Raw genomic sequence first — 72,089 nt, 5'->3', positions numbered from 1 at the left:
CAATTTTTTGGCCATGATTTTTGGGATCATAAAATGTTACAAAAAATAAACTTCCTAAATATAAAAAAAATCAAATGGGAATAATGTAAATAATACGTAAAAAATTAAAGTAAAGATTTTTACTGATAAAATGTAAATACCAAGATAATATTACCATATTTTTATTTGAATGATAATATCAATTATTAAAAAAAGGGATATATTAAACACGTGAAATACCTGATAAAATATAACAGTTTTCACAATGTTTCCAAAATACTGACAATATGTGTCACGCATCCATGATTCTTCCTGTTACACATGATGGCTACTCCTTCCATCACATGTATCTCATAGATCCAGACCACTAAAAGCCCCAATCTAATCCGTTGGGGCAAAAAGTGAATGAAATGAAGTGGCATTTGAATATTGCCACTGAAAAACTGCAATGGCAAACAACAAATGATGCTTTTGGGATGAAGCATTCATGTGGATTTAGTGGCATTAAGAAAATTCCACTAAAGGCCTATAAACTTGCAAAAGTGCCGCCATAGACCTATAGGGACACTACCAGTAGCAGCTTAGCCACTCCTGGTCCTGGATTAGCGGGCGATATTCCCTGTCTTTAGTGGCATTTGCGAATGCCATTAAAGACCCTTTTTCCCGTAATGCTGCCTGCTTTTTGAACTATGCCACGAGATGCAGAACATGCACTCCTTGGTGTTAAAGTGCTCTAGCAAGTGCCACATCTGCTCCACAACTAGGGCTGGGAATTAGTGAACCGAGCAGTCCATGGCTCAGCTTGATTAGGGCTCATACAAAAACCGTTTATGAATGAACCACGTAGGTGGTGGAGGGTGTTCTTCTTCAGTGAGCTCATATATATGTAATATATAGGTTAATTATCAATTTAATGCACAGATTTATTTATTTTTTTATGAGAGGGGAAAAATATTTCATTCATCGTCATTGCTTACAACGTAAAAGTGTTCGATGAGGAGTGGAATAGATGCATGTTACATTGACCAACTGGAGCTCTGCTTGTCTGGTAGGAGCAGCTAGTGCAGGTAACCTTGTGTTGTGAGGTTGCAGGTTCAAAACCCAATGGTATAGTTGTATAACTGGAAGGGTCTGCCTAACACCAGCTTGCCTTAAAAAAAAAAAGGTGCATGTTACATTGGAAAACCAATGTAACCAACCAAGATGCTGGGCGCACCATTTCACACTGGCAAGTAGAAAGATCTGGGAGAGGATCCTGCTGCATGCAAGCTTGCCGTGGTTGTTGGCCTTCGCTGGCAAAAATACAGGAACTGCGTTCTTTTGACGATCCAGCACCGCCAAATGAATCTCCATTTTTTCCTATCTGCGACGAATTGAGAACCCAAGAGATCTCTGCTCCAGGAGTCCTGGTGCACTTCAATCGCGACAAAAGCCCGGCACGATTTGAAGACATTGGAAATATGGGCATTCTCAAAATAAATGGAAACAGATCTCCAACATTTAATGTGCAGATTTATTTATTTTTGATAGGCAAGCTGGGGTTAGGCAGATCGCCACCAGTTTTACAACTGTACCATTGGGTTTTGAACTCGGAACGTCCCTAACACAAGGTGACGTGCACTAACTGCTCCTACCAGACAAGCGGAGGCCCCTGTTGGTTTTAATGCACAGATGTTTACTAAGAACAAACGATACATGTGTTTACTGTAAAAATAAAAAAAACATGTTTGGGATTCCAATCCCATTGTTTCACTCTCTAAAATGCCTATGGTACATGTGGTTATTAGAGTGCGTAACTGTCATAAAACAGGTTTGGGATTCCAATCCCATTGTATTCACTTTCTAATATGCCCATGGTACATGTGGTTACAGTGCATAACTGAAAAAAAAAAAACTGGTTTGGAATTCAAATCTCATTGTTTTCACTCTCAAAAATGCATACGGTACATGTGGTTAGACTGCATTGTGCAGTCCTAACTCGCGTTTGAGCTCAACTGGGCTGGATAAGATACAAGGCCGAGCTGAGTCCAGTGACAAATGACCTGAGGCATAATTTCATCCTGCGTTGGCTCGTTAACCAGCCCTCACAACAATTTGGACATCATATCAGAGGTGAAAAGATCAGGTGCAATATGATTGCACAAATATTTGTGCATTATGCACTTGATCACCCTCTATCTTGGGGAGTGTGGGGTCCAAGACCTGATGGAGGGTGATAAGGTGCTTTAATGCACAATTTTTGTACAATCATATTGCACTCTATCTGGACTCGAAATATAATAGACAGTAGATGTACATTGGTCGAATCTCAAAATACATTGAGAAGTCAGATTGGTTGGGATATGAGACAGCCAAATTTTGCAAATTTCTGTTCCTGGATGTAACCCTAAGAGTAAGTCTTCCTTGGTCTATAGCACAGTGAACCAATCTCATGGGAAAACATGCCTAACCACTCCCAAGTAGGACGAGTAATGAACCAAGCAGCCGGTGACTTGGCTGAGTTTGCCTTGACACTAACTCAGTTTGTGATCGGTTCGTATAGCTGGCAAGCCGAGCCATCAGCAGCTCTTTTAGCTTACTTAAGCGAGTTGAGCTTGAACACAAGGTGTTCGGCTCGACTTGACTTGAGAGAACTTGTATTGATAAAATATATATTTTATGTAATATATAAAAAAACAATGCATAATATATACACACACACACAAAGAGAAGCATACATAAAATATATATTCATAAAAAAAAAACCTGTTTTAGGAAGATGAGATTTTTTTTTGGGTTTTTTTTTTTCCCTCACATCTAACACCATAGATGTGATCTAAAAACAGGTTTTTGGATTACTGGAATCCTACTTGTATATAGGTTTTTCCTGCGATTCAAAAATCAATATAGTTATAAATACAATAATTTTTTCTGACTCATGAAAATTTGTTTTTTTGGTCAAGAAAAAACATGATTCAAGAGTAAATTCATACTAAATGTAGCATGCTGAACACATCTATGAGGTTATATTTTAATCAAAACAACTCTATGACGAGATTCCAACTCGATTGTATGTACAATCTATTGTAGCAAAATATAAAATCCTATGTAAACCTGAAAAGACCATATCATACGCGTTTCACATCACCATGACGTTTGGCTTGCATCTCATAATTTGGAATCACATGAGAAGTGAGTAAAATGGCTCAACTATTATTGATTATCCATTTTCTCACGCTTACTTGCACTTTGGAAATGAGGGCAAATGATGGTTGTTCTCTCACAATTGTGAAAGACTAATTCTCATATGGGCCCAAACCAACATTCCCTAACTTTGCAAAGGATCAAGTTAAGCACCATACCAAGGGATGACCAACAGAGGGCTCTGCTTGTCTGTTAGGTGCAGCTACTGCATATCACTTTGTGTTGGGATGTTGCAAGTTCAAAACCCAAAGGTATAGTTTTTTTTTTTTGAAAGAAAAATAAGATTAATGAAATAACTCTTAAGATGAAAAGAATTACATCGAAGATTCTAAATTCTAAGTGATGTGATCTCACTCAGTATGAGATGGTGAGTACATTAGATGATGCTCAATCATCCCATTGGTAAAGAGCCAAGATGGAGATTACAATTGGAGACTAAGAACATGAGAGACAGAGAGAGAGATCATATATATATATATATATATATATATATATATATATATATATATATATATATATATATATATATATATATATATATATATATATTATGAATGTGTGGTACAGTTCCGTTACAGCACAAAGCAATTCAGAATTAAAAAAACATCGCCAAGCCATATATTTAAATTTTGCAATATTAACATGATATTTCAAAATATTCTATATTTGTATACATTAAATGGAATTTTTTTATTTTAAAAAATTTTATTTTTTGCAGTTTCGTATGGACAGTTCAATATATTTTATAAAAACAGCTGAAATTTTCTATGATTTTATTTAAAACAAAAATTGAGTGCATAGCTGGTCAAAGCAACATCTGACAGGTTACCATTATGTCACCCTAATGCCATTAATTCACGCAACTAACCACATCCAAAACACCATGGTTGGACTAAACTTCTAGTACATGGGTCCCATTTTTTTTTCAGAGTAGTTGATGCTTTAAATGAAATGGCTGAAAACACTTAAGTCTTACTGTGGTATTTTTTGATGCAGTTCATCACATCAGGGTCGCTCTGACCTGATACACACTCAAAGAATTATAATGCCCTAATAATTTGCATCTCCGAGATAAGGACATTTTATTTTTTTTGAAAGTCAAGCTGGGGTTAGGTAGACCCCTCCCTACCAGATATCTCTTAAGCCGCATATGGCAGAGGGATTCGAACCCGGGCCTTCAACTTGGCACAGGACCCCGCTTACCACATGGGGTACCACCTTGGTGGTTCGAGATATGACCATTTGCTAAGCCTATGGTGGCTGTGGTTTGGATTTTGGAGTGGCCACTTCTAATGTGAAGGTCCGGTTCAAAAGGAATATGGTGAGCTGTTTTCAAAATTTTATTATTATTTTTTTTTACAGAGAAAGCTGGGGTTAGGCAGACCCCTACAATCAGTTATACAACCGTATATCATTGGGATTCGAACTTGCAACGACTCAACACAAGGTAACGTCCTGCCAGACAAACAGAGCCCCGTTGGTCAGTTTTTATATATATATATATATATATATATATATATAATGAGGAACCCTCGCCGAAAGCTACGGATGGCCGGCTGAGCTGTTTTCAATTATTAGACGACTCATGCTTTATCTCAACTTGCAGTTGCTATATACCTAAACTTATTTGAAAGACGAGAGATTATCTTGGATTCTCATGTTACGTTTCAAATTTTGCAACGTTATTTAAAAATTTGTATCTAACTTTTTTTGTTAGGCCAAGGAAAAATCCCTAGGAGTAGGGGTAGGGATGGAAGTGGACCGGCGGAAAGCAGGGCCCCACCCCGCCTCGCCCTGTTTGGACCGGGGATAAAGGGTATGAAACGGGGATGGAGGCGGGGACGAAGGTTAAAATCCATCCCCGCCCGGGGGTGGAGGCGGGGATGGAAGTGCACTTTTTCCCGCCCTGCCACGTCCCCGCCCCGACCACTTTTCCCCGTAATATCCCCGCCCCGCCCCGCCTCATCCCCGTTTGAACCGGGGATGGAGGACATGAAGGCGGGGATGGAAGATAAAATCCATTCCCCACCGGGGATGAAGGCGGGGGTGGAGGATAAAATCTTGAGGCGGGGTGGGGGTGGAGACCTTGTCCCCCGCCCCGCCCCGCCCCACTGCCATCCCTAAGTAGGGGTGTCAATGAGTCGTGTTTGGTTCGGTCTAGATGAAACTAGACTTGGACTAGATTTTTGGGTATGATATCGGGTCCAGGCCCAGATCGAATGCAAACCATACACAGACCTGATAAGAACTATATGAACGAAACCCAGACCACACCTGATAAAATCATATTTTTTTTATCAAAAAATTGTGGGTCTTAATTGGAACTCAGATCGGGTCTGGGTCTGGTATAAAATTTCATAAATAATACCCAGGTCCATGTATCAATGGGACCTTTGAGTCTGGACCTGGGTCTTAATCGGGTCTTCCAAACCATATAGAGTTTGGTTGGGGTCGGGTAAACCAAACCCATTGACACCCCTGCCTAGGAGCAGTTAATGCATGTCACCATGTGTTGGGGCTTTGCAAGTTCAAAACCCAATGGTACGGTTGTATAACTGGTAGGGGTCTCCCAAACCCCCAAATTGCCTATAAAAAAAAAACTATAATTCATCGCACACTGGCAGGCATTTGGATCTCTATGGCACAGGTTGTTTTGATCTAATCCTATTTCATGGATGGATTCAACATGTTCAATGGATCTTGCTCATGAACCATTGATATAGGTGCTTGGCTCGACCCATCTTGTGTAGGCTCGTTACAAAAGATTATATAAGCAGTTGGTTGAAGTAGGTGGTCAAGTGATCAATTTTAATTTATTGTTTCCAACCATTAATGTTGTCAATATGGGTTTTGGACCTGAATCGATTTTCAAATTGATGTAGAGCTGAATCAGTCGATTCAAACTTGTATTACAGTAGAGCTGAATCAGTCAATTTTATCTTTTTAAAATTTAAAACTGTTAGTAAAGTTTTAAAAAATTAAAAAGGGCATATTCAAAGTTCAATTTTATCTGTTATCAAAGAGAGAAAGAGGGATTGATGCCAACGGGTCGGATGTAACCTATCTGACCCTCCAGATCCGATTACAAATCGGATTCTTGTTTGAAACCCGACCCAAACTCGATTGAGTGTAAATATTGGGTTTTAAGTTAGTCGGATCTGGATTCGGTTTTAACTTTTTCTGTCCTACTCCGAATCCAAATCAGATTAGGTGGGATCAGATTAGTTTTTTTTCTTTTTCCATCCAAATTAAAGCCAAATCCGACCCGTTGACATCCCTAGAGAGAGAGAGAGAGAGAGAGAGAGAGAGTAAAGGCAATGTCCTTAGCTCATTCAATGCATCTTCTAACACTAGTTGAGTGTAGCTCACAAGAGCTTTCCTCATTTGGTAGGAGCTACTGGTGAATGTCACCAAGTTGAAAGGACGTTATTAGTTCCAAACCTATGAGAGTACATATCTTTTGCTGCAGGGTCGATGCTGGGTGTACTGCCTGGTGAGCAAAGGCAGACCCCAGGTTTCATGCTCATGAATTCAATGAGAGAGGCGGTTTTTCCATAAATTATCTAAAATAGAAAACCCTAGTTAAGTAAGGGGCTGATAAATGATCTGAACATAAGTGTGTTCAAGCTTGGGTTGTTTTTGGTGAGCTCAAGCTCATGATAAACCCAAGCTAAACGAGCTGAATGTAACAGGATTTGAACCATAGACCTATTGAGGAGAGCGCAAGTTGACCTGTTTATAGAAAAAATGCATTGTCACTGAGTTTGAAGTAATTAAATTTTAATGCTAATTAAGCCTATTATTGCTTGCAAGCCAAACACCTCGACCATTGATTATACACTATATTATATGACACAATTATATCTAACTACATTCATTACTGCTTCACCAGCTTATATGAGCCGAGCCAAGTCCAACACCGGTTTATTCATATTTAGCTTGCTAACAGGAGCAGTTAGTGCATGTCTCGTGTCCCCTTTCGTAGAGCAATAGGCCTGTTATCATCATCATGAAGATCACTATTGTTAGTAGAACTTACCTCAGGGGACGAAGAAGATGAAGGCACTTGCGGAGGTGGAGCTCTACGCACATATACCAATGGAGGATTATGAAATCTAGAAGAGGATGAAGTTTGGTTCGGTAATGAGGGCACGGAATCCAAAGGAAAATGAGGTATAGGTAATGGAAAAGACTAAGTTGGATCAACCTGCAGTGGGGAACCAGTACTAGAGTAATATGGAGTGGATTCCAAGAAAGATACATCCGCATGGTATGGTTGTATAACTGGTATGGGTCTGCCTAACCCCAGCTTTCTCTGTAAAAAAACAACTAATTGATACAGGTATCAGATCTAGATTCTGGTCTGGTCAGTTTTTTATAAGAAAAACAATATTCAGATATGATAAGAATTACATAAACTATACACAATAAAATAACATTTTTAAAGTTTTTTACATTGAAAAATTGCAGATTATAATCCGAAACTCGGGTCCGAGTCTAACCCGAGTTTGGTATAAAATTTCGTAAACCATCCCTGACCTATTTAGTAATTGGACTTCATGGGTTCCACCGGGATAGATAAGGGGACAGTCATTTTTGTAACCAAACCCTCATCCTATAGGATCCGGTATGGGTCGGGTTTGCATCATACCCGATCCGTTGACACCCCTACAAGTGAAAGCTGAGTGCCTTTTTGCAATTACCATAACTAGTGAGTGCCTTCTAGTTTTTATCTTATTTTGAAAGCACATTTTAACGTGAGAGAGCGTTATTTTGATATTTTCGATTGTGGAAGTTAAAATAGAGGAGATAAAAAAGAGATTTTTTTTTTTTTTAAAGATGTCACAATTGTAAGATGAAAAAAGAGAGTAAAAGATATGGGACAAAAAGTTGATGGGGTCACTGTCTATGTGACGTGTGGTGGGACCCTTTGATTCCCTCTAGTAAATCAAAGCAAATGGGGGGGAGCCTTTGTCCCTTTCAAAGCCAATCCTAGACTACCCACTGTTGATGAATCTAAGGCTGATGGAAGGCCCAAAATAAACGTAAAAGGTACACTGTACAAGCAGAGCCATTGGATAAAAAAAACGAGTGTAGGGCCTACCCTAGTCCATAGGGTAGATATGGCTAGTACAGGATATCTCATTTGGTGCGTGGGGCCCGCCAGATAAGGGTGGAGCGCAGGGGCTTCTGTGGTGTGTTCCCCCGCTGCCTGGATCCTTTTGAGATTCAGTCACATGGCCCTGAGGACTGAGGAGTTTGGAGGCCTCACATGCCCTAAGTGTGAGCACATGGTTTTGGGGCACAACCCTATAAATTAGGGCAGTCCCACAGAGAGAGAGAGAGAGAGAGAGAGAGAGAGAGAGAGAGAGAGAGAGAGGATCACTCATTGATTGGGGAGGGAGCCTTTCTGACAATAGGATCGCCTGCGAAAAAGCCCGGTAGATAACTGCTATACCCTCTACGTCTGACGTGGGAGCGTGACAATCACAATATTTACCGGGATTTAAAAACGCGATATTTGCGTTTTAAACGGCTATTTATCGTGAAAAACTGTATATTTTTATTTTTAAATAATTTTTATTAATATTTTCTTATAAAAATTTATTTTTTATATATTTTTATTGCCGAGATTTTGCCAAAAAATTGCGAGATTTATGAAACATTTTCAATTTCTCTCGAGTTTTTGACAAAGGAGATTTTGCCGAAAAAAAGGTTTGTTTGTCACTATGAGTACAATGAAATTGTGATATTTAGAAATATTTGCCAAATTTCTGACATAGGTTAGAATCAAGTCCGCACTTTTCCTTTTTTACCATTAAAACCCAACGAGGCATTACCCATTTAATGAGATCTAGTACCACGAAGACCCAGATTAGATCTGAATCTGGTCTCCATTGTGATACCTGAGTGAGGCCCAGACCCATTTTACCAGAACAGTTACTTGTTGGGACCTAGGCACAAATTCATAATCCAGCACATATTCGACCTGTTTGTATCATTCAAAACAGACCCACACTAGGAATCCTTACGCTTGATCCAGCCATCATCCGTCTGATATCTGGGCCAGAATCTAGACCAGGATATATCCAAATCCAAGACACAAATGAGAACTTTGTAGTTAGGATTTGGCAAAATCCTTCACACCATATATATAACCAAGTTCATAAGCAGTTGCACCCAACCCATTACCAACCCACGGTGGAGATCTCACACAATAACTTCTTTTGGTTCTAAACTAATTAAATTTGACCCGGAACCAGACCTGGAATGAACAAGGCTTTTCCTTTGGATTGGATCCTGGCTGGACTGCTGGGTCCAGCCGTAGACAGCGTTGGCATCTATTTTGTTGCAAAGCAAGTAGGGATGTAAACGGTTCAGGTTGGGGATCAAATATCTAATCGAATCCCAGTATACTTTTTTTTGTGTGTGAAAAAGTCAAAATCGTGTCAACGGGTCGGGTCTGGTTTGGACCCAGGTGAAACCAGTCCTGGACTTGATTTTCACTTTTCAGGTATAGTATTGGGTCCAGACCTGGGTTTAATCGGGTCCACTATAAGAGAAATCATATCCAGACCCGATAATAACTACATGAACCAGACCTGGTAAAATAATATCTTACCATTTTTACATTGAAAATTTGTGGGTCTTAATTGGAACTGAGGTGGGGCCCGAGTCTGGTATAAAATTTCAGAAACTATATCCCGATTCATGTATTAATTGGACATTCAGGTCTGTACCTATGTCTTAATCGGGTCTTCTTATTTATCACCATACCCGGACCCTATAGGGTTTGGTCCAGGTCGGGTCTGAGTAAACAAACCGTTGACACCCTTATACTTAGTTGGTCACAGAAACTAACTGGATCCAAATGCTAATCAGACTTAGATTTTGTTGTAGCATTCTCACATCCAAATCCCAACATGCATACGAGTCCAACAAGATTCGACCCGACTATATGTATATGTTGGATCCATTAGGGTATTCGCTCTAATCAGCTGCAGGTTCGATAAAGGCTCCATATATCTGGCTCCGAATATGATCATCTTTACATCCGACAACAAATCTGATGATGGGTTTTTACAATTTTTAGCTGTTCTGGATCGGACGGATCCCTCTCGATCCGAAACGTTTGCGTCTCTAGCTGCGTGGAGAATGCCACTAACAAATTTGGACACCCTCGATCAGACTTTGTTTCCACGATAAATGGAGGTGCATCGAGGAAAGTGGCAGGTGAGCCCTTTCCTAAGGAAAAGGTTTCCTAGCTTGTCAGGCTACACCACGCATAAGTCGCAGACATGCAAAAGTTTTCGTTTTCCACGGAAAGGGAACCATTTCCATACCAAGCAAACATCTCCTTAGGAAAACCCAGAGTCCATCTTTGTCGGATCCCTTCCCATTGAAATTGGATTCAGATCCATATGTGAATCTATTTTGGTCATCGTGGTCAACAGTAGGGGTAAGATGGTAAATAAATCCATTGTCTGCACGGCTTGAATATATATATATATACAAGAGAGAGAGATATTGAGAGAGAGCCTCAACGCTAAACCAGCCGGGAAAAAATTCCGGCCGATCGTCGTCGTGAATACGACTGTAAGTTTCTTCTTCTACTTCATCTTCTTAATTCTGATCTTCCTTTTTCTTCGTCTTCTTCTTATTTGCTTTTTTATTACATATTTAGGGATTTTTTTCTACTTATTCTCTACTTTGATTTCTTATTTTCTTTTTCGTTTTTCCTTGATCATTTTTGTTATCTTTTGATTCTATCTTTTCTTTATTTTTTTTTTGAATTTTCAGTGTAATCGATACAGAGAAAAAAGGTCCTTTTTTTTTGTTTGTGTAAAGAGAATAATATCTGCCTCGAGCAAGAAGAATAATAAGGAGAAGAAGAGTGACTGTGATTGTGGTTAAGGAACGTAATCCATCGCGATTCGTTGACATTCGGAGTCCTTGATTTCTATTTATTGCTTTATAGAGTGGGATATATGTAACTATGTGGATGTTTTGGGCCTGTTGGGGTCTAGGAAAGCTCTGTTCTCGATTTAATTTGGTTAGAAGATTTCTTTTGTGACGTATCCACGGTTTGATATCTGGGAATTAAAAGATCTTGACATGGATGGTTGGGTGGATCATTTTGTGTTCAGAATTGATTGGGGACGAGGAGATTTTTAGTTTCAGATTTCTGCAGGCAATAAGAATGGATTTTTTGTGCTTTAATTTTGTGATTGTCTAGTGATTTTACTTGTTTAGCTTTCTTTATTTTTCTACTAAAGATGATTCACTAATTTCTTTCAACCCTAATTGTGGTGATATTCCATTCAAAGAAATTTCAATGTTATTATTTCATCCTTTTTATAGAATATACAGATATGACAAAGGTACCAGAGTTTAAGGTCATACCTCTCTTAATTCTGAGTCCATTGACACCATTTGAAACATAATTTTCATCTAAACCTCATACATCTTCACGCAATCCCTTTTAATCATGGCTGGTGAATTAAGAACTTCATTGCAGGACAGCCTGGATGACTGGGGGAAATCCTTTTCTAATTAAAAAGAAGTAGAAATTTTACTTTGTAAGGAAGCAGTGAAACAAGAAGTTGCAGACAAAAATAAAGATGTCCCTGATGTTTGGATAGTAAAAGAGAAAGCTCTCACGAGCAGAAAACTAAAATATAGTTTCGTTCAATTAATGGATTTGATCAACTTGGTTAATCAACTTGATTCATTTAGTCAAAAATTTGATTCAATTAATGCCTTACGTGTCTCATGACTTGTATGTACCAGTAGAGTGGCTACCACCTTGGTCAAGAGTTCTCGGGTTCATATCCGGCTGTCGGATATCATAATCTTGCCTAGTGAGTAATAAATAGAATGACAGCATATTTATTGACCATCACTTCATGAATATTTCTAGAAGCTAACCAATTTTTTGCATTTCCAATCAAATTAAACCATCATTTTACTTATTTTCTATGTTGTTTGTAATATTCTCAGGGTCATTTGTATGACAGGCCATTTGTTCTATGGTCTTTGTATTTTAAAACTTATGACAATTTAGCCTCCCCTTATTGTTGATGAGTTCATGTGCCTCTGATACTAGCCTCCCGCACACCTTCATGATGGGCTTGCTAAACTCTTTCTACTCTTTTACTTTTTGTGGGTAACTGAATATGTAGGTAAGATGATTAAGCTTTTCAAAGTAAAGGAGAAGCAGAGAGAAGCTGCTGAGAATGCTAATGGAAGGTTGATCAAGAAGCAAACTGCTGGGGAGTTACGGCTTCATAGAGGTTCATGTTTATCTGAATTATGCTTCTTGTACATGCACTCCAGGTTTGGCTAGCTGTTTTGGTTGGGCACTTATAATTTTGTTACATTGCTGGATATTGGCATGATATGTTTCAGACCTTGTGGAATCTAATTTCAAGAACAGTTGTCACGTTCTCTTCTTATTTTTTTTGTCGTAGAAAATCTGGTGTGCATCGTGTGAGGTTATAAATGAATCTTTCTGGTGACGGCCCTATTTAAGTTCATATTTTTCTGTAATTGCCTCAGAGCTCAAATATAAGTCATCTTGGAGGAAGTAGATTTAATGATAATTGCTCTTCAGACAAACAACTTCTGTTTTTACCTTTAATTCCAATATTTCACACATGGCCACTAATATTGATGGTTTATTTTGAAAATATTGCATCTTAAAATGTCTTTTTAAAGAATAAAGTTAGTGTTTGCGGGTGCATGTGTGTTCATGCCCGCGTTTGTGTGTAAAGTGCTGAACTTGAAAGAAAATATCTGTCAGTTATTAGGTAAGTGTTCCTATATTCCAATATTTTATTATTGAACATCGTTTCTTTGTCTCTTTTAGTGTAATAGTTTCCTTTTTCTTGTCTATTTGGACAACCATTCATGTATAGGACATCTGCTGATGCACTTGTAAGTTCATATAAAATTTAATGTATACTGCTTACCTTGAAACAAGCACAATCTTGCATTTTGAGGTTATTAAAGGCTTATGTATCCAGCACTATACATACTACAGAGTGATTTTCCATTTGTTGTAGGCTTATACTTTGTGAGAGCATGCTCCCATTTAGTTTCAAAACCATGAATTGTTCTGTGGTTTGCAAGGGCAAGATGGAGTTGCTTAAAAAAGAAGGATTTGATTAGTGAATAAGATGAGACAAATCTAGAGACATAATAAGAAACTTTTTATTGTGTCGTGTTAGCTCAGTTACTGCAACCATTAAATTGCTAGCTACAGCCAAGTGGTGGCTGGTTCTGGAGATGTTTTAAACTCTAATGTAGAGGCTGCATTGCCTGGACCTTGGTAGTGGCGAGTGGCTCCTTTCTGGATATGATTGAAACTAAAAGTTATATTACCTGATGTTGGTGCTGATGAATGGGCTCTTTGGGGTTCCCTCAATATGATATTTGATGTTGTTAGTGAGTTTGGGGGCTTTAACAGCATCAAAATTGTCACTACTGTATCTTCAAGAGATTTTAAAGGATGTTTATTGGCTTCCTATCGGCTATGTCTGAGTTATGAAATTGACATTTTTGTCATGATGAGCACTCTAAATTTGAAATTTGGCTTTAACATTCTCAAAATTGTCACTACTGTCACATCTTCAAGAACTTTTAAAGGATGTTCATTGGCTTCCTATCAGCTATGTCCGAGTTGTGAAATTGACATTTTTATCAAGATGAACATTCTAAATTTTCAATTATTTTGATTTATGAACTGTTCAATGTTTACAAATACTAAAGATTTTTTAAATCTGAGATTCTCTCTTTTGAAGATCTCTAATTGTTTCAGCATGCATTTTCCAGATATCAGTGAGCTCAACCTGCCCAAAACCACCATCATATCATTTCCCAATGGGAAGGATGACCTAATGAACTTCGAGATCAGCATTCGGCCTGATGAAGGATATTATCAGTAAGATGCCTTCTTGATTGCATCATTTTTTATGTTAATGCTAATGCTTTTCCTAATAGGCATGATTTTAGTGTCTCTTTTCTGTTTTTCTTGCTAGAAAAATGTGATGCTGATACTCTATCTTATGTTCTCCATCATTTGTGTGCGGGACTCCATGTCCTCATTCTTGTATAATAGATGACTTTGAAATGTCTTTACAACTTTCTGCAAGACCTCTTCATTGAAGACACACTATTTATCTATGTATAAAATAATAGTGAACAGTTGTAACATTTTTTTGTATTCCATCTCTTCCATATAATTTACTAATGAAACATATTTCTTGGTAATCTTTATGTCACAATTCTATCACCTTAATCTATTCATGGCATAAATTTATGTTGTTCTTATTTTGTGCCAGAGGTGGGGTATTTTTGTTCACTTTCCATGTTTCTTCTATATATCCACATGAGGCACCAAAGGTCAAATGCAAAACTAAGGTGTGTTTCCTGTACTAATGAGTAAAAAGCTTCTATTTTGTAGTTTATTGTATCATACTGTTTATTGTATCAAGTATGTTACTAGTTTTTAATATCACCACTGTACACATTTGCAGGTTTACCATCCAAATATTGACTTCGAGGGAAATGTATGTCTTAACATACTGCGTGAAGATTGGAAACCAGTGCTTAATATAAATACTATAATTTATGGCCTGAATCATCTTTTCACGGTAATTCTGCTCCCATTGAACATTTGGCATAATTTGAGAAGTTATTCTGGTTTTCTTCCAATAGTTACCCTCTTGTTGGCATAATTTGATACAACTCCTATATGTAGGACTTAAGCAGATGGGTTTCATGAACATCTTATAGGCCTTCTTTGGTCTTCTGTATAGCACTATATCAAATGACTAGATGTATATGGCTGCATGATCAAATCTTTTCCTGTTTCTTTTTCACTGGTAATGATGAAGTTACCAAACCCTATGTAGGTTGCAGACCCACAGCATTTCCTTTCACTGAACCTGGTCTTGCATCATGCCGTGAGTTCACAATTTGTGTTAACTCAAGCAAACAATTTGTTTTGTTTCCTAAATGGGTTTGAGCTTTTTATTGCTTCACACACACACACACAGAGAGAGAGAGAGAGAACATCTCCTGATCTGTAACCTTCCTGCTTCTCTTTTTTGTTTAGAGACAGCCCACCATCTTCTGCATGTCATTTGTATGTTTGTTTTCTGGATCTCTCAAAATCTTTAACATCCATATCTTTAATTGTATCGTGTGCATTATCACAAGGCATTGATGTTACACTAGGATTAGAAATTACAATGTTGTTCCAGTTACCATTATTGTTACCTCGCTTTCTTGAGAGTCCAAAGACTCCAATATCCTGGCCACAACTAAGCTTCTAGCATGCCCATACTGCTGAACTTTTGGCATCTCTTATTTCACATTACCATGCTGAAGCATCCCCTTCACTGCTGCAGGTGCTTTGGCGTACATAGTTTACTCCATAAATCTTGAAGTGCTTTTGGGTGGGGTTTGCTGTTGTAGGTTATGCTTCTTGCCTCTAGAAATTTTAGTAATGATGTGAGATTGTTATTCATTGAACTGGAAATTTGAAGTAAAAATAATTATTTAGTACTTGGTCAGAGATTCTGAGACAAACATCCTGATCTGCATTCATATGTTGTATTTAGTTCAAGTTCTGTATGTCTGTGTGACATAATCATGTAACTAAATTTATGCGTCTACATGATTGTCATATCATTCCACTTCATACCAATTATGGTGAGAATTAGATCATTCAACTTGTTACATTTATGTGATAACCATGATCGGCCTTTGGTTCTGATTTGAACCTTTGTTGATAACTTGCAATATTTTGTTAATTGCAGTTGTAAAACACTGGTCTCCTTGTCACAAAATGCAATCCTATTTCTGTAGTAGAGTTTGTGGTGCAGGAAACTTGAGTGACTGTTATATGCAAAACCTGTACCTGGTGTCAATCAAACTAGTTCTTTCCTATTCTCTTTGTCATACTACTGATCCATATCATCATCATAATCAACACCACCACCATCAAAGCCTTGCCCATCCACATGGGGTTGGCATCTGATAGATCCATATTTACCTTTATCACTTCTGTGCATTGAGTTTTTGGAAGGACTTCCGTTGCACCAGAAGTTCAACATTTCATTTCTGGTTTCACAAATTAAGAATAAAGGTATATTAGATGATCCTGTTTTTTGGAGATCCATTTGATAATTGCTTTTCATTTTCTAAAGCAACCAATGCTCTTCTTGCTTCTACTTTTTTTTTGGGGAGGGGTTTGCATTTGGAAGTCCTCATCTGAACAACGTTCTGTTACCTTGTTACTTTTCATATTCTTAAAATTGAGTCGTGATGATCTGAAATATTCTAGCTTATGTTGTGTGAATGCAGCAACCCAACCATGAAGATCCCCTCAACCATGATGCCGCTGTTGTTCTTAGAGACAATCCTAAGTTGTTTGAAGCAAATGTAAGGAGGGCGATGGGTGGAGGTTATGTCAGCCAGACCTTCTTCCCAAGGTGCATATAGTGTGATTGCTTGTTGGTGCTTTTTCCCTGTAATTACTGCTCTTTGCTTCCAGCTTGTGGGGCTTTTAGCTGCTTGTGCTTCTAGTACAACAGCCACTGAATCTCGAGCTTGAGTTCCTCGATGATGCATAAGAAGCTCATGCTGTGCTTGTTGGTCAATTGTGCATTTTGAACTGATCTGTGACATATTATACAACGCTTGTTTATCTCTTGCTTGATGTAAAACTGATGATGTTTATGGTTCATCGATTCAGCTTCTAATGTGTTCCATATTATCTGTTTTTGCTGTGTTATCACCCTTCTGAAATACTTGCAAGCCGAGCAGCAATGGCTGTTCCACAGAATATATTAGAATGGGAACAGTTCCATCCACGAAGAGATTCAAAATTTAGACAAGGGCTAGTAGTGGGCCAGGAAGTAGACTCATTTAGATTGGACTGGTTCGGTCTGAACTCGCTTTGAAACTGCATGCAGATCGGTCATGTTCTTTGCAGGTATATTGTTGGTGTCTGTCTGCAAGGGATGTAGATCTGAGTGTCATTGGAACAGCCTGCATGTAAGATACAGTCAGTCCCCGTGACAATGCATGTGTCTTCTTAGCTATAGCTGATCAGCGATACTTTGCAACTATACAACAAAACATCGGCGATACTTTGAAAATATCCTGATTTTAAGGTGGTGTCAAATGCTGATATAAGCGTGATTTAAAGCGATGATGTCCAATGCTGATATAATGCCAAAGAATATAATGATAGTTTTAAAATATCGTGGAACTGGCTGTGTTCCATGCCATGAAAGCATTAAATGGTGTGTTTGCATTGTGCAGAAACTGGATCCTCTTACATGGAAAGGATCTCTGTTTCCATGGGGTACCGCTTGATGATACCAACATTGGGAGCAACTTTCTCACACAATCATCCCAAAATAAAAGTGGCTTTTGTGGTTTGTCACCTCGTTGAGGTTGTACCTTGTTGCAAGGTTGAAGCTGGGTGCAGTTTTTAATGGGTAGAGGAGACCCTCTCAAGGGTTTTACCAACTAGAGACCTGTCAATGTGTAGTCGGTAATGAGGGTGTATTTTCTTGCTCTAGCCCAAAAATAGATTAAAATTAATTTTTTAATATTATTTTAATGACTTTTAAAATGTGTCACGCTCTGATTGACAAATAATATTTTTAATTGTTTTTTGTCCGATTCAAAACTATTCACTTTAAAATCAGTATCGGGACCGATTCACCTGAATCACCGGGCAAACGATGCAGGTCCGATTCGGTTACTGACGACATTGGTCTATAACTTGAAAGTCAAGCCATAATATGATGCAGTTGCTCGTATTGTTGCAAGCTGCGCCAGCCTCAGGTCACATTTCTTTTGTTTGTTTTTGTTTTTTGGCCAGTCCAAAAGGAAATCACCCACCCATCAATGACTGTACAGCGGTAGGCCTCCAGTTAGTAAAAAACACCATGGTCTTTCTGCCCACATACAGTACACCCCACTTTGATAGTGTAGTAAAGAGACTCCTGTGGGTTTGGTCTAACTCATGACGTCCGGTAAACTTTGTGACATTCACAGGTTAGATGAGCAAAGCCTCGTGGGCTTGCAATCTGCACTCAGGCAAGAACCAGCTGAAGCAATTAGTTAATTATATCGTTTGGTAAAAGAAAAAACTATCTAAAATTTTAGAAAGGCCAAACGAGAGAGAGAGAGAGAGAGAGAGTTGATTGAAGTTTATTCAACTTAAGCAGTAGGAGTGATCATTTCAAGTTTTAACATGTTATCATTGAGCCTGCCTACAAGGGCTCCACACACTTGGCTAGGTACATCCGCTTAAGACTTTCAAGTTGAAAGAAGTCACTAGTTCAATAATCGAGAGGTGTGTGTCCTTTGCTGCAAGGCCTAAGCTAAACGAGAAACTATGTTTAGCGGGTAGAAGAAGAGTACTCACCAAGTTTTATACCATAATTACCAGGAAACTGCAATGCATGAAGCAGAAGCTGGGAAGCAGGTGTCAACCAATACATAAGTTTGTTATAAAAAATTATTTATTTTTTAATATAAAAAACTTGAAAAGTTATATGGAGAAGTGAATGAGAAGTGACAAGAAGTAAGAAAGAAATGTTAAGAAATTGAAAATGAATCGATTCTGGAAACAAAGAGAAAACAAGCTTCCCACTAAAAGAATCAAGTTTTCCTATATTTTAGAAGTAGGTTTCCCCAAAGCTTCACCTCCTTTCAAAGAAGCCAAGAGCTTCTAGTTTTCTAAGCGAGTTTCCTCATTGTAGCAATGTAACACTTTTCAGCCCCTAATGGAAGGTTCAAATTATAGCATTGGTTTCTCTGTGCTAAATAAAAGAAAGTTATCCTTGAACCTGCACATGACAAAACCTTTAAACAACCATATATAAGGTGATACCATGGTAGCGTGGAGTGAAAGGTGAACAACACTACCAATTCTCGTGGTATGGGAGTGCGTCAGGTTTCTGCACATGCCAAGGATTTTTGTGAAATGTGAAAAAGTATATTACTTTAGTAACAGTTAAGGCGTAGATGTGGCACTTTTAGGCCATAATACTTCAAAAATAAAAAAATAAAAAAACAGATTAAGATGTTTTTTTCGTTTTTAAATGTTGTAGAAAATTATTTTGAGCAATTAAGCTCCATGTGGCAGAGGAATTCGAACCTGGGCCTTCAGTTTCGCACAGAACCCTGCTTACCATATGGGATACCACCTTGGTGGTACGTTCAGACTCTTTTTGAAAGCCTTACATTGAGACGATAACACCATTTATATGTGTCTGTTGAGGATGAAGTTGCCAAAAACATCCTTTTGTGAATAGTGTTTGAAATGTGGTGTTGAGGTCACCAACTACATACTCTAGTTTTTTTTTTTGGCAATGCCACCCATTGGCGGAAACCACGACATGCCTCATATTCAAGGCTCAGCCTAAGTTGTGCTTGCTCTCCATGCAGCTTATAATGGTGCTGCATGCAAGCCGCATATAATGGTGCTTCATGCAAATATTAAATGTCGTTTATTTACAAATATTTACACTCCGTTTTAAATGGACATCCATTTTGGCAGAGCTTCTGATGAGCATCCATTTTGAGATGGACGGTGATGGTGGTGCAGACATTTTTGCTACCTGTATAGAATTTGGAAGCTCACTAGTTGATACTGTTACCATATCTGAAATTTGTCACATTTAAGATATGTATGGTTAGATCACATGAGATTCACTATATGATACATTTTAGAAAGTGAATCTTATTTGAGCAATACCCCCCAAAAAACAACAAAATATAAAAAAAAGGCATAAAATACTGAGTTGGCACATAACTCAAAAGTGAGATTTAGAAAGGTGAAAATTTGGTGAGGTTTTAGAAGTGAATATCTTTTGAACAGTATTTTCACTTCTAAAAAACACAACCAAAGGTACCCTTAACCATCTTTTGAATTTAAAAAACCAAACGCGCCTGAGGGATAACAAATCTTATTCTTAGGAGAATCACATCAAGGAAAATCGTAAAATATTTTGGAAAGTCCAACAGAAGTATCAACATATATAAAACATAAAGCTATAAAATAATTATATGGAAAAATACAAGTAATATAAAAATGTTAGAAAATTGTTTCTTATTGCATTAATAACACCAAATAACACAACATTTTCAAAACAGGTGATGTTTGCATTTCAGCACTCTATTATATTTTGAAAATATCGCCATATGGTTAAGATATTTTCAAAATATCGGTTTGTGACATAGGCGATAACTTTTGGAAAGCCTACATTTTCTTGGGGATTGACAAAAGAATTGCTATTTGGAGAATAAACTGAAAGAGGTGTGTCTTCGGTGGCTTGATCTTGATGTCATATGTTGGTCACCATCACCTTTATCAAAAGGAGAGATACAACCCTCCAGTCTCCACCCATGAAGAACGGCCACCTGGAGAGATAGAGAGAGAGTTTCAATTTGTTGGTGTTGGGGAGAACGATTCAGAGAGGCAAATTGTTGGTGTTGCCTAAAACGAATCAGAGAAGAGAAATAGCACGAGGGTAGCAAACGGATCCAGTGAAGGAGCAGCGACGACTATGATGGTCGATACTTGGAAGACTCATGCAGCGATGGTGCTGGTTCAGATCAACTATGGAGGTTACCACGTTATCACGAAGTTGGCGCTCAATGTTGGGTTGAATAAGGTGGTCTTCTGCGTCTACAGAGACATCCTGGCGCTGGCCCTGCTCGCCCCCATCGCCTATTACAGAGAAAAGTGTGACCTCTTCCCAGGTTCTACTTTCCCTTTTTGTTTTTTTTCTCTGTTGGTTACAATTTCTTCATTTCTTGTGAGTTTTTCAAAGGAAAAGGAGAGGTCATGGTTTCATTTTGCAATTTCAATTGCGGTGTCTTTGTTATGCGACTTCGGTCTTTGATGTATAGGGGATTTGACAATATTAGAAAACTTTTGCTTTTTGGAGTATTATGTGTTTCGGGTTGTACATCTTCATAAGGTAAAGGTAGGATGAGTTGTGTATACAATTGTACTTCATAGTGCAAATTCCTCATCCTTTTTGCAGAGTGGGCCTTCTAAACACCTCCTTGAGATCTATGGTGATAGTGGCTTTTGATTCAATTCTTCTTCAAACATGCTTGCCAACAATCTTTTGTCTTGTTGTGCCTTGCATTTTCTTTTTTCAAAAATGTCTTGAATATTCTTTTTTAATGTACATATCAATTTGAGAATTTACTTTGATTTATGTCAAGTTGAACATGGTCAATAGTAGTTCCTGTTGCAAATAATGGGCTAATTGTTTTTTTTTAATCTTTTTCTTCTATTTTGTATAGTGGTCGTTATTTTCATCTGTTTTCTCTTTAAAATTATGTTAAATGTGTAATAATATGAAATCATTGAATTAAATATTGGACCAGTTCAATTCTCATCAAATTGGTTGCAAGACACAAGAAACTGTTTTGTTTCTGGCCAATGTTATAATAGAGTAGTAGTAGCAGGAACAGTACAATGAATCCTGGAGTTGTTGACTTGGTGTGCTCTTGCATGTACGTGGTGTCACTAAGAGTAGTGGATGAAATCATGATGGGTGATTATTCTTATTATGCAGAAGGATACGATCCCCGTTATGTCGTCAGCTTCTTGTGTCATTCTTCTTTCTTGGTCTAACTGGGTAAGAATTTCTATAAGCATTCTCCCCAACAATGCATACCCAATTCTGCAACCCACTGGATTATGATATGCGTTACTTGTTTATGCCTGTATAGGGTTTTCGGAAACCAGCTTCTGTTTATTATTGGCCTTGGATATACGAGTCCAACATATGCTGCAGCTATACAGCCTGCGATACCAGTATTTACATTTATATTGGCTGCATTAATGGGGTAAAAACTGTTGATGTCGCTATATTTTTTGTCGGTTATGGTTTTCTTCATGTTTCCATTCATTCTAATTTCGTATGATTAATTTTGTTTGTGTAGCACAGAGACGGTTAACTTGTTCACAAATGAAGGCAAGATGAAGATTGCAGGCACAATTATTTGTGTTTCTGGTGCTATATTGATGGCATCATTTAGGGGTCCGGCAGTTATTGGAAATGGGTTTGTGGACCTTGCTGCTCATAGTGAGATAAGTGCAGTATCCCAACCAGAGCCTGTTGGGTGGTTGTCTCCTAGTTTGATGGAGTTTGGGTTTGAAAGATGGCACATTGGTATCCTCTGCCTTATAGGGAACTGTCTTTGCATGTCTATATATCTCTCTTTGCAGGTATGTTTCACCATTTTTTGATTTCTATAGCTTTGACATGGCTATATACGTACATATGTGCATGTGTGTGTGTGTGTGTGTGTGTGTGTGTGTGTGTGTGTGTGTGTGTGTGTGTGTGTGTGTGTGTGTGTGTTAAGGCGCTTCCTGGTCCATGATTCATATTTCACAGGCCCAACTATGGCATTGGGCAACATCACGGCATTTGAGTGTAGGCCACAAGGACAAGCCTGAAAGGTGCTTAGTGGGACATTATCAGCACAGGTTTGTGCATGAGATGTTCAAAAGAGGCAATGTTAGCAACAATTGGTAGCAAATCTAAGCAGACGTTCAAGAAATTGCACATAGAAGTAAACCATAAAAAGGGGCAAAGAGCGATAAACAATAACAGTTAAGAGTATTGTTCATTTTGTTAGGGAAAATGGGGCAGCAATTTCATTTTTATTAGCACAAACAGGGCATCAGCCAATGAACACTAGAATGCTAGCTATAGAGGTCACCTTAGGGCTTAGAATCAAAGTGTATCATATATGGAGCCAACTTTGCTTAGGAAGTGAAACCTGTATGGGTTCTAAGATGTGCATTCTTGAGTTACTAGAGAAATCCAACAAATACTTGAAGAACCAACATTTTTTTACATATTTACGTAGCAAACCAAACATGTATACAAGGCCGTGATGGAACATGATGTATGCTAAGCTTTTGGTAGGATTTACAAGGCATAACTTGTGGTTAATGGGCTTGCTTGTGTGGTACCTGTGGCAAATCTACACCTTGATGTTCCTGATATATTCTATATGCTTTGGTGCTAAGGTGACTTGTAATACATCATTGTAATGTTGGGTAGTTGTTGTAATGAAATACAAAAGAACACAAACAAATGCCTCTTATGGGAAAGTACAACAACACAAGAGACCACATATGGGTCAAGATACAATCACACACAATGCCACTTATGGGCAAGAGAGAGAACATAAAAATATATATAGGATTTATTGATAGAGAGCTTGAGAACAAACTTAACTTTACAAGAGGGGAATGCACCCTAGAGAGAAGCCATAGAGCCATTGGGACTCTCCCCAGCTGCTAAAAATAGAGCCGTTGGAGAGGTCCCAACGACTCTATTGGCTAAAGACTCTAATGTCCTTAGCTTTTGGCTAAAGGACATTAGCTAAAAACCAAGTAAAAATAATACTAAGTAAAGGTTTGATGTGCCCTTAATGGGTACATCTTGTTACAATAAATGAAATGACAAAAATACCTCTATTGGGTATTTCTTATTACGTCAAAAGAAATATATATACATATGAACATATGACCATAAGTATATATATATATATATATATATATATATATATATATATATACACACTTTAACACTCCCCCTCAAACTTAATCATCGAAAGTTTGTCAAACAAAAAATGAAACCGGAGAGACAGGAGAGCTTTCGTAAAGAAGTCGGCCAACTGAAATTCTGATGAAACATATGGCAGGACAATGGTCTCATAAAAGTACTCTTCACGAACATAGTAGCAATTCATCTTAATATGTTGAGTGCGCTCATGAAACGTGTGATTGTCAGCTATGTATATGGCACTTTTATTATCACAGTATTATGAACTTTCGTATCTGTGGTTCAGCCTGCACAGGAAAGTAGAGAGAGAGAGAGAATCGGTTGGGGCGACACTCAGTTGCTCAACCTCCAAGCTCTAACCTTTATATATATAAAACAGGTATACAACGATCCTTGTAATATCAGAGATATTACAAGGATGCCATTAATGAGATTATATTCAACATGTGTTTCATTTAACATACCATGCGTATGGATACACAAGCTATATTTTAACACCCTCCCTCAAGTTGTACGTGATTTTGGAGCATGTACAACTTTCTCTTCAATAGCCAAAATTGACGTCCTGTTAACCCCTTGGTAAACAGGTCTGCCACTTGATCTTCTGTTCGAACATGACGTAGTTCTATCTCCTTCATCTTGACTTTCTGCCGTATGAAATGTTGATCAATCTCAATGTGCTTCATTCTGCTATGCTGAATAGGATTACATGCAATGTTTATTGCGCTTTGATTGTCACATAGAAGAAAAGATCGAATAATTGTCTCCCCAAGATCACTCAATAAGTGTCTAATCCATGTGGCTTCTGCCGTGCCTGCAGTCATCGATCTGTATTCAGCCTCTGTACTCGATCGTGCCATTGCCTTTTGTTTTCTGCTGCTCCAGGACACTAAATTGTGTCCAATATATACACAATATCCAGAGACAGATCGTCTCTCATCTGGATCCCCTGCCCAATCTGCGTCTGTATAAGTGATGAGTTCATGTCCTCTATGCAGATTATCGTTCTTGCGATAAACAAGTCCGTCTCCTATAGTTCCTTTTAAATAGCGTAGAATGCGCTTCACAACTTCCATATGACCCTCCGTTGGAGCATGCATAAACTGGGATACCTGATTGACAACATAAACTATATCAGGTCTGGTAAAGGTCAAGTACTGTAATATCCCCACGAGACTTCTATACGTTGTAGGGTTGACACAAAGATGACCATCTTCAGAGCTCAGCCTTTGATGTAATACACTAGGAGTACTGACTGGTTTGCAATTCGTCATCTCGGCTCTTTCCAGAAGGTCAAGAGTGTATTTTTGTTGCATGAGTGTCAATGTGTCTTGTTGTCTGTCAACTTCCACACCAAGAAAGTACCTCAACTCCCCTAAATCTTTCATCTTGAAAGTTTTCATTAAAAACTGTTTCACGTCTTGCACATGATTATCTGAACTCCCAGTGATCACAATGTCATCAACATATATAAGAAGAAGTATAACAATGTCTGCCTTTTGGTAAATAAAGAGTGAGTGATCCAGAGAGCATCTTCTAAAACCATAACTCTAAATTTGCATAGAGAAACTTTCAAACCAGGAACAGGACGCCTGTTTCAACCCATACATAGATTTTCTTAGTTTGCACACCTAGGCAGTAGGATCCTTCTCGGCATAACCAGGAGGTTGCTCCATATACACTTCTTCCTTTAAAGTTCCATGCAAAAATGCATTTTTAACATCCATTTGGCTAAGGCTCCAACTTCGATCGACTGCTAGGGATATGATGACACGAATAGTACCCATTTTGACTATCGGACTAAAAGTTTCATCGTAGTCTTCACCATATTGTTGTGTGAATCCTCGAGCAACAAGTCGTGCCTTATATCTGTCAATGCTTCCTTCAGGCTTATACTTTGTTTTATAAACCCATTTTGAGCCAACTACATTCTTTCCTTCTGGCCGATGGACTATTTCCCAAGTCTGGCATTCATGAAGAGCTTCCATTTCTTCATTCATAGCTTCAGTCCAATGACGGGATTGAAGAGCTTGATTAAAACAAGTGGGTTATGTGAAATTGTCTACGAAGAGACAATACGCATACAAGAATAAATACTTTATAAAAGAAGTGCACGAAAGCACTCTCACAACACTTGAACAAAATACGAAAAAAAACGTATAAATAATAAACATGCAATAATGCATGTATTTCATAAAATGGAAGCAAATGCTTGAGACTCTCAAGCTTATTTTACAACAAGGGGGAACACCCCTATTTATACAAGAGGAAAGGGGTGCAAGAGGGGGCTCCCCAAAGGAGTCGTTGGGGAGCCCCCAACGACTCTATTGGGGAGACCCCCCAATGGACCTTTTGTTATGCAAAAAGGAAAAATAAAAAAGATAAATAATTACAAAAAAATAAAAGAAGAAATACAGTATATTCCAAATGGAATATGTGCAAAATGTAAAAAGACAGAAATACCCTTTTTGGGTAAAAGAGAAAAAGGGAAAAATATATAAATATATATACTTATATATAGAGATACGTATACATATAATATATGTATACGAATCTCTATGTATATAAGTATATATATTTATACTTACAATAATGTTTTTGAGTATACATTTTAACACCCCCCCTCAAACTTACGGTGTGATAACCACAAGTTTGTCAAGAAGGAAATGAAATCTAGGCGAACAAAGAGCTTTGGTGAAGAAGTCCGCAAGTTGATACTCATACGTCACGTATGGTAAATCAATGACCTTCTTCAAGTATTCTTCCCTGACATAATGACAGTCCATCTCTATATGCTTTGTTCGCTCGTGAAAGGTGTGTTTTTTGGCAATATAGATTGCACTTTTATTGTCACAACACAGCTTTGTTGGTTCTCTGATAAGCACTCCCATATCTTCCAAAAGGCGTCGAATCCATACAATTTCCATGGTAGTGGATGCCATGGCTCTATATTCGGCTTCAGTGGATGACAGAGAGACCTTGTGTTGCTTCTTACATCGCCATAAGATCAAATACTCACCTAAGAACACACAAAAGCCAGTGGTGGAGTGACGGTTACTAGGGTCACCTCCCCAATCTGAGTCAGTATAAGCACGTAATTTCAATTCAGAAGAAGATAGAAATACTCCCTTATTCACAGTTCCATTCAAATATCTGATGATGCGAAGCATAACACTCATATGAACGGTTGTAGGAGCGTGCTGAAACTGACTGGCGATGTGTATAGCATGTGACAAATCAGGTCGAGTAATGCTAAGATACATTAAAGAACCTACCAATTGCCTGAAAGGAGTAGGATCGGTTAAAAGAACACCATCGTCAATCTTCATTTTTGCTCCCACAACTTCAGGAGTTTCGCATACTTTGTCATCAGAAATCTCTGATCTGTCAATAATCTCACAAGCAAGTTTAGACTGGGATAGAAAATAACCACATTGCGAATAGGCAACCTCAATTCCAAGAAAATATGTCAGAAAACCCAAGTCTGAGATCTCAAATTTTGAAGCCAAGACAGATTTAATACCCTTGACTCCTTGAACATCATCACCTGTAATTAACATGTCATCAACATAGAGTAATAATATTACAATCCCTGCATTAGATTTTCTAGTAAATAGAGCAGTGTCAGTATAACACGAGGAGAAACCATTTTCCAGCATTACACTGGTAAATCTGTCATACCAGGCTTTGGGAGCCTGTTTCAAGCCATAGAGGGCCTTTCGAAGACGAATAACTTTATCTTTAGGAATCTTCATGCCTGGTGGAGCATCCATATACACCTCTTCGTTAAGATCACCATTTAAAAAAATATTTTTCACATCCATTTTGAAAAATGTTCCAATTTTTAATAGATGCAATAGTAATAAGACATCTAACTGTAACCATTCGGGCTACAGGAGCAAAAGTTTCTTCATAATCAATCCCATACTCCTGCCCATACCCTTTTGCAACTAAGCGAGCTTTATACCTTTCCAGGGATCCGTCGCTCTTAGTTTTAACCTTAAAAACCCATCGACAACCTATAGTTTTCTTTCCTATGGGTAGAGTTTGGAAATCCCAAGTTTCAGCCCTTTTAAGAGCATTAAGTTCATTTTGCATGGCTTCTTGCCATTCTATATATTTTTTAGCTTGTTCAAAATTCCTTGGCTCAAAGTAAGAGTGAATGACACTAAGACAAGCCCTATACCGGGGTGAAAAGGAATCAAAAGAGACAAGACGAGTTGGAGGTCTCCTATTCCTCTCAGATCTTCGGTGATCGAGAGCAGGAACAAGCTCACTATATTGGTCAATGACACTTCTAAAGATGTCTTGGTTTCTACGTGAGTAGGTTATGGGGTCACTTGAAATCCGGTTTTCTTGTTCATTGAGAGGGTTATGTTCTTCAACATCACCATCATTTTCCTCATCATGGTTTGATGATACATCATCATCACTAGATATATCATCATTACTAGTCAATAAGTAAAAAAGGAATGAGTAGTCAAAATTTTCTTGTTGAGAAACATTTTTTTCAAATCCACTTTCATTTTCTAAAAAACGTTACATTTCTAGAAATATATAACTTATCATCTCGAAGATCATAGCAACGAAACCCTTTTTGAGTTTCAGAATACCCAAGAAAGGCGCAGGGGATAGCTTTGGGAGAGAGCTTGTCATTTTTATCCGTAAGTATAAAGCACTTGCACCCAAAAACTCGTAACCTATTATAATCAGGTTCAAGCTTATATAAGATCTCAAAGGGGGATATTTTCCCTAATATCCTAGATGGTAAACGATTTATCAGATAAACAGAAGCAAGAGCTGCTTCAGCCCAAAAAATTTTAGGAATGTTTTGGGAAATAAGAAGTGTCCTAGTGGTCTCAATGATGTGCCTGTGTTTTCTTTCGGCCAACCCATTCTGTTGAGGGGTTTTAGGACAAGACCTTTGGTGAATAATTCCGTAATCTTCAAGATATACTTTAAATTGGTTGGAGAGATATTCTCCTCCAGAATCACTTCTAAAAATCTTTATATTACTGTTGAATTGATTCTTGATCATTGAATGGAAGGTTTTAAAACACGTAAAAACTTCATGTTTGAACTTAAGAAAATAGATCCATGAATATCTGGAGAAATCATCCACAAAAATAACATAATAAGAAAAGCCTCCTTTTGAAACAACAGGTGCGGGTCCCCAAACATCGGAATGAACAATTTCGAAGGGTTTATATGAGAACATAGTTCTTTGCTCAAAAGGTAAACTTTGCATTTTTCCGAGAATACAATCATTACAAGAAAAAGAACTTTTACATAGATCCTTCGCAAAATGTAAATAAGATAACTTGGTGATATTAGGATGACTAAGTCTCTTGTGCCACATATTTATATCTTTGTTCCGGGCAACATTACAAAAAGATTTTGGAATTTGGAGAGATTCCATATAGTATAGGTCTCCTTTTCTAAAGCCTTCCCCAATCAATTTCCCGGACCGGCGATCCTGTATTAAACATTTATCACATGAAAATTTAATATCGCAACCATGGTCCGAGAGTTGAGAAACAGATAGAAGGCTTAAGTTTAATTTAGGTATAAATCTAATTTTTGGAATGAAAAAATTTTGAGTTTCAAAATTACCTATTCCTTTAATTTCAAGAGAGGTTCCATCCGCAGTGGAAACAAAGGATGGAGAAACATTTTTTGAGTAATCGGAAAGTGAAAACATGTTTGGGGACATATGAAAAGATGCACCTGAGTCCAAAAGCCAAGAGACTTTACCTGGGATGGAAGAAGTAGACACGGCGGCACCGGATGTAGCTCCCTTGAGAAGAGGTTGAAGGGCTTCCACTATTTGATTTAAAGAGAGTGACCCACTTGATGATGCCTCTTCGTTTTGTGGTACACCGGTGGTAGCCATGGCGAGAAGCTTCTTCCATTTGGGACATATGGGCTTGATATGCCCCGGTTCTTTACAAAAATGACAAATAATCTTGCTATAGTCCCTCTTTCCTCTTTGTCCACCATCTCCTTGATTTTGTGATTTGAAATGAGGAGGACGATAGGTTTTTACATTATTTCCGGGTCTTGATACGACATTGACCTCATTGTTTTCTTCATAATTACAAGGAACCGCAAGAACATTTGGTCATTGTTTACATAAACTCATACGAGTCTCCTCACCACTTAATTTGGTGAGAACATCTTCAAGAGAGGGAGGAGTAAATGAGGATAGAAGTGACGACCTTATTTGCTCAAATTCCGGTCTTAACCCATTCAAAAAATTGAAGAACCAATCTTCTTCAAGTTGCTTGTGGCAGAGTTCAATTGACTTTCCACTCCATTTTGGTTCAAGCATGAAAAACTCATCCCAAATGGAGGAAAGGTCGGCAAAATATTCCCTAATAGACATTTCACCTTGAGTAAGGGAGAGAGCCTTCTTTTGAATGTAATACTTATGAGATAGATCTCTTGATGTATACATTTTCTCGAGATAATGCCAAGCTTCCGATGCTTTTTTGAACTTGATAATGTTGACATTAATCTTTGTTTCGACGGATGCGAAGAACCAAGAAAGAATCTTGAAGTTCTTCATTTCCCATTCGTCGTGCTTCTTGGAGTATTCTTCAAGAGCTTTGATCCTTTCCTCTCCCTCAAGAATCTTGATTTCACTTCCGTCCATCACGGTTATTTTGGGTTCCGGTTCCGGAATTGTGCCTTGCACATAACCCCATAATCCTTTACCTTTTATGTGAGCCTCCATGTTCCCGGCCCAAATATGATAGTTGGACCCATCCAACTTGAAGCCAAGAGCGAAGTGGGACTCTTTTTCACCCATTAAGGAGTAAAGAAAAGGAGAAGAGGGCGTACCAACACAATGCTTCAACTTCTAGCTTGCACAAGATCCTTCTAAAATATTTGAGAAGCAAGATCCACCACTTCAACTTCTAAGGATCCGAAGGCACGTTTTTCGAGGCACTCGAAAAAAGGAGAATCCCACGATCCTTAGTCACCAACCGTGCTCTGATACCATGTGAAATTGTCTACGAAGAGACAATACGCATACAAGCATAAATACTTTATAAAAGAAGTGCACGAAAGCACTCTCACAACACTTGAACAAAATACGTATAAATAATAAACATGCAATAATGCATGTATTTCATAAAATGGAAGCAAATGCTTGAGACTCTCAAGCTTATTTTACAACAAGGGGGAACACCCCTATTTATACAAGAGGAAAGGGGTGCAAGAGGGGGCTCCCCAAAGGAGTCGTTGGGGAACCCCCAACGGTCACAATTGTGACCGTTGGGGGCCCCCAACAACTCTATTGGGGGGACCCCCAATGCACCTTTTTGTTATGCAAAAAGGAAAAATAAAAAAGATAAATAATTACAAAAAAATAAAAGAAGAAATACAACATATTCCAAATAGAATATATGCAAAATGTAAAAAGACAGAAATACCCTTTTTGGGTAAAAGAGAAAAAGGGAAAAATATATAAATATATATACTTATATATAGAGATACGTATACATATAATATATGTATACGTATCTCTATGTATATAAGTATATGTATTTATACTTACAATAATGTTTTTGAGTATACATTTTAATAAGTTCATCCTGTTTTGTGAGCTGAGACATAAACAACTGGAAATCAAGAGAGAAGGTCTCATAACTCACCCATCGTTGAATAGGATGCTTAATGCGTGACGGCCTTTGAGCCGGATCATTAGCGATGCTTTCCACATTCCTCAGCTCTGTATTTTTGTCCCGTTTAGTGTATATCTGCCCAGAGAAGCGTTCTACTGGGGGTGGCTCAACTGGAGACTCAACTGGAGATAATTCAACATGCATATGTGAGTCATTCAATTCCCTACTCAAGCCGAAGGAAGGACAATTTGTCTGACATGTTTCTCTTGCATTAGCAAAAAGATCTGCACTCATCCATTGATCATATACTTCTAATTCTCGAGATGGCAACACTGCAGAGTCATTGACCTGAAAGTTTCGTTCGTCAAAAACTACATTTATGGAGGTCCTAATACGTTTTGTAGTAGGATCATAGCATCGATAACCTTTGTATTCATCTGCATACCCAACAAATCTGCACTTGACAACCTTGTCCTGAAACTTATTTCGCAGAGATGAATCAACATGTACATAACATACACAACCAAAAACACGCAGCTCATCGTAAGAGGGATGTTGCCCGAATAAAGTATAATAGGGAGATTTCCAATCCAAAAGTGCCATAGGAAGACGATTTATGATATGAACAGATGTGTGAAAAACTTCTGTCCAGAGACTAACGAGCACATTGCTATCATGTAACATGCTCATCACGCTCTCGACAATATGCCTGTGTTTCCTCTCCGCAACCCCATTTTGTTGAGGAGTATGAGGGCAAGAAACCTTCCTTTATCCCGAAGAAAGGCAATAAACTCGTTCGATGAATACTCTCCTCCACCATCACATTGTAAATGCACAATATCACAAGCAAACTTTGTTTTGACCATTGAATGGAATTCCCGAAATATTTGAAAAACTTCATGCTTGTGTTTTAAGAAATATATCCAAGTATAACGGGAATAAGAATCAATAAAGATAACATAGTAACAACTGTCAGAAAGAGAAGTAATAGGTGCGGGTCCCCAAACATCAGAACAAATAATCTCAAATGGCTTTGAAGCTCTTTTATTTATAATATAAAAAGAAAGAACATGACTTTTGCAGAGTTCGCATGAAGAACATTTATTATTATTATTATTAAAAAATGAACATAAATTAGACTCTGGAAGGAGACCATCAGATACAAGATTTTCAACGAAACCCCGACTACAATGTCCCAAACGACTATGCCAAATATCTGACTTATTACAATGAGATGAATTAAAAACTTCCAATGAAGGGAAAAACAAAGACTCTGAAGGTGAAGACACTGAAGAATGCTTGGACGACTTCAACTGGAGAACTGGGACTGAAGACGAAGACACTGAAGGAATCTCCTTGAAGACGTACATGTTTCCTTGTCGCTCCCCCTTAGCGAACGTCTCCTTCGTTCGTAGATCCTTAACATAAACAGAAGAGGGAGTAAATTCGACGGAAGAATTCATATCGTCAACAAGTTTAGCTACAGAAACAATGTTCTTTTTAATATTAGGAGCAAGGACATTGGACAAGTGAAGTGAGGACTTTGACATAGGGATATGTGCACTGCCAGTATGACTAATGGAGTGATAAGTTCCATCTCCCGTAACTATACTACCTTTTTCAAAATAAGGCAATAAGTGAGATAACTTACCCGCATTACCCGTAACATGTGTGGCGGCACCTGAATCAACATACCATTCGCCTTGTTCATTTTGCTTGATCGTCATCTGTGACAATGCTGATAACAAAAGTTGTTGCACATCTGTGGATGGCACTTTTGTGTCCACAGTGGTAGCTGATTTATTCTCAATTTTGTTTATTTTTCCTTTGTTCTGTAGATTAAACCAACAATCAGCTTTCACATGTCCTCTTTTGTTACATAAGAAACAAGTGGGCACTCTCCTCTGATTTCCTGTATTAAAAACCCCTGAAATATTAGGTGTAGGCAAGATACCACGTCCTCCCTGCCCAAAACGTCCGCGGCCTCTGCCTCCTTGATGCCCTCCGTTCCCTCGTCCAAAACCTACAGAAGTGTCCATGGCCAAAACTGAATGAGGACGAGCTGATTCATTTCCTTCTGCCCTTTGTTTCATAATCATCTCATGATGGAGAAGTTTCGCTTGAAGATCATCAAAAGTGGGCAACTGCGGAAGGCATGATAAAACTGTGGTAAGCATGTCAAAATCAGGACCCAATCCATTGAGAAGTTGTTGAACTTTATCTTTATCTGCAATAGCACTTCCAATAACCGCCAATTGATCAGTAATACTCTTCAAGCGGCCTATGTATTCTATGACTGTCATGGAGCCTTTCTTCAAACTTTGAAATTCATTTTTTAAGTACATAACTCGGGCTTTTGATATCTGAGAATATGTCTGAGACAACTTACTCCACAGATCCGCCGCAGTGCAATCATCTGAAAGAGTAACCAACACTTCTTGAGAGAGTGTTGACGTAATATAAGCAACCAAAGACTGATCCCGCTTCCTCCAAGCTGTATACTCTGGATTCTTAATAGAAATGGTAATTGTGTCACCCTTCTCATTCTTGGTTTCCTGCAAAATAAGTCGTGATGGTATAGGAACTAAACCATCCAGATGTTCATCGAGATCCTGACTTCGTATAAAAGGAAGGATTTGCCTTTTCCAAGTCAAAAAATTAGAATGAGTAAGTTTTTCTGTAACGAGCTGACTCAAGAAATTTGCAGAGGGACCGGATGACGATGAGTAATCCATATCAATGGGACAATGAATAAGCAAACAAAACGAATGGAAGAAACAAACAGGTTTGAGATCACTTAATCAATCAGGAGAACTTTAACAAGACATGTACCTGTGCGATCGATATCTGGAAGTAACCTTTTTTTTAAACAGAATCGAGATTGTAAACAATTACAATCTGCCTGTAGGCATTGCACAGGGGACACTAAATAGCAATAAAGAAAAAAAAATATTTCTGGAATCAAAGAATTTCTGGAATCAAAGAATGAATAAAAAAAATTGACAGACGTTAAGAGTGGAAAACAAAAGAGATTGTTTGGAATCAGTCGTTGATGAATGACTGATTGCAATAAGTGACAGACGTTAAGAGATGGTTGCAGTTTTATTAAAACTGACAGACGTTAAGAGTGAAAAAAAAATGAAACAACCGATGGCTGCAATCGGTCGTTTATGGCTGTAGTCAGGGAGGAGAATAAAAAAGGGGTTTTGACTGATTGCAATAAGTGACAGATGGGGATACGAGTTGCATAGACAGATTGGGAGTTGCAATAAGGGGAAGAGACAGATTAGGAGAGAAGAATGAAAAAGGGAAGACGAGCCAAAACCTGGTTCTTAAAATCTCGCTGAACAAGCCTCTAACAGGATTCCGCAACCTTGTGGCTCTGATACCATATGAACTTTCGTATCTGTGGTTCAACCTGCACAGGAAAGTAGAGAGAGAGAGAGAGAATCGGCTGGGGCGGCACTCAGTTGCTCGACCTCCAAGCCCTAACCTTTATATATATAAAACAGGTATACAACGATCCTTGTAATATCAGAGATATTACAAGGATGCCATTAATGAGATTATATTCAGCATGTGTTTCATTTAACATACCATGCGTATGGATCTGGATCCAGATCCATACGCAAGCTATATTTTAACAAGCATAACCTTGAGGGTGATTGCATATGCACCTCCGTGTCTTCCAATAATCTTCTCAACTACACAATTTCAGATGTTCTGGTGGCAATGACCCAATATTCAACTTACATTTCCAAGATACCAATGAGTCATCTATAAAGACACAAAAATATGTAGTTGAACGTCTATCATTAGGATCTCCTCCTCAGTTAGAGGGTATAAACAATTAATTTGAGTGGGGAGGAAGAAGACAAAACAATTCCCTTGGAAACAAAATTTTGTAAATATCTAATAATACACATAATGACACTCATGTGCACAGTGGTAGGGAAATGTTGAAATTGACTGGTTGTGTGGACTGCATGTGAGATATTAGGTCTGGTAATGGTTAAGTATGTGAGGGCTCCAATCACTTGGCGGTAAGGAGTAGGATCATCAAGAGGTGTGCCATCATCTATCTTTATTTTTGCATCTATCATTTTAGACCTAACCATGAGCTGAATATGCAACCTCCATTCTTAAAATGTATCTAAGAAAGCCTAAATAAGTCATTTCAAAGCTTTGTTTTAAAACATTCTTACTAAAACTAACTTATTGTTTGTCTCCTTCCGTGATAATCATGTCGTCAACATAAAGAAGGATAACAAAATTCATACATTAATATCTCTTAATAAACATAACACCTTTTCATAACATAACTAAAATGATCATACTTGTCTTTAGGCACCTGTTTCAAACCATAAAAGGGCTTTTTTTAAGTGAAGCACCTTTCCAACATGAACATCATATCTAGATGGTGGGTCCATATAAAATTCTTCCTTCAATTCACCATTGAGGAAGTCATTTTTGACATTCATTTGATAAATAAGCTAACATCTAATGGCAACTATAACTATAAGAGTTCTAACAGAAGTTATCCTAGCTACTGGGGCAAAAGTTTCATCATAATCTATACCATACTTTTGGGAATAACCCTTAGCCACTAATTTAGCCTTATGCCTCTTTAAAGTTCCATCACTCTTGGTTTTAATCTTAAATACACATCTACAACTTATTGTCTTCTTTTCATAGGGAAGACTCTTTAAATCCTAGGTTTTAGACTTTTCTAAAGCTTGTATTTCATCATTCATGTCCCTCATCCATTCAAGATAATTCTTGGCCTAATTGTATGACAAGGGTTCAAAATAAGAAAATATCTTGAGTAGACAAATTGTATATTGAGTAGTAAAGTTTTCGTAGGATATAAATCAATCTGGAGGCCTATGTGTTCTTTTAGATTTCCTAAGAGTGCTTGATTCTTGTTTTTCTATGCTAGAATATTGTTCTAAGGCATTTGGATGTCTATCACTAGTTCTTTTATATTGGATAACTAGATGTTCACCATTAATGTCATTAGACTCACCACATTGAATGTTGGATTGAGGTTCATCATTAACATCGTTGTTGTTTAACACATCATCATTATATTTAAGAAATAATTCAAGAAAAGAGTAATTATCATTTTCTTTAATGGCACGTTTGACTCAAAAAAACTTTCTTGCTCTATAAAGGTAACATTCCTTGATATATAGAGTTTATCATGTTTAAAATCATAATATCTAAATCCCTTTTGGCTTTTTTCATAACAAAAAAAAACACAATGAATGACTTTTAGTGAAAGTTTGTCATTTTTATTTATAAGAACAAAACATTTGCATTCAAAAGTCCTAAGTTTAAAATAATCAATGGTAGTTTTATAAAGTTTCTTATAAGGAGAAATATTTTGAAGTTTGGTTGAAGAAAGTCTTTTTATAAGGTATATTAAAAGTAAGCGAAGCTTCAGCCCAAAAATGTTTTGGAACATATTTAGAAATAGGCAAGGTTTTAGTAGTTTCTACTATATGTCTGTGTTTCCTTTCGGTCAAACCATTTTATTGAGGCGTATTTGCATAAGATCTTTGATACAAAATCCTATGATTTTTCAAGTAACTTTTGAAATCATTTGACATATAGTCTCCCCCTGAATCATAATCAAATATAGAAATATTGGTTTTAAGGAGATTTCTAACAAGATTATGATAGGTTTTGAAAGTTTTAAAAACTTTATATTTCTGCCCAAGAAAGTAAATCCAAGTGGGATTCGCCGAACCCCCTGCACCGGTGTCTCCCCCTGCGACATCTTTCGACAACCCCCTCTCCCCCTCGCCCCCATCTTCCTCGATTCGCCGAACCCCCTGCCCCGATGTCTCCCCCTGCGACATCTTTCGGCAACACCCCGTTCGACACTCGCCGACGACCCTCGTCGAAGAACCCACAATGTCGTCTCCCACAGGTGCATTTGGTCAGGGATTGACTCGATATGCAAGGTGGCGTCTCAAGAAGTAGGCCTCTCTCGTTCTAGAGTTTGCTTGAGCCCTTTGTTTCAGCAGATCGTTCTTTTTGGGTTTCCCATCTATACTGGGGCCTGGCATATCAGAAAGAGGCCTCTTCCCTCACGATTGGGGTTTTTCCTGCACGGTGGGTTCCAGCCTCTTCCCTCACGATTGGAGCTTTTCCTGCACGGTGGTTTCCGGCCTCTTCCCTCACGATTGGAGGGTTAGAAAGAGGCCTCTTCCTTCCCTCAAGATTGGGGCTTTTCCTGCACGGTGGTTTCCGGCCTTTTCCCTCACGATTGGGGCATTTTCCTGCACGGTGGTTTCTTTCTACAACAAACAACAACAACTACTACGCCTTCATCCCAAAACAATTGGGGTCGGCGATATGAACCAACAAAGAAAATCATTCTGGGTCTTCCACATGAATCCTTCTCCATTCATTTCTATCCAATGCCATGTCCTCGGTGAGGTTCAAAGCATTCATATCCTTTCCTATCACCTCCATCCATGTCTTCCTAGGCCTACCCCGACCTCTTTTAACTAATATATTTTCCCATTTCTCCATCATTCTAACTGGAGCATCATTAGGCCTTCGTCGAATATGTCCAAACCACCATAAATGATTCTCTCTCATCTTATTTTCAATGGGTGCAACGCCTACCTTCTTACGTATCTCCTCGTTCTGAATCTTATCTTTTATTGTATTTCCACACATCCATCTCAGCATACGCATCTCAGCTACACTCATTTTTTGAATATGATGTCTCTTGGCAGCCCAACATTCTGTACCATATAGTAAAGCGGGCCTATTAGTCGTCCTATAAAACTTTCCCTTCAACCGCAATGGCATTCTACGATCGCACAACACTCCAGTTGCACTCTTCCATTTCATCCACCCAACCTTTATCCTATGATTTACATCTCCATCAATTTCTCCATACTTTTGAATGATAGATCCCAAATATTTGAAAGAATCATCCACCGGTATTTCTTGCTCACCAAGCTTCACTACACTCCCATCTCTATTTCGTTGCTTACTAAATCGACATTCCATGTATTCTGTCTTACTCTTACTCAACTTTAAACCTCTTGCTTCCAATGTATGTCTCCATAATTCTAACTTAGCATTAACCCCAGCTCTAGACTCATCAATCAAAACAATATCATCAGCAAACAACATACACCACGACATATTTTCTTGAATTGATCTCGTAAGCTCATCCATCACTATAGCAAATAGGAAAGGGCTTAAAGCAGATCCTTGATGTAACCCAACCGTTATAGGAAAATTGGTTGTCACCCCTCCATAAGTGCGGACATTGGTTACTACTCCTTCATACATATCTTTAATTATACTAATGTACTTGAGAGAAACACCTTTCTTCATCATTGTCCACCAGAGAACGTCCCTAGGTACTCTATCGTAAGCCTTCTCCAAATCAATAAAAACCATATCCAAATCTTTGTTCCTCTCTCTATTTCTCTCAATAAGTTGTCTAAGAAGATGTATAGCTTCCATAGTAGATCTTCCAGGCATAAAACCAAATTGATTCTCCGATATCATGACAACCTTCCTCAACCTAGACTCAATCACCCTCTCCCAAAGTTTCATAGTATGACTCATGAGTTTTATACCACGATAGTTTGTGCAATCTTGAATATCACCCTTATTCTTATATAGAGGCACCAAAGTACTCTTCCTCCACTCATTAGGCATCTTATTTGTCCGCCAAATCTTGTTAAAAAGATTTGTCAACCATTCTAAACCTTTCTCTCCCAAGCATTTCCAAGCCTCGATAGGTATACCATCTGGGGCAACTGCCCTTCTTGATTTCATTTTCTTCAAAGCCTCTGCAATTTCTTTCTTTTGAATCTTGCGCATGAAGTCACGATTCATCTCATGAAAAGGAATGGAAAAGTCTCCAAGATCCTGAGCATGACTTTCATTAAATAGCTTATCAAAATAATCTTTCCATCTCTCCTTAATCTCCTCATCTTTGACTAAAACCCTTTGTGTTTCATTTTTGATACATCTAACCATACCCAGATCCCTCGATTTCCTATCTCTCATTTTTGCAATCCTATAAATATCCTTCTCACCCTCTTTGGTATCCAACTTGTCATAAACCTCCTTATATACCTTATCTCTCGCGTTCCGAACTACTTTTTTAGCTTCCTTCTTTGTTGTCATATACTTCTCCAAATTCTCATTATCACGACTTTTACTTAGATTTCTATAACACTCTCTTTTAATCTTAATAGCTAATTTGACATCCTCGTTCCACCACGATGTATCCTTACCTAGCGGTGCACCGCCTTTAGACTCACCCAATACCTCCTTAGCCACCTTTCTCATGCCACCCTCTATCTTATTCCACATAGATTATGAATCCTCCTCGAGACACCAATCAACTTCCTTAACTACCCGCTCTACAAACATTCCTTGTTTAGCTCCTTTCAGTGCCCACCACTTAATTCTAGGATCTATCTTATGTCTATCCCTTTTGCGGCATTGTCTAATTCTAAGATCTAAAATTAAGACTCTATGTTGTGTAGCTACACTTTCTCCCGGTATAACCTTACAATCGATGCAACAACCCCTATCTCTCTTTCTAAGTAGGAAAAAATCTATCTGACTCGTATTAACCCCACTTTTAAATGTTACTAGGTGAGACTCCCTCTTCCTAAACCAAGTGTTTGCTAAGATCATATCATAGGACAAACCAAAATCTAAAATCCTTTCTCCACTATCGTTTCTTTCTCCTATACCATAGCCTCATTGGATACTCTCAAATCCATCCCTACTAATGCCTACATGCCCATTAAGGTCACCGCCGATGAAAAGCCTTTCTCCGTAAGATATCCCTTGTACTACTCCATCTAAATCTTCCCAAAATTGACGCTTAGTGGAATCATCTAAACCTACTTGAGGTGCATAAACACTAATAATATTAATAATATCCGTACCTAATACTAATTTAATAAGTAAAATCCTATCACCCTTCCTACGGACCTCAACTACATTATCTATAAACTCACGACTCATAACAATCCCTACTCCATTCCTATTCCTATTTATTCCTGTATACCAAATCTTATATCCCCAAGGTTCTATCACTTTTGCTTTCTCACCTACCCATTTGGTCTCTTGTAGACATAAAATATCAATCTTTCTCCTACACATAACATCTACTAACTCTACCAACTTACCAGTTAAAGACCCTATGTTCCAAGTGGCTAACCTAATTTTATGGTCTTGGACTAACTTCTTTACCCCCACCCGTCCAACAAAGTGAGGGAACCCTTGCCTATTTGACACCACACCCGGGCGCCGGTGTGACGCGTCGCTTCCGGGCGACGACCTAGCAACCCTTGCCCATTTATCACTGCCTCCGGGCCTATAGAGTACAGCGCGTCGCTCAGTAGGGAACGCCCCAGCGAAATTCTCATATTGGTTCATATTCATAGGGTATGACTAAGTTTTTATACTGGCTGTCACAGGCCTACCGCAACCCTCCTCTTTTATCCGGGCTTGGGATCGACAATGTATAACTAAACAGTTATACACAGGCGGAGTTACGGTGGTTTCTTTCTATGTTTTTTTTTTCAGGAAACACCGACCACTATTCGTCGGAGAACCCTACACGATCTTTGGTTTCCAGGCACTCTTGAGGCCTCCAAGTTTGCTTTCCTCACACAAATATGATTTATCTGATTTGATCATTGTGCTGCATTTCTGTTTTGGTTATGATTCATCATCAAGGGTTTTTTTGTGTGTAAATCCTTTTTCTCTTTTTGTTCGGTCCCAAGCCCTAATATAGGAGGAGGGTTGCGGTAGGCCAGTGACAACCAACATAAAAACTTAGTCACACCTTTTGAATATGAACTAATATGAGAATTTCATTGGGGCGTTCCCTACTGAGCAATGCGCTGTACTCTATAGGCCAGGAGGCAGTGATAAATGGCCAAGGGTTGCTAGGTCATCGCCCAGGAGCACCGGGTCACACCGGTGCCCGAGTGTGGTGTCAAATAGGCAAGGGTTCCCTCACTTTGTTGGACGGGTGAAGGTAAAGACGATAGTTCAAGACCATAAAATTAGGTTAGCCACTTGGAACATAGGGTCTTTAACTGGTAAGTTGGTAGAGTTAGTAGATGTTATGTGTAGGAGAAAGATTGATATTTTATGTTTACAAGAGACCAAATGGGTAGGTGAGAAGGCAAAAGTGATAGACCCTTGGGGATATAAGATTTGGTATACAGGAATAAATAGGAATAAGAATGAAGTAGGGATTGTTATTAGTCGTGAGTTTATAAATAATGTAGTTGAGGTCCGTAGGAAGGGTGATAGGATTTTACTTATTAAATTAGTATTAGGTACGTATATCATTAATATTATTAGTGTTTATGCACCTCAAGTAGGTTTAGATGATTCCATTAAGCGTCAATTTTGGGAAGATTTAGACGGAGTAGTACAAGGGATATCTCATGGAGATAAGATTTTCATCGGTGGTGACCTTAATGGACATGTAAGCATTAGTAGGGATGGATTTGAGAGTATCCATGGAGGCTATGGTATAGGAGAAAGAAACGAAAGTGGAGAAAGGATTTTAGATTTTTGTTTGTCCTATGATATGATCTTAGCCAACACTTGGTTTAGGAAGATGGAGTCTCACCTAGTAACATTTAAAAGTGGGGTTAATACGAGTCAGATAGATTTTTTCCTACTTAAAAAGAGAGATAAGGGTTGTTGCATCGATTGTATGGTTATACCAGGAGAAAGTGTAGCTACACAACAAAGTCTTAATTTTAGATCTTAGAATTAGAAAATGCCGCAAAAGGGCTAGACATAAGATAGATCCTAGAATTAAGTGGTGGGGATCTAAACAAAGAATGTTTGTAGAGCAGGTAGTTAAGGAAGCTGATTGGTGTCTCAAGGAGGATTCAAAATCAATGTGGAATAAGATAGCGGGTTGCATGAGAAAGGTGGCTAAGGAGGTATTGGGTGAGTCTAAAGGGGGTGCACTGCTAGGTAAGGATACATCACGGTGGAACGAGGATGTAAAATTAACTTTTAAGGTTAAAAGAGACTGTTATAGAAATCTAAGTAAAAGTCATGATAATAAGAATTTGGAAAAGTATATGATAGCAAAGAAGGAAGCTAAGAAAGTAGTTCGAAACGCGAGGGATAAGGTATATAAGGAGGTTTATGACAAGTTGGATACCAAAGAGGGAGAGAAAGATATTTATAGGCTTGCAAAGATGAGAGATAGGAAATCGAGAGATCTGGGTATGGTTAGATGCATCAAAGATGAAACTCAAAGGGTTTTAGTCAAAGACGAGGAGATTAAGGAGAGATGGAAAGATTATTTTGATAAGCTTTTTAATGAAAGTCATGCTCAGGATATTGGAGACTTTTCCATTCCTTCTCATGAGATGAATCATGACTTCATGCGCAAGATTCAAAAGAAAGAAATTGCAGAGGCTTTAAAAAAATGAAATCAAGAAAGTCAGTTAGACCAGATGGTATACCTATCGAGGCTTGGAAATGCTTGGATGAGAATGGTTTAGAATGATTGACAAATCTTTTTAACAAGATTTGGCGGATAAATAAGATGTCTAAGGAGTGGAGGAAGAGTACTTTGGTGCCTCTATATAAATATAAGGGTGACATACAAGATTGCACAAACTATCGTGGTATAAAACTCATGAGTCATACTATGAAACTTTGGAAGAGGGTGATTGAGCATAGGTTGAAGAAGGTTGTCATGATATCGGAGAATCAATTTGGTTTTATGTCTGGAAGATCAACTATGGAAGCTATACATCTTCTTAGACAAATTATTGAGAGATATAGAGAGAGGAACAAAAATTTGCATATGGTTTTTATTGATTTAGAGAAGGCATACGATAGAGTACCTAGGGATGTTCTCTGGTGGACAATGATGAAGAAAGGTGTTTCTCTCAAGTACATTAGTATAATTAAAGATATGTACGAAGGAGTGGTAACCAATGTCCGCACTTGTGGAGGGGTGACAAACAATTTTCCTATAACAGTTGGGTTACATCATGGATCTACATTAAGCCCTTTCCTATTTGCTATAGTGATGGATGAGCTTACGAAATCAATTCAAGAAAATGTGTCGTGGTGTATGTTGTTTGCTGATGATATTATTTTGATTAATGAGTCTAGAGCTGGGGTTAATGCTAAGTTAGAATTATGGAGACAGACATTGGAAGCAAGAGGTTTTACGTTGAGTAAGAGTAAGACAAAATATATGGAATGTCGGTTTAGTAAGCAACACAGTAGTGATGAGAGTGTAGTGAAGCTTGGCGAGCAAGAAATATCGGTGGATGACTGTTTCAAATATTTGGGGTCTATCATTCGAAATGATGGAGAAATTAATAAAGATGTAAACCATAGGATAAAGGTTGGGTGGATGAAATGGAAAAGTGCAACTGGAGTGTTGTGCGATCGTAGAATGCCATTGCGGTTGAAGGGAAAGTTTTATAGGATGACAATTAGGTCCGCTTTATTATATGACATGGAATGCTGGGCTGTCAAGAGACATCATTTTCAAAAAATGAGTGTAGCTAAGATACGTATGCTTCGATGGATGTGTGGAAATACAATAAAAGATAAGATTCAAAACGAGGAGATACGTAAGAAGGTAGGCGTTGCATCCATTGAAAATAAGATGAGAGAAAATCGTTTATGGTGGTTTGGACATATTCAGCGAAGGCCTAATGATGCTCCAGTTAGAAGGATGGACAAATGAAAAAATATATTAGTCAAAAGAGGTCGAGGTAGGCCTAAGAAGCCTTGGATGGAGATGATAGGAAAGGATATGAATGCTTTGAACCTCACCGAGGATATGGCATTGGATAAAAATGATTGGAGGAGAAGGATTCATGTGGAGGACCCAAAATGATTTTTTTTTTTGGTTCATATCGCCGACCCCAATTGTTTTGGGATGAAGGCATAGTTGTTGTTATTGTTGTTGTAAAGTAAATCCAAGTGAAACAAGAATAATCGTACACAAAAATACATAATAAGTCAATCCTCCTTTAAAGGTAACAAGAGCAGGATCCCAAACATCCGAGTGTATTAATTCAAGTGGTTTGAAACTTTGGAAGCAAAAAAGGTCCTCCCTTGATAAGGAATGCTTTTCATTTTTCCAAGAATACAATTAGTATATTCCAATTTTTCATTACAAAGTTTTCTCAAATGTGATACATTAGATAGCTTAGAAATGCTAGGGTATCCTGGTCTTTGATGGTACAAAACAATATCCAATTTTTGTATATTAAGACAAAAATTATCTTTGGGAATGATCAACCGATCCATGTAGTAAAGATCTTCTTCCCTATATCCTTCCATAATCTACCTCCCTTATTGGAGATCCGTATGAAACACTAGTTAGGTGTGAAGGAGATATTACAACCATGATCGGTTATTTGGGAAATTGAAAGAAGATTTAAATTAGGTTTTGAAATAATTGACTTTTGAAATGAAAAAGCTCAAAGAATTTTTAAAATCCACAATCCCTTTAATATCAAGAGAGGAACTATCAGTGGTAAAAATCTTAGATCTACTTGAATTAATACTAAAATTGGATAGCATAGAGTTATTAGGGGTCATATGAAAAGAAACACCATAATCTAGGAGCCAAAAAATCTTGCTAGGAGGAGAGGAGACCGCAACCCCAATCAAGGAGGATGAGCCTTTGAGGAGTGGTTGTAGAGTTTTCGCAAGTTTGAGACAAGGACATACTTTTGTAATTGGAGTTTGAGGTTTTCTTGTTTTCTTGGGGGGATTTTAAGGTAGTTACTTTTTTCTCATTCTTTTTTAATTCAGAAAAATAAGGTTTGATGTGCCCCTAGTTCTCCACAATTATGACAAGTAATTTTTTCTTTTCCATCATTTCTCCCATCATATCTTCTATCATTGTTCCTTGGCTTCCAAGAATTATTCTTGTAGAAGTGAGGAGACTTATGAGAATAAGTATTGGCACCGAGTCTCGATACCGCCAATACATTGTCCTTGATCTCCTTAGATTCGGTCATTGATTTTAGCCTTATTTTTTGCGTACTTGGGCTAAAATCTCATGTAAAGAAGGAAGTTCCTTTTGCTTTCGGTAGATGTTTGAAACCCAAACATGTTCAAATTTAGGCCTAAGCCTTCTCATAAATTGAAAAATTGCTCACTAAGGATTTGATTTTTCCTACGGCGAGCATTTTCAAGGGTATCTCAAATAGGGTTCGTTTTAGTAATTTAGTCCCTTAGCCTTTTGAGAGTCTCATAGTACTCTCTAACACCTTTCTCTCCTTGTTTGCAATTATGAATTTTGTCTTGTAATTTCCATTTATGGGCGGCATCATTTTGAGTGTAATTTTGTTTGATAAAAACTCATGCTTCATCGGCCCTCTCATATTCTAATATATTTTCACATGGTTTTTCACACATACTTTCCATAAATAGGGATAAGACCTTTGCATGTTCCATTTCTCATGCCTTAATGGCATTTTTGTAATCAAAGAGAGTTTTCTCCCTCTCATTTTTCTAAAGGAGTTCTTTGACAATACCATCTTCTCTAGAAATAGATTTGGTGAGAATAGCTTGAGGTTCTGATAAAGAACCAACATATTCTCATAAATCTTTGCCAATCAATATCCGCTTTAACAACAGTGGCCCATATATTATAGTTTTTCTCATCAAATTTGCCGGGAACAACTGTAACCACTTTCTTTTCTGCCATCACACCTAGAAAGGATAGATAAGAGAGAGAGATAACTTCGAGGCAATGAAGTTTGCGATCTGTCATTTCTCCCTCGTGTATTCTTGATCTCCTTCACTTTAAATGTACCTCTTGCTCTGATACTATGTGATGAAATACTAAAGAATACAAACAAATGCCTCTTATGGGCAAGTACAACACACAAAAGGAGACCACTTATGGGTCAAGATACAATCACACACGATGCCACTTATGGGCAAGAGAGAGAACATAAAAAATTATATAGGATTTATTGAGAGAGAGCTTGAAAACAAGCTTAACTTTCCAAGAGGGGACTGCACCCTATTTATACAAGAGAGAAGCCATAGAGCCATTGGGACTCTCCCCAGAGGCTAGAAATAGAGTCGTTGGGGAGGTCCCAATGACTCTATTGGCTAAAGACTCTAATGTCCTTAGCTTTTGGCTAAAGGACATAAAAACAAAGTAAAAATAATACTAAGTAAAGGACTGATGTGCCCCTAATGGGCACATCTTATTACAATAAAGGAAATGACAAAAATACCCTTAATGGGTATTTCCTATTAATCAAAAGAATATATATATATATATATATATATATATATATATATATATATATATATATATATATACTTTAACAGTTGTTTCCCCTTTTGCATTAGTGAAAGGAATATACCCTTAGCGCATCCCACTTTCGTTACAGCTCTTTGCTCCTCTGATGGTTTGCTGGTATGTTCAATTGCTTGAGTGTTGGCAGGTTGTTGCTTTCATTTCTTATTTGTCCATGATATCTCACATGTGATCATACCTTGGCCTTGCGAATCTTTCCATGTGTGCTTTAGGCTTATCTTTGTGGCCTACTCCACTCAAATGCTGTATGGTTGCTCAAGACAAAATTTAGGTCTGTGAAACATGGGCTAGGCCAGTGGCCAATGCACGGATGCACAATTTTGTGTAAAGTGCAGACTGCTACTAATACACCATAATTGGTTCACAGTCATTCGGTCTGTCTTTAACGTCAAGAGCTGTTGCCTCTTGAAGTTTATTGATTATTCTATTAAAAGATTTTGTTTGACTAGTTTTTGGCTAACTGGAAGTGTGGTTGATGCTTTTTGTGCAGTGCAGCCAGTTTCTGTTTTAACCCTATCCTTTTCTATCTGCAATCTTTTTGTCACTAATGTGGGTCGTTAGGTTGATGTTGGGTTCCACAATTGTGTTAGCATAACTATTAGTCTGGATTAACTTGGACTTTGTGTCAAATGCACTTGTTGTTCGTCTATAACATGATAAATCTTTTTTGTTGTTGAAATTCTTTGCTACTTTCTGTCTCTATGTTTTCCTTCAAATTTAGGCATGAGTTTGTTTCTGTTGCCTTTGTTAGCTGTAGTTTATTTTTATTCTAATAATCTTTAGGCACCAGAAAATATAGTCTTGGTGCTGGTTTGGTGAAATATGGTTGCTAGATGCAGAAAATTGGTATGAGATTTGAGACGTCTATGCTGCTGCAGATGCTTTTTTTCCTCTGAAGGCTTGATTAATTATTGCAGGCTCCAGTTTTATTGAAATATCCTGCCAACCTGTCATTGACAGCATATTCATATTTCTTTGGTGCTCTTTTGATGACTTTTACTGGAGTATTTGCAACCAATGACTCTACAGACTGGGTCTTAACACAGTCTGAGATACTCACGGTGATATATGCTGTAAGTCTTTGACCTACATTTTATCTACAATCAGTTCTTAAAGATAATGTGAACAGGGCCTTTGACAAAGCTTCTTTTTTCAAATGTTGAAGTTATAATATAAACTCCCCCTGTTCAGCAAGCATCCATTTGAAAGAAAAGTTTGGCAAAAGGTTTTATGGTAAAATCCCTATTATTTTAAATTTTATGTAAAAATGATTTTATTATGATCCTATTTTAGTATCATCTGATTAATGGCTTCTGAAAACTTATGGCAATTAGATATTTATATTTTTCACTGTGCCATCATATTTAAAGTATAATAAATGCTGAACTTGATTTCCAGGGAGTTGTTGCATCTGCCATCAACTATGGGATTCTGACTTGGGCTAATAAGATCATTGGCCCTGCATTAGTGGCACTGTATAACCCACTTCAGCCTGTTGCATCTGCTTTCTTGTCAAGAATTTTCATTGGAAGCACACTATATCTCGGAAGGTGGGGTTTGAGCACTGACTGAATCATGTCAATTTCTGTATTGAACATCTGAAACTTACTAATATATCTTGCTTTAGTTATAGTTTTTGCTATCATATTTGGTTTTTCTTGGGTCCAAATTACTGTTGAAAGGGGCAATTTTTGATGAACTGTCAATTGCTAAAATATTCTGACTAAAATACTTATAGATCACAGGTTAATAAAGGTCAACAGTTAGCTATTATACCATCCGAAGTCTCTCTCTGTGTGTGTGCACATGCACATGGGTAGGTGCATGCATGTGTTTTGAGAGATATTTGGAATGTGAATTTACATTAATGAGGTTTCATTGGCTTTTGGTGGTACATTTTCTGTTCTATGGACGTTGCAGAAGTTTTGCATAGCAGCATATTATAACTTCATCTTGCTTTATGATTGCACATCAAAAAATCGGTGCTAACCTGCCACAAAGAATTTATGCAGATGATATGAAATGCCATTCTAGTTTCTGAGAGTTACAGATGTTCAAACTTGATTGAAGATAAGGATGACAAATTTACACTAAATAAAGGAACTAGTTTTGACTATCTGATGGATGATTTTGGCTTTCGTGGCATGTTGATGTAACAGGTCCTAGTTATGCCTCTTTATGCATACTCTCTTGAAGTGCAGTTCTTTTAGAATGGATTTTTGATGGACAGGAACTTGGCTTAAATGCAGAACTGGAAAGAAAAAAAAATGACTGAAGTACAATATGCTTTAAAATTCTTTGCTTTCATGGAGATATTATCTAAAATACCTAGGCCTCTCCACTGTTGGGAACTACATAAAGGATCCACAAGTGTACCACTGATAGAGCTTGAGGGAGATGCTTGAAACCGCAATTCCTCAGTAAGCTTAGCCATGTTACATTGAGATGGGTTAAGGGAAGCAAATACCATATTGACAAGTAATTAGTGCAGCTTAATGACTCTTTATTAAGCAGAAGAGCTTTAATATCCTATTGCGACATAAACACCATATTGTAAAAGATAAGGCTTCTATCATACAGTGAGGTGTATTGCAAAACAAGCCACATCAAGAGAGATGATGAAGTCATTATATAGATTGTAGGCCTTAATGTTTCAATATAATAGGGATGCTGCTTAGGTTCTCTTATCTGGCAAGTGTTGAATCTTATGAAATCACTAATAGGATTTGACTTTGAATGGATAGGATGAAAATGAGTTCATAGTTATGCCATTAACAGGGCTGTTTAACAGCTTCTATTCAGTAGTCATCAGCTCCTATTGTACCATATATCTCATCTGCAATATCAATATATTTCTTAACAAGTTTCTTTTGCTGCAGCCTTCCTTGAGGTGGCAGCCGGCTGTTACATACCTACAGTTATCAGTCTCTAAGAAATCCTAGCATTATACATCAACACCTTGGATCCAGCCTATATGTTCATGCCACATATTAAATTATAAGTGTGTGCCCATGCACACACACACACACACACACACACATATATATATATATATATATATATATATATATATATATATATTCTGTTGTTTGTAAATTGAAATACCTGTCAGGGGTATTTCAGTCATTTCCCTTGTAATAGGTGTCAGTCCTTTAGGGACTGACCTGTCTTTTATTTATTGTTTTTTTAGCTGTTGGGCTGGTCCAACGATTAGATGGACCAGCCTCTTTGTGTCCTCAAGTGCCTATTTAAAGGCACTCTCGTATTTTATTCAATGCTTTTCTAAAGCATTTCTAAGTGAAAATAACATTTTTTATGTCTTGTGCTTGCCCATAATGGCTTGTGTTGTGTTCTTTTGATTGTGTTTCACTTGATTGTATTGTCCCTTGGTTGACTAAGTGCTTGTGCACTCTTTTGTTTATTGTTTACCCTTATTGGGTTGTCTATTGTACTCTACTTCCGCTCTTTTCATCCGCGGTCTCTTCAGATATTCCTCTCAGCACCTATAGCTATGTATCTAATATAGTCCTCCACTTTGGGATTAGTAGTGGCACTAGAGGGCAACATGTCATTTCCATGGTATTTATTTATGAATGCAAATACATTAAGGGCAATTTAGGTATCCTATTGATAGAATATGGTTTTAATCATTTGTTCTAAGAAGGAATTACAATTTATCCGTAATGGTTATGTTCTGTCAGGTGGTTCCTAAGGGATGAAATTAAGTGTTTTAGTATATAACTATGTATTGCTCAAAAAATGTTGTGGGGATGAGATTCTGCATTGGTGGATTTGTAGCTTAATCATGATGGTCTCCTGGTTCAATGGAGTTTTTAAGTAGTATATCTTCCTCTTTGATGGATTTATGAATGTTCTTGCAAATTGAATTATGGCATTTTCTTTTCGCTAATTTATATATAAGCAAGGAAATTTGGTTAACATCATAATAATTCTTTCAACAATATCTCTTGTGATGATAGGCTCAATATAGGTTAACATCGTTAAGCTTCATTTGGTTTTGCACCTTATAATTGGTGGTGCGGGTTTAGAAATTTGTCCTCTCTTTGGGAGCTGGGATTCATGGGGATTTGTGGAAGTGAAAAAGTGGAATCCTTCAATTCCTGTGCGCATTTGCTAATTCTGCTTCGGCTGCAAGTCCAATGGAGTAAATGCCTCATTTGCTTTCTCAATTTCCTCAAACGCCTTCTCAATTCCTCTCCCAAACAACCATTGCAAGATTATGTTGGCTGGAACTTCAACACAATTCCTCGGTTCGTAACTCAAATACCAGCTCCCAGGCGATGTTGCCAACTTCTTTTGGTATCCGTCCCTCTGATGAATGATGATGCACAAGAAAATGGCCTAACAACCTAAGATGAACTTTTTCATGGAGCAGGGAAATTTATTTTGAAGACAGAAGAGGTACCAAGAACATTGTCTGGATTGAGTCTTTGACCGGGGATCACTGGAGAGGCCATTGACTAATCATGGGATTTCCTGCTCTTGTTTGGGAATGCAATCAAATTGACAGATTATTGTTTCCATGTGTTATGCTGTTGCTTTTGTTATAAGCAAAAATTTCTGCCAAAATGACCTCGGAGATCTGGGAGTCTGGATTGAAATTAAAACATGAATACTGAGGGTAATATACCTGGTGCATGCTGGTTGAAAAGAGTTCTATACTTCTATGGTCAATCGTTAGTCTTTCTTTCTCTTTTTCTTTTTCTTTTCCTCTGAAATGGTAGTGGATTTCATAACCAAAATTTGAGTCTGTAATGTACAAACAATGACGTTCTGCAAGTTCAGAGATTATGTTGGTAACCTAAGGTCTTTTTTGTTACTTGTGTTGCTTTGCCTATTGAAGCCAAAAAACTAACAAGCTAATTTGATGGTTATTTGTGTTTATGACAGTATTATTGGAGGAGCTCTCATCATTGCTGGTTTATACATTGTAACATGGGCACGCTACAGAGAGAGACTTGCAACTGGAGGCTTGGTGTACGTGAACAAAGACTTTAAACCACATGTTTATGAACTTGCGCCGCTTCTCAAAACTTCAGCACCACTGGGCAACCTCGGGGGTGACAAAAGGACCACATGAATGTTAGGCAGAGAGAGTTGGTTTTAGCTTTCTGCTATTTGATATACATTTGAAGACAACACACACACACACTGAGAGAGAGAGAGAGGTTTCCACATTTATAAGCGCATGTATTTGGTGGATGATTTTCTCAATAGAAGTACTGTTAAAAGTTCTGTTTTCCTGAACCTTTGTATTTGTTCCAAGCTGTTCTTTACCCCTCCCATCCTTTCCATGTCTTTATACACTTAGGCTGCAATTGTTACGACGTGTGGGATTGGCCCCGCCTCCCCAGATGAAATGCTGCTCCTGTGGTAAATGGCTTCCCCAGGGGAGGATGCATGGTGCAACACGCCTTTCACATCAAACACAGTGTTTCTTGTGAATGGAGGTGGGCCGTACTACTAAATCCCATTCCGCGTTCATCTCTTTCCTTTGTTTCAGGCCCTTGGTTGTGGCTACCCATGAAAACGCACTAGATGGACTAGGGATTGCGATTTTTTTCTGAATTTGATTGGATTTTTTAGTGTTGTGTACATGATGTCGTGAATGCAGCTCTCATATAAGATATAAACGGTTCAGATTCGGATCGGATGTGGTTAATACCATATTAGGCTAAACCTATTCGAATTTGGATGCTGACAAGCTCATGCCTGATCTGCTTTTTTAAGTATAAACGGATTCAGATACCCTTGAATTCGGATCTCTCTCAGATTCAGTAGCAAAATGTCAAAACCTTATCTGCATTACGCAACTAAATGGAATTGAATTCAGATGGATATTGGATAAAATTCAGTTCATTGACATCCCTACTTGCATATGGGTTAAGCTAGGAGAACAAGGCCTACGCTGAAGAAGGTGTTATAAAGACAGTTTGGATCAGTTTTTGTTTGAGGGGTTGTTCTTTCACAGTTCAGGTATACCAATGGATTATGCAGGTCTAGGGCAAGGGCCGAAACCATTCACAGTGGTTTTGTTGGGGGTGTTAGCTCCCTACGGTTGATATGCATACACAGCGGAGCCTACTTTCTGTATGCAAAGAAGGAAATCACTAGGATACCAAGCCTCTTCTTTATCATTTTCACACTTTTGATGAAACTGGATATTGCCCCATCAAAGCACCCGAGTGACAGTGGACCTGGGCAGAAGGTCCTGAACCCTTCATCCCAAAGTTCGACTCCCATCACGTGTGCGGGTGCCTTCAAGTTCTGTTGGGCTCCGTAATGGTTTGGGTGTCGGTAAAGGATATCCGGTATAGAGGTGAAGCTTTGCTGGATTTTTTGACTCGCCAGTTTCTCTTCTTGCACAACGAGCGGGGGCTAAGGCTTAAATCTCTTTCCCCCTTGGCTTTTTCTTTTCCTATGATTTGATTTTGCTACCCACTTTTCACTAATTGAGAATGTCAATTTTTCTCAAGAAATCTCAGCCTTGGTTGGATTATCCCTCGTCACTTGGGGAGGAACGGTCTAACACCTAAAGATACCCGTGGGGGAACTTCATCATAAAAAAGAGAGAAAAAAAGCAATGTTCGGTCCTATCGTTGATGTATTTCAGTCATATTACGACTTGGTTGTAAGCAGTCATTACAAGTTTACAACTCGGAAAATATGGGAAAGGAAAAATCTAACGATATTTTTGAAAACTAGGTTTTCTTGGGATCTTACTGGCATATAATATAAAAGATAAATATAAATAAATAAACATATATATATATATATATAACTTTTTAATAATATAAAAATGCTATGAAAGTGGCTTGTGAATAAATGGTTAAGAGTAGAACACTTAAATTTCATAATAGGCAAAATTTGAAAAAATATCTTTCTTTCTTTCAATATAATATCATACTTCTACAATATTGCAAAAAGGATCACACTTTTCAAAATATCAGCGGCATTTGTGACTATGGTTGTGAACCTACTTATTAAGATGGTCTAAGCCCAATCAGCAAGGTTCCTGACTTGGGTTAGTCTCCAGCTTGTGGTCCAATTTGAAATTTTGAATTAATTAACTTGGGAAAGGAGCTGCAATATTTTCATTTGGACCCAGCACAATTTGACAACCCGGGTCCAATTATGATAATTGAAAACAGCAAGGATGCTGAATGTTATGAAACCTAGCTGTAGGGTTGCCACTCTGTACCTTACATCCCTGTATGGACTCCAGCAATCAGCAAAGCATTTGACAACTGTTATGTATGGATTTATTCCACACTGTCTTCCACGTTCATGTGCAAGGTTTTGTGTGGTGCTTTTCAAGGAGTAAAGCATGCTGTAACTTGCAAGATTCTTAGCTTGGGTTAAGTTGATGTGGACCAGGTACTGGGCCTGGGTCCGACAGCACCAACTTGTGATTCTGATTGAATGGGACACGTTTAAGCAGCAAATCCTGACATATTCAATATCCAAATACAACTAAAGACCCAAAAAAGAAAACCAATTTAAGCAGCAAAATTGGATCTGACGAATCCAGATCTCATCCCGCTCCTGCTCTGCATCAGTCACCCACCAAGATCTTGGTGATGCTTGCTCTAGAAACAAGGAAGTTAAAGACACCTTATAGTGGTAAATGTGTATGTGGTAGATAAAGTTCAAGAAAACCAAAATCCATGATAAAAGATGGGTGAGTGGTTATACGAGAGGATCAGGTGCAATGTAATTGCACACTTTTACTGTGCTGCTGCACTTGATCACCCTCCATCTTTGGCAGACAGCCTGTCAGATGCGAGAACCAACAACAGATGGTGGGCCATCAGGTGCAGCAGCGCACTAAAAATGTGCAATGATCTTCTCTCGAGTGGTGCGTACAGAAAAGAACAAACAAAGCTGTGTTTGGATGAGTCCCCTTGATAGGAACATGGCTTTATCAAGCCCGTGAAAGAGATGGAGCCCACGTTGGATTCTGATGTATGATGATTGGAGAGAGGCCACCAACTGTTTGGCAATATGAATGCATAGCTGGCTCATTGCTTCTTTAATCATGGGATATTGGTTTTATTGGAGGGGTTCAGAAGGGGCCTCACATGCGCAGCACATGAGTGATTAGTATTAGAAGCAATCACATTTCTTGCTCAAACTACACACAAGTTGACAGCTCAAAAGAGTGTGAGGTAGCCTTTCTGTCAACTAGTCAAGCAAAATCATCTCTGTGTGCAAGGGGATTCAAGGAGTTGTCCTCATGCACTGCTGCCAGCCTTTCTTTATAGTTAGTGATTATTTTAATATGAAAAATGATCAACAAAAAGATGTAAAAACTCTATAATTTTTAAAAATTCACTCAAGGTCCAAAATCACAAATGTCTGATTTTAAAACGACCATTTTTTACTTTTGCACAACTAACCTACTGACGTTCACACGATATATCAGTCCGCTCATCAACTATTGCAAATACTCACTTAAACGTAGATTTGCATGTTTTTTTTTTTTACCTCACCAAGTTAACATACGTGTAACTCAAACTTGTAGAAGTTTACAAATATTTCATTAAATTCACATATATTATATGAAGTTCACATGACCAAATATGCAAACTTTATCAAGGAGATCCACTAAATTCGCATATATAGTTTGAAGTTCGTATATAACCATGCAGATATCATTTGAGTAACTAATCCTTAAAGGGATCCTCAAATAAGTGGTGATGTACACATATAATACGTTGTGAAGTTTCATAAAATTTGCATGCTCGTTGAATCATAATCAAGTCATTTTTGTTCATTTTATTTCTTTTTCTTGTTTGCTTTTTCAAAGTACCCTAACCCTCTTTCATCTGGAACACTCAACATTTTTTCATTTTTTTTTGCAGTGATTCTCATGATTTTTTATTTTTTTTTGCATTTCGATGAAATTGTGGTATCCTTCACATCAGATCAAGTTCTCAGGTTAGGTCGAAAGGTGAGTTCTACAACCCCTTTCATATTTTTGTTATTTTATTTCAAACTTTTTATTTTGTTTGTAGATATGAGCATTTAATAACCCCATGTGTACATGTGTTTGATTGTTGTTGTTGATATTTTATATATATATTTTATATTTTAATTAATATTTATCATCAAATTTATTGTTTAATGTTTACTATGTTTAGGGTTTTTTATAGTATATTATATGCTTTGCAAAATATATATTTGTTAAGAGTTGTCTAATGAATTGTTTCTTTTTATTTATCTAAGGTATTGAATAAACTGCTCTAATATCATATGTCTTCTATGTATATCTTAAGTAATTCATGATGAATACTTATAAACATAAAAGAATACGTGACAACATAACAGATTATTGACACATAAAGCAAATGGCCACTAGAACCTAAAAATCATAAATTATGTGAAGAAAGTTTATTGGCAAGTGATATAAGTATTATGTTTGTACATTCATTTGTTTGTTCCTTTGTTATATATATATATATATATATATATATATATATATATATATATATATATATATATATATATATATATATATATATTTGAATCTAACAAGAATGTATCACATATTATTCTTATGTAGCATCTAACAAGATTCAACCCACAAGAAGGACATTGCAGATGAAAGGCAATTGCCAAAGATCATTTAGCTTACCCCTTATTTCTTTATGAGTCTCAAAAGCAAGGTTTCTGATGTTTTTCTATAGACTATAAAATTAACTGGTAAACATTAATTGTTCACAAGAAATAGTTAAAACTAAAAGAATACAAGATGGGGTTTATTCATGCTTGGAGACTGGCCAATTATCGTATCCTTTCAGTAAAGCTGATAAGGTATCCACTCTACAACTTTGCATACTTACAAAATATAAATTTGCACATGCACAACAACTTTAAACTTAATTTATGTTGAAGATCTTAATTCTTTTCAATTGGGCAACCAATACTGGGTTCTTTGAAAAATAAATATGAATGCAAAGAAATTTAAACTGTACAATTCCATGGGCAACACAACTAATGAGAAAAGAACATCTAAACACTAGTATGATAATATTACTTATTCAATAATTTGCTTATTGCTCTCTTGTACTCGATAGGTTTAATATTGGCATTGCGGGTTTAACTTTTTACAGCATAGTTTGACTATGACTGTTACATAGATTAGATGACCTCTCATATAGATAATATTCTTTAACAAGAAAATTAGTAATTACTTTGCATATGTTTGTTAACTAAATTCATATATATACATGTTCTTGACTTGGTATACGATTGTTACAAGTTTGATTATGCTATATTTGTCCTACTATATATGCAATGCTTAGGTAGAAATGAAGAATTGAAACTTCACACAGGTATTATTGTTTTATTAAGTTTTAGAGATATAATCTATAGTTGTTTACTAATCTCTTTTTTAGAATGACGTAACAAAGTACAAGAAGTATATGATTCAATTTTATAAACTCATGAGAGAAAAGACAATTTTGAGGATGACAGAAAGAAGGCTGAGGATGAGGCAAAAAAACAAAAAGAATCCCATCAGAACAAAAAATATCCAAATGTATAAGTTTTTTAATGTTTTTTAAATTATTGATGTTCTTTTGATATTCAATATTTTGTAAGTTCTGAATGTTTTTTAAACATGTTTATATGTTCATCTTTATTCTAGGTTCAATATTCTGTAACAAGAATTTGCGCAAATGTATTGGTCATTCTAAAGCATAAAGTCATTGAATTGTCTTCGATAGAATTGTGTATATATTGTAAATTAAATTTGAATTGTGTATATGCTGTAAATTAAATTTATGAGGATGAGGATGTTCAAAAAAAATTATGAAAAATGATCAATATTTGTGAAAATAAAAAAAATCATAAACAATGAACATACAAACCTAATACTTAAGTCTTCAAAAACAATTATGCACACAAGATTTGTGAGGATGACAAAGTCCACAAAAAAAAATTGTGTAAAATTACTAATCTTTGTGTCGATAAGGAAGTCTGCAAAAAAGAAATTTGTAAATCTTTTTTGTGAATTTCCTCACCCTCGTAAATTAATGTCAATGTTCGTGAATTATTTTTGTAGACTACTTCATCCTTGCAAATCGTGGTCCTACTATTCACAAAACTCTTTTATGAACTTTTTCATCCTCATAAATATTGGTTATTGTGCATATAATTACTTTTGTAGACTTAAGTATTAGGTTTGCACATTCATTATTTGTGGACTTTTTCGTCATCACAAATATTGGTCATTTTTCACAAATCTTTTTTGTGAACTTCCTTGTCCTTGCAAATCTTGATCATTTTTTGTAATTTTCTTTTACAAACTTTCTCATCCACACAAAAATATTAATCTTTGTGCACATAATTGTTTTTGTATTAGCTTTGCACATTTGTTATTTGCAAGATCTCATCCCTATGCCTTATCAGCAAAAAAGTCATGGCTAGATAAACATTGCCTAGTCAACTCATGAAGGTTTATATATATATATATATATATATATATATATATATATATATATATATATATATATATATATATATATATATATATATATATATATATATATATATATATATATATATATATATAAAGGAAGTAGGTATCATTGAACCGCCTTCCCATCGCATATGATTTGAGCAAAATCATGCAAAGGTCTTTAGCGGCAATCAAGACCATCACTAAATGTTCAGGGCACTGCTGATTGCACACAAGATCAACGATACTCCTTCATCCAAGTAACAGTGGATGAAATTTTCTTGTTAGCCTTGATTTATGAGCCCTCTCTTTAAAGAAACAATTGTCTCTTTACTATCGAGCCTTTGGTGCAATAGGGTTGACTGCAATTTTGCTTTTAAGATCTAATCAAAACATGCATTTTTACCTTAAACATGACCCCTACTTTCACTATGGAGGCCTACCATGACACAATCACTTTTAAGTAACTTTAGATAAGAAAAATGAAGGCTAAGATACAAAAGAATGAAAGATATATCTAAATCACATAGGATTCTAGGTATACCTAAGTTTAGGTGAATAAATATCTTAATGGTCAAGAATAAAAGAATAAAAGTATAAGAGTTGTGAATTTTAACGGTCACAAATAAATATATAACGGTCATATCCTAATGGTTAATAGCTACTTTTATCAATTAATTTAGAAAGTAAGAATCAAATCAAACCAGACCTTACATTTAAACTAGCTAGGTCAAAGACATGTTAAACATGATCAAGATAATAAGCTCAGTAAATGCATAATTTTGAGACACAGTTCCAACACTAACATCCCTAACTATGGACAAGTCCATTGACTCACACCGTAACAAATCTCTACCAAAATTTAGATTCGCAATGAAGTCTGCAAAGGGCCAAAATTAGATAGGTTGCAGTCACTTTGCCCCAACCAAATTCGCTTATCGATGAAGTTTGCATAGAAGTCCAAAGTTGGATACGTCACATTAGATTCTGTGCCAAGTCCAACAAATCTCAAATAAATTAACCTGACAATGAAGCTGGCAAAACACATTTTTTGAGTATTTTAAGTATCAATCAAATCATTACTAAGACAATATCTCCAATGTCACAAGTCTCGTTCTTGGAAAAAAATCAGGCTGAGAAAATCTCATGGTAAATTAAATTTTTTTATTCCTTAAAAAAATCTTGTGAAAATATTTAAAATATATAAAAATGTTTTATCAAACTAATGCATTATTTTAAAATAGGCAATTAATCTAAAAATATGTCGGTTTTCTAGGATATATTAGATTGATAATTTTATTTGTTGGTTACCCTGTGTACTCCTTATTGTATCGTTGTGCTTAATTTTTCCTACCATAAAAAATGAAATTCTTCCTTTAAAATAAGATTTGATAATTTTCAAAATATAGCCCATATCTGTTTTTTTAAAGAAAAAAGAAGAAAGAACATATCGCCCATATCTGTTGTTGCATTGTTACTCTTTTCTGGGTGGGTGTCACTGTAATATACTCGATGGATAAAACCCACAAAAAGTTAAGTAATAACACCACCCCATTCAAATAAAAAGAAAGCCGGATCCAACGTAGCTTTCACGTAGTTGTGATTGCCTCTCTCTCTCTCTCTCTCTCTCTCTCTCTCTCTCTCTCTCAATGAGAGATAGGGAAGAGGGGCTGAAACTGAGGCAGAGATGGCCGAAATCCACCATCCCCAAGACATCCCCAAGGTGGTCACCTTCCTCTCTTCCTTGCTTAGGAGAGTAGCCGACTCCAATGATGCTGCTGCCTTCATTTCTCCACCACCTGAACCATCGTCTTCTTCTTCTTCTTCACCAAAAAGGATCTCCGTCTTCCATGGCCTCTCCAGGCCCGCAATCTCGATCCAGAGCTACTTGGAACGTATCTTTCGATACGCAAATTGCAGCCCGTCCTGCTTTGTCGTCGCCTACGTCTACCTCGACCGCTTAACGAGCCGGCAACCGGCGATCCCCATCACCTCCTACAATGTCCACCGCCTCCTCATCACCAGTGTCTTGGTTGCAGCAAAATTCATGGAAGACCTGTAAGTGGATCTTTCATTGTTTTGTCTTACATACACAACACTGCTATCGGGCTACGCTCCACCATGTATAGATGCTTTGAAACAAACCCCACCTCTTTTTAATTTTCCTGAAATCAACACCTCAGACTCACTACATTAACAAATCAAGGATTTTAAATCAATCCAAATCAAGGATTTTGGTCTTGAAATTTAATCATCTCGGGTTCGGTTTGACTGAGATCTCTACTAGTCCCTGGCTGTCAAGTCATAGTCTGCGCACATAAAAAAAAGCAAGATTTTGAAAAACTCTAATGAACAAAGAAACGTGTAGAAAGCATATGAGAGGAGCAAGAAGTAACAAAAAAAGGAAAAAGATAATACTTATTTTTTTACTTGTATACATCTGCCCAAAACTTCCATAATCTGTAAGAACCACGTTTCTTCTAACACAAGAAACTGAATTTACAAGGAAGAAACTAACCTATACTTTTTTGCAAGTAAATTTTTCATAAAGGTTAGGAAGTGTGAAAGAAACGCATAGTTTCATGCTTCCAAAACAAGCTCTTAAGATTTTTGAAAGCTTTTAATAACTATGGACACCAAACTCTACATAAAAAATCACAATAAAAGGTTTAAGGAGACGATAATCCCAACTGTGCCAAGTTTTAATAGGTTTAAGGGACGATAATCCCAACTTCCCCAAGTTTTGGCCATAGTTGCACATGTTGCCAACTTTCTACAAATATTGAGATAAGATATTATACTTGAAAAAGAAATGTTATTTTCACAATATTATTATTTCAAAAAATATCACATTTGTGACCTGATATTAACATGATAATTTTTTATATTATTTATATATTTTATGTTTTATATATTTAGATAAACTAACATTTTCTCATGATTCTTGAGGGGAAAATCATGATTTTTCAAAATAGCATGAAATTTCCCCTCGCCTACATTTCTCTACACCCACCAAGTTCCGGCCCAAATGTCAATCAGAGCAACCACCACAAAATGTGGTGTGGCTTTGGGGATCCCTTCCCACTTGCCTCTGTCAAATTGAAGCTATCATGGGGGAGAAGTGCAATGTGATTGGCATTGCACGCTAGATGTGTAGCCCCACAACTGACAGGCAACATCGCAAAGATGTCGGTGATTAGGAGCAGCACAGAAAAAGTGTACAATCACATTTTACCTTATCACATTAGGCCCCTTGGATATCGTTCATCTTAAAAAGAGATGAACAACACCCGTCAAAACAGTGAATAAGCTCACCGTGAGCAGCTGCTCATTTTAAACCATTCCATGCTTTCCAACCGAAATATGAACATCGGAAAAAATAGGGCCCATCCAAGTTACGGGCATTCCATTCGTACTGGATGCCGTTCATCTTGAGATCAACGACATTCAGAGGTTCTCTGACGGAAATACTCTGACCTGATCCCATCTCTAAATAAAAAGGAGTGCAGATAGACCTGACTGAATATATTAGGCTCTCTTTTCTCTTTTTGTCCAATTAGGCCCCATACTTCCAAGTGTTTTGATGTGTTTAGAATTCTCGATTTAGTGGAAATCTACTCTTGAATCATGTTTTTTCAAAAAAAAAAATATTTTATGAGTTGAGAAAATCGATGCCTTTATAGCCATTGATTTTGGATCACCAGAAAAACCTGCATACAGGTCAGATTCAGGTGATCCAAAAGCCGGTTCCCACTAGATCACATATACGGTGTTAGATATGAGAAAAAATACCAATAAAAGCATCATTTTCTCTCTCTCTCTCTCTCTCTCTCTTTATATATATATATATATATATATATTGGGTACTAACGAAAGTAAGAAACTAATGAACTAGAAATCATAAGCACAAGTGGTATCAACTCAATCTAACCACATAGATGTCTTCAACATGGTTTGTTTGCTAAGGATGAAGCCTTGGATCCTTCTTTTTCTGATGTAAAAATGTAATCATTTGAGTTTTGAAATTTTGGCACATTCTGGGCCATTGATTTTTAGACTCCATTAAAAACCTAATTACTTGTCATATTACATGATTCAAAACAATTTTCCTACTGCAGTAGTCCATAACATTTGATGTACTAAAAATTGGAAATTTTTGAATAAAAAAGTGATCCACAAATTCAGTGAAACTTATGTGAACTGGGCATTTTCAACTCTTTTTTTTCGCAAATCTGATCCTGGATATGTATATGCAGTAGTCTGATATTTACTTTTACTATTATTATCAGTTGTAAGAAATTGTGTTTATTACAGGCATTACAACAATGCTTATTACGCGAGAGTTGGGGGGATCAGCACTATAGAGATGAACTGTTTGGAGATTGATTTCCTTTTTAGCATTGGCTTCCAATTGAACGTCACCCCTTCAACCTTCCACACTTACTGCATGTATCTGCACAGGGAGATGCTAGAGTTTGAGTCCTGCAATGGCTACTACATACAAAGACCCCTCACAATCCATGGCTACTATTCTTCTACTTCCACTTCTGATGATCCAAACTTTCAGAACCAACAGTTTATTGTTTGTTGTACAAATAACTCTGTGTAAATAGTGATCTTGTTGGTCATGTTTGTTCCTTTTCTTGTTCTCTCTCTTTTATCTTTTTTGTTGTGATTGCCCACAACCTCTGATCAAACCCTGCTGGTGCATGGGTGTGTCCCTATCTTTCAGAGGTGGGCCACGTAAGACAGGGTGGTCATGGGGCTCCACCTGGGGTTTTCCCTCACTTCGGTGAAGGTTTCTCGTCATAAAAAACATTCTGGCTAAGAAAACAAACAAAGTTTTGCGATGAGTGTTTTTTCTTTATTTTATACATTCACGAACCTTTTATGCCATTTTTTTTATGATGAGAAACCCTGAGAACTGGTTCACTTAACGGGTCTGTCCTCCTGCAAGGTAAATCCCGGGTAAGGTCTAACACCCAAGCCCTTATGAAGCCTACCATTTAAAGGCACCCACACAACAGGCAGAAGTTGAACCTGGGATGAAAGGGCCAGCACCTTCTCCCCAAGCCCCCTGCTGGGACGTTAACCTTATACGCCCTTGAACTTTCGGTATGGCAAGCCAGACACTTACATTAAAAGTGGGACATATTAGGAAATTTTATCCGCCCATATTATCCTACTTTTCTCGATAATTGTGTATCCAAACTGAAACACCCCTCAAGTTTCTTATGGAAAAAAAACACCCCTCAAGTTCTTGAAAGTTGCACCTGTCTTATGTGCCCACCTCTAAAAGCTACGGATACACCGGTGCGCCAAAAAGGCAGTAACCCTCTTGGAATTATACCATCGTCTCTCTCTCTCTAAAACAAGAGGCGTATCCACTACAAAATCAGATTACACCTAAGCGTAGATAACTTAATGAAGAGACATAACTTAAGCCCACAGACACGTCTTACAAAGAGATGCACCTACCCCATAATATTTTGAAAAGATATGTCTACATAAATATTTTGAAACTTGTGAAAGCCAAGAATATATAGATCAATGACAGATGAGAAACCAAAATGGGTTTAGTCAATCAATCCTCTTCATCACTCGCCTACAAAAAGCAAGAAAACTTCCAACAGGTAAGGCAATATTACATGAGCATCACCAAAATCAATTTTGGAAGGAGAAATCAGTCACTTACCTACTTTGTAAACGGAATCAATGCTCAAGGTCTTGTCTTGATGCCTCTCACAATTCTTGCTAAGTTCTGATTGAGCTAATTTTCTGTGCTAGCATCCATTGGGAGATCAATCATGGTATTAAAGGTCAGTATGGAGCTGTTCATGTTCGTGTCACAAGGAAATAAGATGAATCCAGAAGGAGAAAGGACCATGATCTGTTCTTGAACAGTTCTCTGCAACTTGGCTGTACACAACAAAGGATTCGAGTGAATTGAAGGATTCTTGAAGCATGGTTTCATTGCATAGTCCCCGGGGGCAGGGATCCTAACTTCAGAATTTTACCCTGCAGGCATGATAACCGTAAGTATAGCAGGCTGAGCCAGCGCGACCAAGTCTTCATGTATCTTCTTTGGGTTATAAAAAAAAAAAAAGGATGGTTTCACTGTTGTAAGAAAATAACAGGACTTATGAGCTAGAAATTGCAGGTAGACATAGCGACTGCGTGAGTTAGACATAATGGCTGAGTCAGCATTGCATATATATATATATATATATATATATATAAGGTGAAACCATGAAATCACAAATGAGAAAATTCATAGCCCATTAAATATTTACGCACCATTACTAGGTGGGCCCACCTAAGAAGCGTGTGGAAAAAAAGATCATGCAACGTTATGCCTGTTAAAATAAAAGGTAATCAACATATAAGCCCCCAAGGGTCTAGCGTAGTGGGTGGGGGCCTCCCATGGACGTCAGCCCCTATGATAGGGTGAAAAGTTCATGTGCAATATGATTGCACAAATATGTGTGCATTAAGGCCTGTCAGGTGTGGGTGTGGCACCCAAGACCTCAAGACCTGATGGAGGATGATGGTGAGTGATAATGTACAATTTTTTGTGCAATCACTAGGCGACTCCACTAGGACAAGGAGTATGCCACGGGTTTACACCATCGGGAAAGTGATAGTAAGTACGACATGAGGGTGGTTTCTCGGATAGGAGGCTGAGGCAAATTTAAGTTACGTGCCACAAGTTTTCAAATATTCAAGAAAGGGTGTATTGGAACCCGTCTTTACCTTCTTCCATTTACATGAAAAGGATTCGAGTTCACATTTTTTTTTGTTAGCCATCCAAAGTCCAAACCAATGTTGTAAGAATTGGCATCGGGTTTGAACTGATTTTTAAAACGATTCAAGGAATCAATCGAGTTCAGACTCTGAACCGAATCAAGATGAATAGGTCAACTTTTCACCATCAAATGACGTGTTATTAAAAAACAAAATAATAAAAAATATAAAAAAAAAACCTTTAAACCCTATTAAAAAATATGACAAATATTAAAAATGATTAAACAGAATCAACCCTTTTTTAAATCGAATTTGGGCCAATTTGATATGATTCTGACATTGGTCCAAGCACTTTCCCGTTGTACAAAACCATGGTACTTACCTAAGCCTAAGATGTGTTAAGTGATATATACAAATGCTTGATTGATCGAGTAGCACATGTAACTACCCCAAACTGACCCTCAAAAAAATGCAGATTTTTTTTAAACAATTTGTTACAGATTTAATATTCCCATTCCATCAACTATATCAAATGTAGAGATAATTTAAAACTATGAATTGATCTTCATTTATTCAATCAAATAAGTCAAGAGAGTTCAAAAATTAAAAAATCAACTATATTTCATCTCATACACATCAAAACCCGAGCCACCAAATCATAAATCTCGAGTCCTCCAGCTTGCTAGTCCTTCTCATCACTGAGCCTCAATGCCTGAAAAATATTTTTAAAAAATGAGTAAGAACCAAAGTTCTCATATGAATTCCTCTAAAAATCCAATAGTAAGTAAATAGCATAAATTAAATCATGTACAAATTTAAGAAGAAATCACAGACAACAAATCAATAGAACTAACTTACCATCTAATCAGTTCAAGCAAGCATTCAACAATTTTATGCTAAATCAAATATTCAGGAATGCATGAAACTAATGTTAAATGGTAAATGATGCATGAATCAATGCACATGCATGAATATCTTTTTAAGTTAATTATTATAGTTGTTTTTGCATGCATGTCTCTATTAAATACACACAAATTTAATTTTCACTTTTCTTATAAACCCGCAAATACTCTAAACGATAAAAGATGCATGAATCAATGCACATGCATGAATATCTTTTTAAGTTAATTATTATAGTTATTTTTGCATGCATGTCTCTATTAAATGCACATAAATTTGATTTTCACTTTTCTTATAAACCCCTAAATACTAAAAATGAGTAAAGTTCTTAAGGTTCAAGGTAGTTCTCAGTCATAGCTTAACGCACAATTTATATTTTAATTATTGGGTTCCACATTTGTTCCTTGACCTATATTTGGCATCATCATCAATTAAAACATTAGGCATCAACACCTAATGCTGAGACATCAAGGATATCAACATTGATTGATGTTAGTTTCTTAGTATACCAATAACTACAGTTGAGTCAACAATACCACCCCAGGTAAAATGGTTGAAAGTTTTCTACAAATGTGGCTGAGAATATGAGCCTCACATTGGGTTCTTGGAGATAACAATTGACACAATGTTTTAATATCTTCATGGTCCCCCACATCTGTCATCCAAGAATCTCACACTATAAAAGGGATATCAAGAAAGAACATTATTATATTGTATGGTCATTTTTACCATCTTAATCAATTAAGAGTTCTTTACACAAGAACAATTATCAAATCAACATGTAATAACAAATTTGGGTTCTTTCCCTATCAATTCAACAGTGTAATTAATTTTGCAAAACTAGTATTCCAAAAATTATTTTGCAATGCATAAACAGTTTTCGTAACACATGAGTAACACATAGTCCTGGCCTCCACAGGCCCATCAGTGGTTCATACACAACCACTATTCAATTTCATAAATAATTCATGACATTACAAAATTACATTGAACATAAATCACACATAGATATACCAACTTATGTTCACAATGCAAACATCAATGCATATTCATGGCCAATGAATGAATGCAATTTCATTAGATTTATTACATTAGCAAAAAACACAAACCTTTAAATCTGACCAGTTTCAAAATCAATTCATTTTATATTTAATCAAATATTCAAAACCGATCAGATTTCACAATTTCAAGTTGTTTTGCTTTAGGTATTGATTGCAACACCAATGCATATTTATAACACATAAGAGAATGTAACAATATGCAAACATACATGTGTACACAATAATATACCATACTTGTTATTGTTGCACACATATATGCAGTAATATGCATACCGCAAGCTTGTTGCCACTGCACATATATGTAGCAACGACATGCTGACAACATGTTTACTATCACTGCACAAGTATGAACAACAACATGCTGACATGTTCACTATCACTGCTCAAGCATGAAGAGCAACATGTTGACAACATTTTCGTTGTCACTGCACAAGCGTGAACAACAACATGTTTGTTGTCATAGCACAAGTGTGAACAACAACGTGTACGAATAGCAACATGTATAAACAACATATATGAACAACATGTATTTATAGCACAAGCTTGTTGTCATAGCACAGTGACAACATTATTGTGTTGGCATATATATATATATATATATATATATATATATATGAGCATCGGCTCAGCTATTATCCAGAAAACTTTTGATTCATTCACATGTCTAGTAAAAACAACAAAACGTATGGTTCATTCACATGATCAACAAAATAAAAAGAAGCATACAATCTCATATGAATTTAGATCTAATCATGCAAGCAACTATACCAGAAAATTTAAAACAACTATTAATTCAATCTTTATGTAACATGAATCCAATAAAAATAAACAAAAACCATAATCCCTGCGTGACACCAAACTCAAAACACGCAGTCATTTGAAAAAATCGTGTCCATGCTAGAAATAAAAAAAAAATTGATGTTGGAATTAATGACAATATATATATATATATATATATGTGTGTGTGTGTGGAAAGAAAATGGTCTCAGCCAAAAATAAATTATAAATTTATAAAAAATCATAAATTTGTATAAAAATACACAGATTTGATTTCTCTTCAAATTCATACTTGATTTAATCTATTCTACTCTTCCCACTCATCAAAATAGGAAAAAGAAGCCATACCTTGATTTGAAGATCACAAAAAAAATAATGGAAGAAGGAGGAGACGTTGAAACAGGCTTCTTCTTCTTCTCTTTCTCTCTCTCTCTCTAATGTTTTCTTCTTTTCTTTTTTTATCTCTTTCCTTTCTCTCTCTAAGGGACGATTTTAGAGAGAGAGTCACTCTCTTTCTTTTATAATTAGAGAGACCTTTAGAGGGGGTGATGTCCCCTTTTAGATGGGTAGGGGTAGAGTTCTACCCAAGGTAGAACTCTACCTCTACCTACCTCTCAACAACATTTATCTTATATATATATATATATATATATATATATATATATTATTTTACTTTATCTTGTGAAAGATTTCACACTATGAGGGATGCCCCTTTCTAGAAAAATGTTAAGTGGGGTAGAGTTCTACCACCTTAGCCCTTCTTCTTTAAATTCATATTTCACTTATATATTTTTTTAAAGTTTAAATTCACTTTTATTTTAAAAAGGTATGGATGGATTATGGGTCCAAGTTGAACCCATGATCCAAATCCACATTCAATTTTAATTGGATCTCAACCCATACTAGACACTAGTCAATATGGATCTTAAACTAGGTCCAAATTCATATCAACCTTAGTCTAATTACAAATGAAGTGGGTGGAATCTAATTCAAATAAAAAAAGATCCAAAAATAGAAGTCGATCAAATCAGAAAAATGTATTTACTGAACAAACCGATATCCGAATTAGATAAAACAGATCTCCTACGAGATTTAGATTCTGAAAAAGATCTAACTATGATCCTAGATCCATTTCACTTTTGTTTTTTTTTTTAATTTAACCTGATTTTAACTTAAATTTTGCTCGAATTTAAAGATGAAAATAAATAAATTTCACATGTTTTACACATCGTTTTTAAATATCTTCAATGGGCCTTGGACCAAGTCCAAACCCCTATTGGCGTAAGCCATATTAATAATTTTTAAGCTATTTTAATATATTCAATATAAATATTTAATTAAAATTTATAGTTTTGAGCTTAAAAATATGGGCAAAATTATGAGACCGAAGATCTCCATCCACCAAACGTGCCTTCCTACCACAAGCAATGGTCTGATTAATATAACCAACATATATATAAAGGTTGGACATGACCCAAAATCATAATATTTTTTAGGAAGAAAAAAGTGAACATGTATGTCTCGCACTAAAGATAAAAGTAGACTCCACCCTAAAGAGATATATGACCAAATAAATAAATAATAATAAATTACCAAGAAATAACATATGAGTTATGGCTCTTTATCACTGGTGAGCTGTTTTTTTTTTTCAGAGGTAAAGTAAAATGTAATTAATTAAATTAGGATAAGGCATCACCCAGAAATAGCGGAACAAAGTATTGGTGAGCTATAAATTTTGATGGTTCTAAAGTTAGATTCATCTCAAATGCAATTGCAAGAGGCTCAACCATACTGGAGAGAGAGAGAGAGAGAGAGAGAGAGAGAGAGAGAGAGAGATGTACCTTTGTGCTTAATAGCTCCATGTAATGGAACAAATTACTTGGTCCTTCCGATAGACTAGCCTTGCCCTCCACACACATAGGGAAGTGGGCCACACCTCAACCTTTTCCTATGTCTATTTCACAGGTCAGTTTCTGCCCTCTTGTTATCCAAATTAAACAACAAAATTTTGATTGGATTACTAAAATTTTGTTGATTTGGAACCTAATTCTGCCATCAAAATGTTTCTTAATAGAAACAGAGTGAAGACAATTTTGATAGAACTGGATTCCAATTGCACCCAATTTCACAGATAGAGAAGTGTGTGTGTGTGTAAGTCTAGGGACCTTCCATGTCCTGCCACTGAGACCTAGTGCAGAAGCTCATTAATACATAGTCAGCCAACTAAGTCTTGCTCAGCCAAAGCTTGACCATACCAGGCTAAGTCAATCAACAGCAAAGTCCTAGTCTTTGGTTAGGCTGTCTCAACCGTCGATCACAACAAATAACGGTCAAGATCAACTTACCCTGATCTTCATGTAGTTGGTCACATTGAATCAGAAAATCTCAATGGGACTGGGAGGAAGCCTCGCCACTTCTGTCGCAAACAGTCTTCTCTTTTACCCCGTTAACCATCGCGGTCATCTGCTCAACTCCATCCCCAGCGGACCATGTGGCCTGGGGTGGTGAGTTCAGGTTCCTATAGAAGCAGTCACCATATTCTCCCCTAAATTTGCTAGTTTTTTCAGCATTTCACAATTATGAACAACTGCAAAAACAAAATGAACAAAGTGAGTAAACCAAACCTTGAAGAAAATACCTTAGGTGCTCATTGAATTGGTAATGAGGGCTACGTGGTATGATCTGCACATCGGTTTCAATGGTCAGGATTGGCGTATGGCAGGGGTCCATCTTATGCCATATGACCTGATCCGTCTCAAGTTTTTGCCCAAAAAAAAGATCCTGTCCTCTTTTGACATGAGGATCTATGTTGATCCTAGCTGTAACTATTGCATCTGGACGGCTATGATTAATCCACATCCAGGTGAAAATGTGGCACTAATCCTAGCCACTGGTTGGAGGTTAGGATTGATCCCATCATATGGCAGATGATGGAATATGTTCTCATATTTGCCAGGGTTACTGAGCTGGCCAACTATGATTTTGGCTATGCCGAATTCATGGCCCACTCTCTACTTTTTTGAAGGAGAATAACTTGGCTAAACTAATAGGAAAAATTATCACATATAGAAAATGAGTAAATGAGTAGGGTGAAAAGAAATCACCCAAAAGAAAATAAAAACAGGATACAAACGGGGAAACAGAGCACGAAGTACAGAACAGGGGAACGACATAAAAACAAGTCCTCTAAGAGATAAGGTCCCTGAAATTGTAAAGCAAAACACAGATTGAGAAAATCCTTTGTGTAACATGGCCGCTTTAAATCTAATTAGGCTCTGTTTGGGAGACTTGCATTGGGATAGAAGCACCATTTTCATGTGTTGCCAAAATATGGTTTGCCAAAATTTGGTTCTTTAAAAGCATCCTCTTGTCCTCTGAATGGTGCTGAAATGTTAGTGGCGAGGCTGCCAGGACAGTAGATCAGGTGCAATCACATTGAGCACGTGATCTGCCCTCTAAAAGAAAAAGAAATTTGAATAAGCTTTTACTGGATTACCTTTAAGGCATGTTTGATTAGCTTTACTGCATGTTTGATTGCCCAAAAAAAACTCTTGAATCATCCAATTTGAATAAGCTTCTGCATGATTGGTTCTATAAGAACCAACTCTTGATACATCCAATTTTGATGCATAAAAGAGATTTTTTTAAGGATTTAAAAATCAATGGCTCATAATCTTCATAAATATTCAAGCATTCAAAAATCACATTTTTCAAAATTACATGATCCAATAGTTTATTCCTAGCAAATTCACCTTGCCAAGCACATCCACATGGTTGGATTTGCAGAAAACAATGTGTTGAAAATGCTCATATTTCTAGTTCTCATATTCTAGTGACTCTCTCTCTCTCTCTCTCTCTCTCTCTCTCTATATATATATATATATATATATATATATATATATAATGAAAAGCGTTGAGTTAGTCTTCCCTTTCCTTGTGCAAAAGAAAAACAAATGCTAGGCCCTTTACAGAATGACCACATCCATGGCATCCAAACTAATTAACATAATCTCATCCGCACGCAGCCATGGAATTTGCTAAATAACTTGAATGTGTGCTCAAAAGTTGCAGGTGAGGGCAAGATGAAGACGTGTGCATGTTTCCTTGCCCCCGAACAAAAAGTAGGCATTTGATATAGAAGCATAGAAATTAAATAACTTAAAAATAAGTTAAATACATTGCAATCTTATGACAAGAATGGTATATGGTCATGCCCAGCACGTTAATTATCACACAGGAGATGGAAATGTATGGACTATATACTTCCATCACAAATTCGTTATTCACGGGGATTATTACTATATATACTGATAGATTATGAGACACACAGGCTTCCTT

General features: G+C 37.1%; 3 protein-coding genes across 3 annotated transcripts; all 3 read left to right on the top strand.

The window, feature by feature from the left end:
• Positions 1-10,682: 10,682 nt before the first annotated feature.
• Positions 10,683-16,931, top strand: LOC149813545 (NEDD8-conjugating enzyme Ubc12-like). Its single transcript, XM_089992101.1, has 6 exons — positions 10,683-10,758; positions 12,345-12,455; positions 13,996-14,104; positions 14,505-14,583; positions 14,700-14,816; positions 16,534-16,931. Exons 2-6 carry the CDS (start codon positions 12,350-12,352, stop codon positions 16,669-16,671), a joined length of 549 nt encoding a protein of 182 aa, XP_089848227.1. The 5' UTR covers positions 10,683-10,758; positions 12,345-12,349; the 3' UTR covers positions 16,672-16,931.
• A 3,686-nt stretch (positions 16,932-20,617) lies between these two features.
• On the top strand, positions 20,618-52,051 carry LOC149813544 (WAT1-related protein At4g19185-like). Its single transcript, XM_089992100.1, has 7 exons — positions 20,618-20,938; positions 21,786-21,848; positions 21,943-22,059; positions 22,156-22,441; positions 47,702-47,857; positions 48,183-48,334; positions 51,696-52,051. The coding sequence occupies exons 1-7, from the start codon at positions 20,760-20,762 to the stop codon at positions 51,883-51,885; spliced, it is 1,143 nt and encodes a 380-aa protein (XP_089848226.1). The 5' UTR covers positions 20,618-20,759; the 3' UTR covers positions 51,886-52,051.
• A 7,905-nt stretch (positions 52,052-59,956) lies between these two features.
• Positions 59,957-62,897, top strand: LOC149813543 (cyclin-U4-1-like). Its single transcript, XM_089991342.1, has 2 exons — positions 59,957-60,327; positions 62,584-62,897. The coding sequence occupies exons 1-2, from the start codon at positions 59,957-59,959 to the stop codon at positions 62,876-62,878; spliced, it is 666 nt and encodes a 221-aa protein (XP_089847468.1). The 3' UTR covers positions 62,879-62,897.
• The last annotated feature ends 9,192 nt before the right edge of the window (positions 62,898-72,089 follow it).

This window comes from Nuphar pumila, chromosome 16 (genome assembly GCF_984573655.1).
Source record: "Nuphar pumila chromosome 16, dmNupPumi1.hap1.1, whole genome shotgun sequence".
NCBI classification, from domain to species: domain Eukaryota; kingdom Viridiplantae; phylum Streptophyta; class Magnoliopsida; order Nymphaeales; family Nymphaeaceae; genus Nuphar; species Nuphar pumila.
Note: the sequence above shows the minus strand (reverse complement) of the source record. Positions and strands in the feature narration are given on the sequence as shown.

Coding starts and splice junctions, on each gene's coding strand:
- LOC149813545 (XM_089992101.1), top strand. CDS start 12,350: ATGATTAAGCTTTTCAAAGTAAAGGAGAAGCAGAGAGAAGCTGCTGAG. Junction 12,456..13,995: donor GGAGTTACGGCTTCATAGAG/GTTCATGTTTAT, acceptor TGCATTTTCCAG/ATATCAGTGAGCTCAACCTG. Junction 14,105..14,504: donor CCTGATGAAGGATATTATCA/GTAAGATGCCTT, acceptor ATTTTGTGCCAG/AGGTGGGGTATTTTTGTTCA.
- LOC149813544 (XM_089992100.1), top strand. CDS start 20,760: ATGATGGTCGATACTTGGAAGACTCATGCAGCGATGGTGCTGGTTCAG. Junction 21,849..21,942: donor TTCTTTCTTGGTCTAACTGG/GTAAGAATTTCT, acceptor ATGCCTGTATAG/GGTTTTCGGAAACCAGCTTC. Junction 22,442..47,701: donor CTATATATCTCTCTTTGCAG/GTATGTTTCACC, acceptor TAATTATTGCAG/GCTCCAGTTTTATTGAAATA.
- LOC149813543 (XM_089991342.1), top strand. CDS start 59,957: ATGGCCGAAATCCACCATCCCCAAGACATCCCCAAGGTGGTCACCTTC. Junction 60,328..62,583: donor GCAAAATTCATGGAAGACCT/GTAAGTGGATCT, acceptor TGTTTATTACAG/GCATTACAACAATGCTTATT.